Source organism: Theropithecus gelada, chromosome 19, assembly GCF_003255815.1.
Source record: "Theropithecus gelada isolate Dixy chromosome 19, Tgel_1.0, whole genome shotgun sequence".
Classification (NCBI taxonomy): domain Eukaryota; kingdom Metazoa; phylum Chordata; class Mammalia; order Primates; family Cercopithecidae; genus Theropithecus; species Theropithecus gelada.
In genome coordinates, this window is record NC_037687.1 from 8,915,685 (window position 1) to 8,984,513 (window position 68,829).

Genomic DNA, 68,829 nt, shown 5'->3' on the forward strand with positions numbered 1-68,829 from the left:
GGGGGGGGGGGGGGGGGGGGGGGGGGGGGGGGGGGGGGGGGAGGGAGGGAAAAGGAAAGAAAGGAAGAAAGAAAAGAAAGGAAAGAAAGGGAGGAAAGAAAGGAAAGAAAGCAAGAAGGAAAGAAGGAAAGAAAGAAAGAAGTCTTATTGAACCAAATGGACTTTGAAAGTGTAATATAACCAGGCCAGGCGAGGTGGTTCGTGCCTGTAATCCCAGCACTTTGAGAAGGTGAGGCGGGCAGATCACCTGAGGTCGAGATCAGTCTGACCAACATGGAGAAACCCTGTGTCTACTAAAAATACAAAATTAGCCGGGCGTGGTGGCGCATGCCTGTAATCCCAGCTACTCAGGAGGCTGAGGCAGGAGAATCACTTGAACCCAGGAGGCGGAGGTTGCAGTGAGCCAAGATTGCACCATTGCACTCAAGCCTGGGCAGCAAGAGTGAAACTCCGTCTCAAAAAAACAAAACAAAACAAAACAAAACAAATGTGTAATATAACCATTAATATTAATGCTACTGGCTGGGCGCAGTGGCTCGCACCTGTAATCCCAGCAATTTGGGAGGCCAAGGTGAGTGGATCAGCTGAGGTCAGGAGTTTGAGACCAGCCTGGCCAACATGATGAAACCCCGTCTCTACTGAAAACACAAAAAATTAGCTGGGCATGGTGGCAGGCGCCTGTAATCCCAGCTACTCTGGAGGCTGAAGCAGGATAATCGCTTGAACCCAGGAGACAGAGGTTGCCCTGAGCTGAGATCATGCCATTGCACTCCAGCGTGGGCAACAAGAGTGAAACTACATTTCAAAAAAAACAAAGTGTAATATAACCATTAATATTGATGCTACTGTCAACTGTTGACTCTCCAAACAAACCCAGCAAGTGCTTGTAAGCCAAAAATAAAACGCTAACCACCCCCATCCATCTGAATGGACCCCTCCTCTTGGCCAAAGGCATTCTAAAGTTAACCTGAAAATCTACTTCAGGGCTGGGTGTGGTGGCTCATGCCTGTGACCCCAGCACTACGGTAGATGGGCGAATCACTAGAGGCAAGGTAGTTCAAGACCAGACTCTCCAACATAGTGAAATCCTATCTCTACTAAAAATACAAAAAATTAGCTGGGTGTGGTGGCATACACAGGTAATCCTAGCTACCTAGGAGGCTGAGGCACGTGAATTGCTTGAACCCAGGAGGCAGAGGTTGCAGTGAGCCAAGATTGTGCCATTGCACTCCAGCCTGGGAGACAAGAGCAAAACTGTATCTCAAAGCAAAAAAAAAAAAAAAAAATGTTAAAAGAAGTTAGAGAAGAAATATAATATAGGTCAGAAACTCAGATCTACACAAACAAAGGAAGAGTATTAAAGAAGTAATAGATAAAAGAGAAACAAGAGCTTTTGGCTGGGTGTGGTGACTGACACCTGTAATTCCAGCACTTTAGAATTTCTATTGTGAAAGGTTTTTATTTCATGAGTGTTTACTGAGTAAGCACATTACCCAATAATCTGGGCATGGTCTCATAAAACCAAATTTCTAAAAATTTAGGAGGCTGAGGCAGGAGAATCCCTTGAGGCCAAGAGTTGGAGACCAGCCTAGGAAACATAGCGAGACCTCATCTCTATAAAACATCACAAATTTTTAAAAATTAGCCAGGATTGATGGCACACACCTGTAGTCCCAGCTACTCAGGAGGCTGAAGCAGGAGGGTTACTTAAGCCCAGGAATTGGAGGCTGCCGGGAGCTATGATCAGACCACTGCACTCCAACCTAAGTGACAGAATGAGACCCTGTTCAAAGAAAAAGAAAGGAAAACAGAAAAACCTATAGATTAAAAAGGACTTAAGATAGTAATCAACCAATTGCAATCTATGGACATCATATGAATTCTGATGTGAAAAACTAAAAATGTATGAGGCACTTTGGGTAATTTGGATAATGATTGTATATTTGAAAATGTTATATAGTAATTATTATTAATATTTTGAATCAAAATAATTGCCAGGCTTAGTGGCTCACGTCTGTAATCCCAGCACTTTGGGAGGCTGAGATGGGTGGATTGCTTGAGGTCAGGAGTCCAAGACTAGCCTGGCCAACATGGTGAAATCCTGTCTCTACTAAAAATACAACTTGGGAGCCTCCCTACTCGGGAGGCTGAAGCAGGAGAATCGCTTGAACCTGGGAAGCGGAGGTTGCGGTGAGCCAAGATTGCACCACTCCACTCCAGTCTGGGTGACAGAGCAAGACTCCATCTCAAAATAATAATAATAATGGTATTGTGGTTATGCTTTCAAAATGAGATTTTTGTGTTTTGAAGACATACCAAAATCATTATATATATGGAATTCGCTCTGAAATTATCTCTGGGAAGAGAGAGGTCAAAGTAGGTAGGACACAAATTCAGCAGAGGCTTGACTTGATCCTTGTGGAAGCTGAGTGGATTTCATTATACGAAGCTGAGGCACACCAAAAAAAAAAAAAAGCCAGTTTTGTTGATCAAAGATAGTAGAATATTGGCAATTGCATATGGCTCAACCTAGTACTATGCTCTTTACCTTGTCTGTATTGGGGTATTTACATAGCTAATGGCTTTGAAAAACCGAGCCTTTGGCCGGGTGCAGTGGCTCACGCCTGTAATCCCAGCACTTTGGGAGGCCAAGGCGGGCGGATTACGAGGTCAGGAGATCGAGACCATCCTGACCAACAAGGTGAAACTCCGTCTCTACTAAAAACACAAAAAATTAGCCGGGCGTGATGGCAGGCACCTGTAGTCCCAGCTACTCAGGAGACTGAGGCAGGAGAATGGCGTGAACCTGGGAGGCGGAGCTTGCAGTGAGCAGAGATCACGCCACTGCACTCCAGCCTGGGCAACAGAGCGAGACTCTGTCTCAAAAAAAAAAAGAAAAAGAAAAACCGAACCTTCATGTACCCATCAGTTTCATGAGTATTTATTGAGTAGACACACAACCCAATAATCCGGGCATGACCTTATAAAACCAAATTCCTGAAAATTCCTGGTCATGCCACCATGATCTCAATACTCAGTGAGAATCTGGCTGCAGACTTAGTCAGCCAACCACTCTCTCCGTGTACACCTGTACACCCATTAGGGTAGATTCTAGTTTCTCCTTTTGCAGAACTGAACAAAAGCCATGATGCCTTTACAGAGAGCTGCCCTGTTGAGGTTAAGGGATGAAAGCAGGTAGCCCTGGGTCTTGGTGACAGATCACTGGGTGGACATGGGAAAATGTTTGGATGGTTTCTTAGTTCTTTTTTTTTTTTAGAGGGAGGTTCGCTCTTGTTGCCCAGGCTGGAGTACAATGGTGCAATCTCGGCTCACCGCAACCTCCACCTCCCGGGTTCAAGCGATTCTCCTGCCTCAGCCTCCCGAGTAGCTGGGACTACAGGTGCACACCACCATGCCAAGCTAATTTTTGTATTTTTAGTAGAGACGGGGTCTCACCATGTTGGCCTGGATGATCTCGATCTCGACCTCGTGATCCACCCGTCTCAGCCTCCCAAAGTGCTGGGATTACAGGCGTGAGCCACCGCACTCGGCCATTTCTTAGTTCTCTAAGCGATGAGGAACATTGGCTTTCAATAAGAATGGAAACTTCTGATATAAGAAGCCTTAGGCATTGGAAAGACTGAGTTTAGAAGACAAGGAGAGTTTGTTCCTGGAGGAGAGGGTACAGAGAAAGTTAGGAATCATGCAACTTACCCCTAAGTTGCCTCATGAAGATGTAAAATGGTTCTTACTGTCATGTCCCAGCCCCCATAGGAAACAGAACTATTCAGGGACCAGAGATGAAATTGGACAATTTGTGTAACAAGGAGCTTGGGGAATTGACTTCTTATTGGCCCAGAAATTGTAAATATTCCCTCGGTTCCTACAAGTTATCTCCCACCCTAGCTTTTCTTCTTTGGACCGGGAGAACAACTTCCCAGTGCTTCTATGTAGCATCTGCTGACCTGAGCATCTAACTTCATCATCTAGTACCTGCTGGGAGGACACTGAGCCAGTGTAACTCATGCCTGGGTGATGGTGTCAAGAAGAGGAAAGATAGCCCAGTAAGTGAGTTGAGAGAGAGAGAGAGACTGAACGAATGTTGATAAAATTAATGAAGGCCAAGCTCAATGATCTCAGATACACTGGAAGATTCTTTTTTATTATTTATTGATTTACTGATTTATTTATTTTAGAGACAGAACCTTGCTCTGTCATCCAGGCTGGAGTGCAGTGGCACAATCACAGCTCACTGCAGCTTCTACCTCCTGGGCTTAAGCAATCCTCCTGCCTCAGCCTCTGGAGTAGCTGGGACTACAGGCATGTGCCACCACACCTGGCTGATTTTTTGAACTTTTTTTTCCCCCGAGACGGAGTTTTGCTCTTGTTGCCCAGGCTGGAGTGTAATGGTGAGATCTCAGCTCACTGCAACCTCTGACTCCCAGATTCAAGCAATTCTCCTACCTCAGCCTCCCGAGTAGCTGGGATTACAGGCATGCACCACCATGCCTTGCGAATTTTGTATTTTTAGTAGAGACGGGGTTTCACCATATTGGTCAGGCTGGTCTCGAACTCCTGATCTCAGGTGATCCACCCGCCTCGGCCTCCCAAAGTACTGGGATTCACTGTGCTCAGCCGACAGTGGAAGATTCTGTCTGGTCAATCAGCACCCACTTCTCAGCCCAGAATCCAGTGGCTCTTCTTACCAAACTAGCTCAGCCTGCTTTAGTTGTGATGCTACCAGTCCTTTACCTAAAAACCATGATTATTTGTAGCACTGCTTTTCTCCGTAACTACACTTTCTTTTTTTTTTTTTTTTTTTTTTGAGATGGAGTCTCACTCTGTCACCCAGGCTGGAGTAGAGTGGCACGATCTCAGCTCACTGCAACCTCCGCCTCTCTGGCTCAACCGATTCTCCTGCCTCAGCCTCCCAGGTAGCTGGAATTACAGATGCCCACCACCACACCCAGCTAATTTTTGTAGTTTTAGTAGAGCTGGGGTTTCACCGTAATGGCCATGCTGGTGTCCAACTCCTGACCTCAGGTGATCTACCCGCCTCGGCCTCCCAAAGTTCTAGTATTACAAGCATGAGCCACTGTGCCCAGCCTGGACTTTCTTTTCCAAGCCCACTTGAGTGCCTGAAGGAACAGATGGCTTCCCCCGCAATACTTCTGTAGGCAGAAGTTTGTGTTATTCCCCATGTTGGGTCTTGGAAGCCCTTGGAGATTCCCAAGTATTCCAGGCTGAGAGACCTTAGACACAGAATGCGGAGGTCCAGATGGGATAGGACTGGTGCTTCCTTGGAGAGAGGCTCATCAAGAAGCTTAAGAGATGAATCTTCCGGTTCCTGATACTTAAATTTTTCCCAAGAACTGTGGAAGAATGAGGAGCAATAGAGTAATTCAGTGAAAGCATAGGTGTCAGGGCAGGAGGATGTCTGAGATCAGTCCGTGGATTCCATTAGTAATTTAATCACAGAGCGTTCACTGGCTTGTCTTGAGATAGAAAAATACTCTGACTCGGGCGGGCGCAATGGCTCACACCTGTAATCCCAGCCCTTTGGGAGGCCGAGGCGGGTGGATCACCTGTGGTCAGGAGTTCGAGACCAGCCTGGTCCACATGATGAAACCTCTTCTCCACTAAAAATACAAAAAATTAGCCAGGTGTGGTGGCACATGCCTGTAATCCCAGCTACTCCGGAGGTTGAGGCCGGAGAATCACTTACCCGGGAGGTGGAGGTTGCAGTGAGCTGAGATCACACCATTGCACTCCCGCCTGGGCAACAAGAGGGAAACTCCAGGCCGGGCGCGGTGGCTCAAGCCTGTAATCCCAGCACTTTGGGAGGCCGAGACGGGCGGATCACGAGGTCAGGAGATCGAGACCATCCTGGCTAACACGGTGAAACCCCGTCTCTATTAAGAAATACAAAAAACTAACCGGGCGAGGTGGCGGGCGCCTGTAGTCCCAGCTACTCGGGAGGCTGAGGCCGGAGAATGGCGTGAACCCGGGAGGCGGAGCTTGCAGTGAGCTGAGATCCGGCCACTGCAGTCCAGCCTGGGTGACAGAGCGAGACTCCGTCTCAAAAAAAAAAAAAAAAAAAAAAGAGGGAAACTCCATCTCGGGAAAAAAAAAATACTCTGACTCTTTTTAAAATGTTTTAATTGTATATATTTATGAGGTACATACTAAAGTTTCCATATATGTAATGTACAGTGATCAGATCTGGGTAATTAGCACATCTATTATCTCAAACGTTTATCATTTCTCTGTGTTGGGAACATTCAATATTCTCCTTCTAGCTGTTTAGCTATATAGCATATTATTGTTAACTGTATTCATGCTACAGGGATGTAGAACACTAGAACTTACTCTTCCTATTTGCCTGTAATTCTGTATGCTGTAACAAATCTCTTCCTCTCTGCTCCTCCCTCTACCCTTCCCAGACTCTAGTATCCTCTGTTCTTTTTTACTTCTATGAGATCTTTTTTTTCCTTTTTGCTTTCACATATGAGTGAGAACATGCAGTGTTTAACTTTCTGTTCCTGGCTTATTTCATTTATAATATGCTCCAGTTCTTTCCATACTGCTGTAATGACAAGATCTCCTTCATTTTTATGGCTGAATAGTTTTCCATTGTGTATTTATACCACTTTTTTTTTTTTTTTTTTTTTTTTTTGAGATGGAGTTTCACTCTTATCACCCCGGCTGGAGTACAATGGCACAATCTCGGCTCACTGCAACCTCTGCCTCCTGGGTTCAAGCGATTCTCCTGCCTCAGCCTCCCAAGTAGCCGGGATTACAGGTGCCCACCACTACGCCCGGCTAATTTTTTGTATTTTTAGTAGAGATGGGGTTTCGCCATGTCAGCCAGGCTGGTCTCGAACTCCTGACCTCAGGCGATCCGCCTGCCTCAGCCTCCCAAAGTGCTGGGATTACAGGTGTAAGCCACTGTGCCTGGCCTAAGGCTATTCTATCAACTGACATATTTTCCAAAAATCACTGCCTGACTCAACAGTTTTCAGAGTGCTCTTACAATCCTCAGGAATGGTGTGTGTGGGGAGCTGTGTTTCTCTGTTAATGCAAGCTCCTCATAATCTGATCAATGCTACCTGGAGTTCGTCTCTCTCACTAAACTGTGAATTCATGAATCCGTGTGTGCTTCATGAATTACAGAGATTAAGAGTACATGCTCTAGATTTAGAATGCATGGGCCAATTCTGCCATACGCTGTCTGTGAAACCCTGTTTGATTTTATTAATCTTACTGTGATTCCATTTCTTCCTGCATGAAACAGCACTAACATCATTCAGTTGTCATGAATAGCAAATTAGCAGAGACCTTCGATCAGTGCCTGGCAATGCAGGATAATCATCACTGATTCATGCATATATGGAACAATTATGTTTATGCCTTCTGTATCCCAGACAAGATGCCTGTCACAAAAACAAACAAAGACAAACAATTCCTGATTTCAAATGTCTTGAGGACAGGGTCTGTGTATTTTTGTATATTTGTCCCCACAACTCAGCCCGGATCCTACCAATGTATATTGCAATTACCAATAATATTTTTTTCTTTTTTTGAGACGGGGTCTCGCCCTGTTGCCCAAGCTGGAGTGCAGTGGTGCGATCTCAGCTCACTGCAAGCTCCGCCTCCCAGGTTCACGCCATTCTCCTGCCTCAGTCTCCCGAGTAGCTGGGACTACAGGCGCCCACCACCACGCCCAGCTAATTTTTTTGTATTTTTAGTAGAGAGAGGGTTTCACCATGTTAGCCAGGATGTTCTCGATCTCCTGCCCTCGTGATCTGCCCTCCTCAGCCTCCCAAAGTGCTGGGATTACAGGCGTGAGCCATCGTGCTCGGCCGACTTCAGGATAGTTTTGAAGGAAGATAATTGGATGCATGAGGCTAGCTAAAGATTAGTGAACTTGGCAACTCAGAAGCGGTAAGAGCCTTTCATTTAGGGTGTCTGGAAGAGGAGATGACTGGAAATTACTATAAAACTAGAAAGTTCAGGCCGGGTGCAATGGCTTACACCTGTAATCCCAGCACTTTGGGAGGCCGAGGTGGGCGGATCATGAGGTCAGGAGATCGAGACCATCCTGGCTAACACAGTGAAACCCTGTCTCTATTTAAAAATACAAAAAATTAGCTGGGTGTGGTGGTGGGCACCTGTAGTCCCAGCTACTCGGAAGGCTGAGACAGGAGAATGGCATGAACCCGGGAGGTAGAGCTTGCAGTGAGCCGAGATCGCACCACTGCACTCCAGCCTGGGTGACAAAGCGAGACTCCATCTCAAAAATAAATAAATTAATAAATAAATAAATAAATAAGTAAATAAAATAAAATAAAATAAAAAATAGAAAGTTCAGGCCAGGAGCAGTGGCTTACACCCGTAATCCCAGCACTTTGGGAGGCCAAGTGGGGGCGGATCACCTGATGTCAGGCGTTAGAGACCAGCCTGGCCAACAAGGTTAAATCCCATTTCTACTAAAAATACAAAAGTGAGCTGGGCATAGTGGCGCACTCCTGTAGATCCCAGCTACTCGGGAGGGTGAGGCAGGAGAATTGTTTGAGCCTGGGAAGCAGAGGTTACAGTGAGCCAAGATTGTGCCACTGCTCTCCAGCCTAGGCAACAGAGCAAGACCCCATCTCAAAGGAAAAAAAAAAACAACAACAAAGGAAGGAAGTTCGACTTGTAGAGGATGTGACACTCACTGATGGATTGGCTTTGGTGGTGGAGCTAGACAGGGAGGAAGACTGAAAATTTCAAACACAGGCATCTGGAAGGATGGTGATTCCATTCATGGACATAGTGGTTCCGGGAGAAAATAGACTTTATTTTTTTATATGTTGAGTTTACCATGTCAGGAAGAAAGAAAAGAGGGAAAGAATGCTTCATATAGCCTTATTATTATTATTATTATTATTATTGAGACAGAGTCTTGCTCTGTCGCCAGGCTGGAGTACCGTGGCGTGATCTCGGCTGACTGCAACCTCTGCTCCAAAAATCAAGCAATCTTCCCACCTTAGCCTCCCGAGTACTTGGGACTATAGGTGTGCACCATCATGCCTGGCTATTTTTTTTTTTTTTTGGTAAACATGGGGTTTTGCCATGTTACTCAGTCTGCTCTTGAACTCCTGCATTCAAGCAATTTGCCCTCCTCTGCCTCCCAAAGTGCTGGGATTACAGATGGGACCCATCCTGCCTGGCCCTAACATTTTTTAATTAATAAAAAAAAAGAAGAAGAGTTACTATAAACACTTCATCCATGATTTAAGCTGTTTTCAGGCCAAGTGCGGTGGCTCACACCTGCAATCGCAGTGCTTTGGAAGGCCTAGATGGGAGGATCAGTTGAGCTCAGGAATTCAAGACCAGCCTGGACAACATAGCAAGACCCTGTCTCCACCACACACACAAAAAGATAAATAAGCCAGGCTTGGTGGTGTGTGCCTGCAGACTTTGCTACTAGAGAGGCTGTGGCAGGAGAATGGCTTGAGCCCGGGAGTTCAAGGTTGCAATGAGCTATGATTGCACCACTGCACTCCACCCTGGGTGACAGAGCAATACCCTGTCTCTAAATTTAAACTGATATGTTTAGCCTGGAGCGGTGGCTCATGCCTGTAAGCCCAGCACTTTGGGAGGCTGAAGTGGGTGGATCATGAGGTCAGGAGTTCGAGACCAGCCTGGCCAATATGGTGAAACCCCGTTTCTACTAAAAGTATAAAAAATTAACTGGGCGTGGTGGTGGGCACTTGTAGACCCAGCTACACAGGAGGCTGAGGCAGGAGAATCACTTGAACCCGAGAGGCAGAGGTTGCAGTGAGCAGAGATTGCACCACTGCACTCCAACCTGGGCAACAGAGCAAGACTCTGTCTCATATATATATATATATATATAAAATATATATATATATTTATATATATATAAAATATAAAATACATATAATACATACAATAATATGGTTACAACACCATACATCTGTGGAATATATTTACATGTATTCCATATATATATATACACACACACACACATACACACACACACACACAGTGTCATAATTAGCCCAGATAAAAACTGGGATGTGATCTCATCTAACCTTCCAAAACCATCTCCCTGGCATTCCTATAACCTCCCCTTTCCACACTTCCAGAGGACTCACACCCATGGAGCCAAGAAACCAAACCAGTGCATCTCCATTCATCCTCCTGGGACTCTCAGAAAAGCCGGAGCAGGAGACGCTTCTCTTTTCTCTGTTCCTCTGTGTGTACCTGGCCACTGTCGTGGGGAACCTGCTCATCATCCTGGCCATCAGCGTAGACTCTCACCTCCACACCCCCATGTACTTCTTCCTGGCCAACCTGTCCCTGGTTGATTTCTGTCTGGCCACCAACACCATCCCCAAGATGCTGGTGAGCCTTCAAACCAGGAGCAAGGCCATCTCTTATCCCTGCTGCCTGACCCAGATGTACTTCTTCCATTTCTTCGGCATCGTGGACAGCATCATAATCGCCGTGATGGCTTATGACCGGTTCGTGGCCATCTGCCACCCGTTGCACTACGCCTCGATCATGAGCCCACGCCTCTGTGGTCTGCTGGTCGGCGCCCCCTGGGCGTTTTCCTGCTTCATCTCTCTCACCCACATCCTCCTGATGGCCCGCCTCGTTTTCTGCGGCAGCCACGAGGTGCCTCACTACTTCTGCGACCTCACTCCCATCCTCCGACTTTCGTGCACAGACACATCAGTGAACAGGATCTTCATCCTCATTGTGGCAGGGATGGTGATAGCCACGCCCTTCATCTGCATCCTGGCTTCCTATGCTCGCATCCTTGCGGCCATCATGAAGGTCCCCTCGGCAGGCGGCAGGAAGAAAGCCTTCTCCACCTGCAGCTCCCACCTGTCTGTGGTTGCTCTCTTCTATGGGACCACCATTGGTGTCTATCTGTGTCCCTCCTCGGTCCGCACGGCTGTGAAGGAGAAAGCTTCTGCCGTGATGTACACAGCAGTCACCCCCATGCTGAACCCCTTCATCTACAGCTTGAGGAACAGAGACCTGAAAGGCGCTCTCAGGAAGCTGGTCAATAGAAAGTTCACCTCGTCTTCCTGAGCGCCGGGACTCAGGAACTTCCAAGGGGTAGAATGTATACATACGGGGGTCTTGGGCTAACATCTGGAATTGCATGTATTGGAAAACTAGGCACTTTGAATTTTATTATTATTTATTTATTTATTTATTTATTTATTCACCATGAAGATGTTAGTGCCCTCCCCATAGCAGTGAGGAAGTTCTTGTTCTATTACTTCACAGAGACCCTGGCACTCCTCCCCTCTCTCTCTTCCTCTCTCATCATTTGACAAGCCAGCTCCCTTTCCCCTTCCACCGTGATTGGAAGCTTCCTGAGGTCTGCACCAGAAGTAGATGATGGCATCACCCTTCTTGCACAAGTCTGCAGAACTATGAGCGAAACAAATCTCTTTTCTTTATAAACTACCCAGACTCTAGGCTGGGCCTTGTGGCTCACTCCTGTCATCCCAGCACTTTGGGAGGCTGTGGCAGGCAGATCACTTGAGGTCAGGAGTTCGAGAGAAGCCTGGCCAACATGGTGAAACCCTGTCTCTACCAAAAATACAAAAATTAGCCAGGCATGGTGGCGCACTCCCAGCTAATCCCAGCTTCTGGAGAGGCTGAGGCAGGAGAATCGCTTGAACCCAGGAGGCAGAGGTTGCAGTGAGCTGAGACGGCACCACTGCACTCCAGCCTGGGCGACAATAGCAAAACTGTCTCAAAAATGAATAAATAGATAAATAACCCAGACCCAGGTATTCCTTATAGCAACACAAACAGACTGATATAGAAGTCTTCCTAAATATGTAAACAAACATGATAATGCTAACTTAAAAAAATTTTTTTTTTGAGAAAAAAAAAAAATTGCCTAGTAGGAAATTTGTTTATTTTATTTATTTATTTATTATTTTTTATCTCACCTTTATTTATTTATTTATCTACTTATTTATTTATTTATTTTGAGACAAAGTTTTGCCTGTCACCAGGCTGGAGTGCAGTGGCAAGATCTCAGCTCACTGCAACCTCCACCTCCCGGGTTCAAGCGATTATTCTCCTGCCTCAGCCTCTGGAGTAGCTGGGACTACAGGCACGCACCACCACACCCAGCTAATTTTTGTATTTTTAATAGAGACAGGGTTTCACCATGTTGGCCAGGCTGGTCTTGAACTCCTGATCTCAGGTGATCCACCTGCCTCAGCCTCCCAAAGCGCTGGGATTTCAGGCATGAGCCACAGTGCCCAGCCTCATCTTCCTTCTGTACTGGATTCAACACCTCTTTCTCTAGATACTGTTAAAGGCAGCCTCACTTTAACAAACAATATCAGACAGACTAATACTACATTTCAACTTAAAAATAAAATTAATTCATAAGGATGTGTGCGTGTGTTGTAAAAAAAATTTATATTCCTGCATAAGAATATGTGGTATTACTTTCTCTTACATTCAAATGGTCTCCTTCATTCTGAGAATGCCACCAGATGATGAAAAGTATGATGCCTTTTTTTTTTTTTTTTTTTTAGATGGAGTCTCACTGTATCACCCAGGCTGGAGTGCAATGGTGTGATCTTAGCTCATTGCAACTTCCGCCTCCTGGGCTCAAGCGATTCTCCTGCCTCAGCCTCCCAAGTAGCTGGGACCAAGTCCAGCTATTTATTTATTTATTTATTTAGATGGAGTTTCGCTCTGTTGCCCAGGCTGGAGTGCAGTGGTGCTATCTCGGCTCATTGCAAGCTCCACCTCCCAGGTTCATGCCATTCTCCTGCCTCAGGCTTCTGAGTAGCTGGGACTACAGGTGCCCACCACCACACCCGACTAATTTTTAAAAAATATTTTTAGTAGAGATGGGGTTTCACTGTGTTAGCCAGGATGGTATAGATCTCCTGACCTTGTGATCCACCTGCCTCAGCCTCTCAAAGTGCTGGGATTACATACATGAGCCACCGTGCCCGGCCTCTAGCTAATTTTTAAAATTTCTAATAGTATTGTGTACCTACAGTCCCATCTACTTGGGAGGCTGAGGCAGGAGGAGCACTTGAGCCCAGGAGGTTGAGGTTGAAGTGAGCTATGATCATATCCCTGCCCTCCAGCCTGGGTGAGAGTAAGACCCTTCTCAAAAATAAAAAATAAAAAAGGAAACAACAATCAGGACACAAAATTCATTCACGAAGTTTCAACTTTAACAATGTCAAAAACAATAAAATTTGTTTAATTAATTGTATAGGGCTATAAACAACATGCATATTAAAAGGACAGATTTGTAGGACAAAAATGTACAAGACTGTCAATCAAATACTAACAGCATCAATAAAATTCCTGTCTCCATGGTTATATTACTTCTTCCTTTGCTTTGTGTTTTCTCTACTTCTGTCTTTGTTTTTTCTTTTTTTCTTTGAGACCGAGTCTCACTCTGTTGCCCAGGCTGGAGTACAGTGGTGCAGTCATAGCTCACTGCAGTCTGCAACTCCTGGGCTCAAGTGATCCTCCCATTTCAGCCTCCGGAGTAATTGGGACTACAGGTACACACCACCTGCCAGCCTAATTTTTTTAAATGTTTTGTAACAGGGTCTGACTTTGTTGCCCAGCTGGTTTCAAACTCCTGGCCTCAGGCAATTCTCTTGCCTCAGCCTCCTAACGTGTTGGAATTACAGGGATGAACCACTGAGCCTGGCCTCTGCCTCTGCCTATCTTATAAGAAAACATGTGGTTACATTTAGAGCCTGCCCAGGTAATCCAGGGTAAGCTACTTCTCTGCAAAGACCCTTTTCCCAAATAAGTCACATTCACCGTTTTGTCATATAAGCTCAGATTCAAGGCCAGGCGCGGTGGCTCATGCCTGTAATCCCAGCACTTTGGGAGGTTGAGGCAGGTGTATCACTTGAGTCCAGGAGTTCAAGACCAGCCTGGCCAACATGGCAAAACCCCGTCTCTACTAAAAATACAAAAATCAGCAGGCTGTGGTGGTAGGCACCTGTAATCCCAGTTACTCAGGAGGCAGAGGAAGGAGGATCCCCTGAACCCGAGAAGCGGAGGTTGCAGTGAGCTGAGATCGCACTACTGCACTTCAGCCTGGGCGACAGGGCAAGACTCCATCTCAAATAAATAAATAAATAAATACATAAATACATAAATAAATAAATGCTCAGATTCACAAGCGAGAGGTTTAGCATGTGGATATAGTCTTCTGAGGGCCATGAGCCAACTCACGACAGAAATGTCTTCTGGTTCACTCCATGAAAATACCTATTATCGGCCGGGCGCGGTGGCTCAAGCCTGTAATCCCAGCACTTTGGGAGGCCGAGACGGGCGGATCACGAGGTCAGGAGATCGAGACCATCCTGGCTAACACGGTGAAACTCCGTCTCTACTAAAAAATACAAAAAACTAGCCGGGCGAGGTGGCGGGCGCCTGTAGTCCCAGCTACTCGGGAAGCTGAGGCAGGAGAATGGCGGGAACCCGGGAGGCGGAGCTTGCAGTGAGCTGAGATCCGGCCACAGCACTCCAGCCTGGGTGACAGAGCGAGACTCCGTCTCAAAAAAAAAAAAAAAAAAAAAAAAAAAAAAGAAAAGAAAATACCTATTATCAATGGACCCACGGAAGGGTTCTCCGTTTTCTGTCTCTGGGAATCAGGTCTAGATATGGCTTCTGCATTGACTGCCACTACCTGTTGCAGTCAGAGGAAAACCAGTGCTAGCGGGAGGGCACCTCGTGAAGGACTGAACGAAGCCCTGTCCTATTCCTGCACATTCCCTAATTCTGAGGTCCTTATAATGAAAGAGAACTGTCTTTATTGTTTGAGCATATTAGAGTTAGGGTTCCTATTATTTATTATTTATTTATTTTTTGAGTCTCACTCTGTCTCCCAGGCTGAAGTGCAGTGGTGCAATATCAGCTCACCACAACCTCCGCCTCCCAGGCTCAACAATTGTCCTACCTCAGCCTCCCGCTTGTGAGAACATGTGGTCTTTGGTTTTCTGTTCCTACGCTAGTTTGCTAAGGATAATGGCATCCAGCCCCATCCATTTTCCTGCAAAGAGCATGATCTCATTCTTTTTTATGGCTGCATAGTATTCTATGGTGTGTATGTACCACATTTTCTTTATGCATTCTATCAATGATGGGCATTTAGATTGATTCTATGTCTTTGCTATTGTGAATAGTGCTGCAGTGAACATAATGTGTGCTTGTGTCTTTATAGTAGAATGATTCATATTCCTTTGGGTGTATACCCGTAATGGGATTGCTGGGCCTAATGGTATTCTGTCTTTAGGTCTCTGAGGAATTCCCACACTGCCTTCTACAACGGTTGAACTAATTTACACTCCCATTGACAGTGTATAAGTGTTCCTTTTTCTCCACAGCCTTGCCAGCATCTGTTATTTTTTGGCTTTTAATAATAGCCATTCTGATTGATGTGAGATGATATCTCATTGTGGTTTTGATTTGCATTTCCCTAATGATCAGTGATATTGAGCTTTTTTAAATATATATGATTGTTGGCCACCTGTATGTCTTCTTTTGAAAAATGTCTGTTCATGTTCTTTGCCCACTTTGTAAATGGTTTTTTTTTTCTTGTAAATTTGTTTAAGTTCCTTATAGATGCTGGATATTAGACCTTTGTCAGATGGATAGATTGCAAAAATTTTCTCCCATTCTGTAGGTTGTTTGTTCACTGTGATGATAGTTTCTTTCACTGTGCAGAAGCTCTCTAGTTTAATTAGATCCCATTTGTAAATTTTTGCTTTTGTCGAAATTCCCTTTGGTGTCTTCATCATGAAATCTTTGCTCGTGCCTATGTTCTCAATAGTGTTACCTAGGTTGTCTTCTGGGGTATTTATAGTTTTGGGTTTTACATTTAAGTCTTTAATCTATTTTAAGTTAATTTTTGTACATAATCTAAGGAAGGGGTACAGTTTCAATTTTCTGCATATGGCTAGCCAGTTATCCCAGCACCATTGATTGAATAGGGAATCCTTTCCCCATTGCTTGTTTTTGTCAGGTTTGTCAAAGATCAGATAGTTGAAGGTGTGCGGTCTTATTTCTGGGTTCTCTATTCTGTTCCATTGGTCTATTTGTCTTTGCTTGTACAAGTACCATGCTGTTTTGATTACTGTAGCCCTGCAGTATAGTTTGGAGTCAGATAGTGGGATGCCTCCAGCTTTGTTTCTTTTGTGTATGGTTATCTTGGCTATTCAGGATTTTTAAGAAAACAGTTATTTCTAGAAATCATTTTAAAAGAGAGTAAAATCTTTTTCTGGAGGTTTGTAAGCTACTTCCATTTCTTCTTGGACGTGAGCCTTTGGTTGTAGCTATTTTTTGATAAATTTTCTCTCTTTTTTTCTTGGTTGTTACTGGCACTACTATTACATGAATATTTATGATTATGTCACACTAAAATATGTCTTTGAACCAGAAATTAATAAAAGTTTTCTCATCTTATTGCTTTATCACATTGAAAGTCACAAAAATTGGTTCTATTTCTATTTCTTGCTCTCCAGCCTGGGCGACAGAGCAAGATTCTGTCTCTAAAACCAAAATAAAGAAAAAAATAGAAACGTTCAGAGACTCAGAAAGGGAAAAGTCATGAGACAAGTGTTCAGATACAACCTTGGGGAAAGTTTGCTGACTCTGTGGAAAGTGAGCAGGAAATGAAGTCATGTTAAGGATAGAATATGTTGTCCCAGGGTTGATAAGAAATGTGGTAGTGGTCGGCCTGGTGACTCAGGGCTGTAATCCCAGAATTTTGGGAGACCGAGGTGGGCGGATCACCTGAGGTCAGGAGTTTGAGCAGCCTGGCCAACATGGTGAAACCCCATCTCTACCTAAAATACAAAAATTAGTTGGGTGTGGTGGGCCTGTAATCCCAGATTCTTGGGAGGCTGAGGCAGTAAATGAGATGCCGTAAGATTACCAACTTTTGCTCTGTCCAACTGATAATACTTTATTTTTAAAAATATTCCTCAAGCTGGGCATGGTGGCTCATGCCTGTAACCCTAACACTTTGGGAGGCCAAGGCAGGAGAATTGCTTGAGCCCAGGAGTTGAAGACCAGCCTGGCAACATAAATGCAAAAAAATTTTTTTTTTTAATTAGCCACTGGCCAGGCGGGGTGGCTCACACCTGTAACCTCAGCACTTTGGAAGGCAGAGGAGGGTGGATCACCTGAGGTTGGGAGTTCGAGACCAGCCTGACCAACATTAAGAAACCCCGTCTCTACTACAAATACAAAATTAGCCAGGCGTGGTGGTGCATGCCTGTAATCCCAACTACTCGGGAGACTGAGGCAGGAGAATCGCTTGAACCCGGGAGTTGGAGGTTGCAGTGAGCCGAGATCACGTCATTGCACTCCAGTCTGAGCAACAAGAGTGAAACTCCATCTCAAAAAAAAAAAAAAAAAAAATTAGCCAGGCATGGTGGCATATACCTGTAGTCCCAGTTACTCTGAAGACTGAAGTGGAAAGAATTACTTGATCTCTGGAGGTCGAAGCTACAGTGAACCACCATCAGCCTGAGCAACAGAGTGAAGCCCTGTCTCAAAAAAATATATTGCTCAGACCAGAAAAGGTGATTGATGAATATAACAATACAAGGAAACAAATCTAATTGCTGAACAAAATAGGAAAAATACCTAAAGCTATAGGTTTTCAAGATTATGAATACAGGCAACATAGTAAACTCAATGATGCTAGTTAAATTTTATTGAGTACTTACTAGGTTACAGGTATTGTACTAAGTGGTTTTAGTGCTTATGGGGGTGAACTTTGCAATAAGAGTCACACTTCATATGGTCAGTTGAAGGCTCTTAATCATTTTCCCCACACTAGGAATTAGATTAATAAAGGGTCATACAACCAAATTTTGAGGGCCGGGCCCTCAGGAGTCTCGAACTCCTGTCCTCAAATGATCCACCCACCTTGGCCGCCCAAAGTGCTGGGATTACAGGCGTGAGCCACCGCACCCGGCCTAATTATAGCAATGTTTTAAATGATGAAACAAAGTGTAGTGGATACTGAGGTTGCCTTGCACAGATACAGTTTTCCAGTAACAGATCCTGAGAACTACTGAACTGAAGTATGAAAGACCATCCCACGTCTCACAACAGCTTAACGATGGGGTACAATTTACACGGCCATAACCGTGTTATGAGGCAGAAAGGAATCTGCTATAACCACAGACTTGTTCAGGTCATTTCCCTGCCCTATCCAACTTCTTGCACTATTTTTCTTCTGAAAACCTTCCAACAAAATTACCATAACCCTTGCCTCAGGCTCAACATCAATGGACTCTAATCAAAGACACTGAGCATAGGTCAAGCGTGGTGGCTCATGCCTGTAATCCCAGCACATTGGGAGGCCGAGGCAGGTGGATCCCTAGAGCCCAGGAGTTCGAGATCACCCTGGCCAACATGGTGAAACCCCGTCTCTACTAAAAATACAAAACAATTAGCTGGGCGTGGTGGTGCTTGCCTGTAATCCTTGCTACTTGGGAGACTGAAGCGTGAGAATTGCTTGAACCTAGGAGGTGGAGGCTGCAGTGAGCCGAGACTGCGCCACTGCACTCCAGTCTCAGTGACAGAACGAGACTCCATCTCAAAAAAAAAAAGAAAGAAAAAACTGAGCTTGGAGAATGGAACTCATTTTTGTGAAATCATGGAGCTACACAAAGAACAAGTGATGTTTCAACCCCAAGTTAAAATGTACTTACTCACTATGCTATCTAATCATTTTAGAAAACTCGGTGATAGATCAGTCAGGCATTCTGGCTCACCAGTATTTCTGTGTCTTTGACTGATTTTGAATCCCAAGTCCAAAGTGGACAACACAATCAAGAAGAGAAGTTATCCTACCGATGAGTCTCCCCAAGGCTCTCTTCATATCTCTGTTCCTCAGGCTGCAGATAAAGGGGTTCATAATAGGTGTGACCACTGTGTACATCACTGAAGCCACCACAGTCCTTGAACGGTCAGAAACGGCAGAGCTAATGTACACCCCCTGACCTGCCCTGTAGAATAAGGAAACAAATGGGAGGTGAGACTCACAGGTGAAAAGAGCTTTATATTTTCCACTTGCTGACAGCATTCTCAAAACAGACAAGGCTATTTGAGAATAAGAAAACATGACCCCAGAGAGAAGAATACCACCAAATATGCCAGTTGCAAAATAGACCAGAAAATTATTTTTATTTATTTATTTATTTATGTGTTTATTTATTTATTTATTTAGAGACGACGTCTCCCTCTGTCGTCCAGGCTGGAGTGCAGTGGCACGATTTCGGCTCACTGCAACTTCCGCCTTCCGGGTTCAAGTGATTCTCCTGCCTCAGCCTCCCAAGTAGCGGGGACTACAGGTGAGCACCACCACACCCAGCTAATTTTTGTATTTTTAGTAGAGACGGGGTTTCACCATGTTGGTCAGGCTGGTCTCGATCTCCTGACCTTGTGATCCACCCACCTCGGCCTCCCAAAGTGCTGAGATTACAGGCGTGAGCCACCGCGCCAGACCACAGCAGCCACTATATTATTCTGATTTTATGAGATCAGCTCTTTTGGATTCTACACAAGGCTGAGATCATATGGTATTTGTCTTTCTGTACCTGGCTCATTTCACTTAGCATAATGTTCTCCAGGTTCCTCCATGTTGTGGCAAATGACAGAATTTCCTTCTTTTTAAAGGGTGTATAGTACTCCATTGTATACCACATTTTCTTTTTCTTTTCAAAATGAAGTCTCACTCTGTTGCCCAGGCTGGAGTGCAGTGATGTGATCTCAGCTCACTGCAACCTCCACCTCCCAGATTCAAGTGGGAGATCCTGCCTCAGCCTCCAAGGTAGCTGGGATTACAGATGCACAGCACCATGCCTGGCTAATTTTCGTGTTTTTAGTAGGGACGAGGTTTCATCCTGTTGGCCAGGCTGGTCTCAAACTCCTGACCTCAAGTGATCCACCGACCTCAGCCTCCCAAAGTGCTGGGATTACAGGCATGAGCCACCGCACCTGGCCATACCACATATTCTTTATCCATTTATATGTTGATGGACATTCAGGTTGATTACATATCCTGGCTATTGTGACTAATATTGCAATGAACATGAGAGTGCAGATATCCCTTCAGCATATTGATTTCAATTCCTTTGAAATTCAACAGCACAAACATAAATCAGTACAACTACAGATAGTCAACCTAAACAACAGAGAGAGGCTCTCTAAAAGAAAATGATGTTTATTGCCAAAGAAAGCATTGCAATAGCAATATGCGTGCCGTCATAAACTATGCATGCATTCAGGGAGGTAAAGGAAGACAAAGTTTTTTGATGGAAAAATGAGGAAGGTTACATAATCGTTTTGAAATAATTATCCTTCACAATAATAACTAATAACAAGGGTGATGCCAGTCTGAAGTTGGACAGGCAGTTGCTGGGCAGATGTACGTGCAGAAATATTTTTTCTGTAAGGTTGCAACAGCCTTTTGTGCCAGGTTGTGGTTTTTGTAGTCTAGTGATATTTCTTGTTATTAGGCCTGCAAGTGAGATAAATCTTTTCATGGCTTTCCCTAGGTTTACTTGTCAGGGTGTTTTTTTGTGTGTTTTTTTGTTTGTTTGTTTATTTTTCATGAGACGGAATCTTGCTCTGTCACCCAGGCTGGAATGTAGTGGTGTGATCTCGGCTCACTGCAACCTCTGCCTTCCAGGTTCAAGCGATTCTCATGCCTCAGCCTCCTGAGTAGCTGGGACTACAGATACATGCCACAACGCCTGGCTAATTTTTGTATTTTTCAAAGAGATGGGATTTCACCATGTTGGACAGGCGGGTCTCGAACTCCTGACCTTGTGATCTGCCCACCTCAGTCTATCAAAGTGCAGTCTTTTCTGATAGCCACTGCACTCAGCCTTTTTTTTTTTTAATAAGTGACTCCATTTTAATAAGTGCCACTCCATTTTGATTCTGACAACTTTGACAATACATATACACAAGTACAGTCAGCCTTCCATATCTGCCAGTACTACATTCATGGATTCAGCCAAGCGTGGATCAAAAATATTAAAAATATTTGAAAAAATTTAAAAATATTAAATAAGGATATTCCAAAAATACAATATTAAGTAATACAACAGTTTAAAAATACAACTATTTACATAGGATTAACATTATACTAGGTAATATAAGTAATCTAGAGATGATTTAAAGTATAGGGAACCTGGGCACAGTGGCTCACACTGCATAATCCCAGCACTTTGGGAGGCTGAGGTGGGTGGATCACCTGAGGTCAGGAGTTCCAGACCAGCATGGTCAACATGGTGAAACCCCGTCTCTACTAAAAATACAAAAATTAGCAGGGTGTGGTGGCGGGCACCTGTAATCCCAGCTACTTGGGAGGCTGAGGCAGGAGAATTGCTTGAACCCAGGAGGCGGAGGTTATAGTGAGCAGAGATCGTGCCACTGCACTCAAGCCTGGGTGTCAGAGTGAGACTCTGAAGGGGTGGCCTGCCCCTCCACACCTGTGGGCATTTCTCGTCAGGTAGGGAGAGAGACTGAGAAAAGAAATAAGACACAGAGACAAAGTATAGAGAAAGAAAAGTGGGCCCAGGGGACCAGCGCTCAGCACTGGTACTGGTCTCTGAGTTCCCTCAGTATTTATTGATCATTATCTCTACCATCTTGGAGTAGGGGATGTGGCAGGACAATAGGGTAATAATGGGGAGACAGTCAGCAGGAAAACTTGTAAACAGAGGTCTCTGTGTCATAAACAAGTTTAAGGAAAGGTGCTGTGCCTTGATATGCACATATACAAACATCTCGGTGCAGTAAAGAGCAGTATTGCCGCTAGCATGTCTCACAGTAAATAGAACATACAATCGAGTTTTACACCGAGACATTCCATTGCCCAGGGATGAGCAGGAGACAGATGCCTTCCTCTTATCACAACTGCAAAGAGGCCTTCCTCTTTTACTAATCCTCCTCAGCACAGACCCTTTACTGGTGTCGAGCTGTCGAGCTGGGGGATGGTCAGGTCTTTCCCTTCCCATGAGGCCATATCTGAGGCTATCACATGGGGAGAAACCTTGGACAATACCTGATTTTCCTAGGCAGAGGTCCCTGTGGCCTTCCACAGTGTATTGTGTCCCTGGGTACTTGAAATGAGAGAATGGTGATGACTTTTAACAAGCATACTGCCTTCGAGCACTTTTTAAACAAAGCACATTCTGCATAGCCCTAAATCCATTAAACCTTGAGTCAACACAGCACATCTTTCTGTGAACACAGGGTTGGGGCTAGGGTTATAGATTAACAGCATCTCAAGGCAGAAGAATTTTTCTTAGTACAGAACAAAATGGAATCTCTTATGTCTACTTCTTTCTACATAGACACAGTAACAGTCTGATCTCTCTTTCTTTTCCCCACAAGACTCCATCTCAAAAAAAAAAAAAAAAAAAAAGGAAGACAGGTCTTTAAGATCCTAGGTAAGTAGGAAATGATAGGTAAAAGTGAAAGATAGGGAAAGCTGAAGTTATATGAGGAAACTCGTAGCAAATGTTCTCTGCTTTCCCCTTACGTTTTTCTTTTTTCTTTTCTTTTTTTTTTTTTTTTAGAGACAGGGACTTGCTCTGTCTTCCAGGCAAGAGTACAGTGGTGCCATCATAGCTCACTGCAGCCTTAAATTCCTGGACTCAAAGAATCCTCCTGCCTCAGCCGCCCAAGTAACTGGGACTACAGATAGGCACCACCACATCCAGCTATTTTTGTGTGTGTGCAAAAATGGGGTCTCACTATATTGCCCAGGCTGGTCTCAAACACTTGATCGTTCCACCTCAGATTCCTAAATAGCTGGGATAGCCACTGTTTAGCCACCATGTCCAGCCTAAAATCAAGACATATGAACAAGAGAATTCACAAGTTTTCTGTTTTTCTGTTGCGCTGAGGGCAGTTCCATCATGGCCCATCCAGTATCTTCTTCTGGATTCAAGGTGTTTTTGATCTTCGGTTTGATTTTGCATGGCATGTACAACCTCAAAGTAATATGGTGAATGTTTTTTACCTGCTCTATCCCTAATGTATGCCCACATTACCGAACTGCATTGCTCACCACTTATCAAAAATCCCCTCGTGCCCTGACACATCTCTGGCTTCTCATCTGAATTGGCACCAACACAGAGACCTAACGCATTCAAGTCATTGGCACTTGACTTCTGTTCTCTAAACACCCAGCTATGCCGTGATTCAGGATAATTTCTTTTCTTTCATTTTATTTTTGAGACAGAGTTTTGCTCCATCACCCAGGCTGGAGTGCAGTGGTACAATCTCAGCTCACTGCAATCTCTACCTCCTGGGTTTAAGCGATTCTTCTGCCTCAGCCTCCCTGAGTAGCTGGGATTACAGGTGCGTGCCACCACACCCAGCTAATTTTTGTATTTTTCGTAGAGGCAGTGTTTCATCATGTTAGCCAGACTGGTCTTGAACTCCTGACCTCAAGTGATCTGCCTGCCTCCCAAAGTGCTGGGATTATAGGCATGAGCCACCGCGCCCCGCACCAACTTCTTCACCCTTTCGGCCTTACTGCATCTCCTCTCCTAACTCATAGAGACTGCCAAGCCATCTATTCTTCAACTATGTTGCTATTTATTTATTTATTTATCTTTACTTTTGAGACGAAATCTTGCTCTGTAGCCCAGGCTGGAGTGCAATGGCATGATCTCGGCTCACTGCAACCTCCGCCTCCCAGGTTCAAGTTATTCTCCTGCTTTAGCCTCCCAAGTAGTGCTAAAAATTTGAGGTCACCTACTCTAAAGGGGACTTCGACACTTCAGGAAATTTCCAGTGGGCAAAGATCTTTTCACGATTTCTCCAGGATTTTGAATTCACACCGTCTCATCTTCCGTCTTTTTATTTTTGAGACAGTCTCGCTCTGTCCCCAGGCTGGAGTGCAGTGGCACCATCTCAGCTCACTGAAACCTCCAACTCCCTGGTTCAAGTTATTCTCCTGCCTCAGCTTCCCATGTAGCTGGGATTACAGGCACGAGCCACTACGCCCAGCTAATTTTTGTACTTTTTAAGTACAGGCGAGATTTCACTATGTTGGCCAGGATAGTCTTGATCTCCTGACCTCGTGATCCACCCGCCTCGGCTTCCTGAAGTGCTGGGATTACAGGCGTGAGCCACCGCGCCCGGCCACAACTTCCCTCTTTAATAACAAATGATTTTACAACTACTGCAGACAGAAATAGTAACGACGATGAGAAAGATTTCTCACCTTCTTTTTTTTTTTTTTTTTTTTTTTTTGAGACGGAGTCTCGCTCTGCCGCTCAGGCTGGAGTGCAGTGGCCAGATCTCAGCTCACTGCAAGCTCCGCCTCCCGGGTTCACGCCATTCTCCTGCCTCAGCCTCCCGAGTAGCTGGGACTACAGGCGCCCGCCATCTCGCCCGGCTAGTTTTTTGTATTTTTTAGTAGAGACGGGGTTTCACCGTGTTCACCAGGATGGTCTTGATCTCCTGACCTCGTGATCCACCCGTCTCGGCCTCCCAAAGTGCTGGGATTACAGGCTTGAGCCACCGCGCCCGGCCGATTTCTCACCTTCTTTATTTTTTCTCTTGTCCTAGATTTGAGAGATTTCTCACCTTCTTGACACTAGTGCAAAAGTAGTCCAATAACAACATCACCAGTTCTTTCTTCTTTCACTCTGCAAGCAATGAGATGTCTGCCTTCTTCTCTAAAGCCAGTATCTCTTTTTTTTTTTTTTTTCTTTGAGATGGAGTCTCTGTCACCAAGGCTGGAGTGCAGTGGCACGATCTCCAGTCACTGCAACCTCTAACTCTTGGTTTCAAGAGATTCTCCTGCCTCAGCCTCCTCAGTAGCTGGGACTACAGGAACGCACCACCACGCCTGGCTAAATTTTGTACTTTTAGTTGAGACGGGGTTTCATTATGTTGGCCAGGCTGGTCTCGAACTCCTGACCTCGGCCAAAGTGCTGGGATTACAGGCGTGAGCCACAGCGCTGGGGGCCATCTCCTACTTTCTGTGCAAGCGTTTCTCATCATTGGCACCACTGACATTCAGGGCCTGTTATTCCTGTTAGAGGGAGTAGGGCATTCTATACTCTAACCACTAGATGTCAGTAGTAACCCATGTAGTGGTAAAACCGAAAGTGTCTCCACAGGTGGCACAATTGTCCCTGTTAAGAATCAAAACGGGCCGGGCGCGGTGGCTCAAGCTTGCAGTGAGCTGAGATCCGGCCACTGCACTCCAGCCTGGGCTACAGAGCGAGACTCCATCTCAAAAAAAAAAAAAAAAAAAAGAAAACGGGGCCGGGAGCGGAGACTCACGCCTGTAATCCCAGCACTTTGGGAGTCTGAGGCGGGTGAATCACGAGGTCGGGAGTCCGAGACCAGCCTGGCCAAGATGGTGAAACCCCGTCTTTACTAAAAATACAAAAATTAGCTGGGCGCGGTGGCATGCACCTGTAGTACCAGCTACTTGGGGGACTGAGGCGGGAAGATCACTTGAGCCCGGGAGATCGAGGCTGCAGTGAGTCGTGCACTCCAGCTTGGGTGACAGAGCAAGACCTTGTCCCAAGAAAAAAAAAAAAAGAAAGAAAGAAAAAAAAAAACCCAGCATGATACTGGCGTAAAAACAGAAACATAGACTAAAGGAACAGAACAGAGAGCCTGGGAATCAATCCAAACATACACGATGAACTAATTTTCACTAAGGGCACTAAGAGGACAAAATAGGAAGAGGGTAGCCTCTTCTGTAAATGCTGGGGAAACTGGATTTCCACACGCAAAAGAATGAAATTTGACTCTTATCTTACACCATACACAAAAATCAACTCAAAATGGATAAAAGACCTAAATGTAAGACCTGAACCCATAAAACTCCTAGAAGATAACATTGGGGGAAAGCTCCTCAATACTGGTCTTGGCAAAGATTTTTTTTTTTTTTTTTTTTTACACCAAACGATCAGATTACAAAAGCAAAAATTAGTAAATAAATGGGACTGCATCAAACTAAAAAGCTTCTGCATAGCAAAGGAAACAATCAACAGAATGAATTGGCAATCCATGGACTGGGAAAAAATATTTGCAAACCACATGTCTGACAAGGGGTTAATATCCAAAATTTATAAAGGACTCTTATAAATCAATGGCAGAAAAACAAATAACCTGATTTTAAAGTGGGCAAAGGGTCTGAACAGACGTTTTTTTCCAAAGAAGGCATAAAAAAGGCCAACAGGTATATGAAAAGGTGCTCTACATCACTAATCATCAGGTAAATGCAAATTAAAACTACTATGAGAGACCACCTCACATCCTTAAGGAGAGCTATTATGAAAAAGGTAGGAGAGGCCGGGCGCGGTGGCTCACGCCTGTAATCTCAGCACTTTGGGAAGCCAAGGCGGGCGGATCACGAGGTCAGGAGTTCGAAACCAGCCTGACCAACATGGAGAAACCCCGTCTCTATTAAAAATACAAAAATTAGCCGGGCACGGTGGCACGCGCGTGGAATCCCAGCTACGGGGGAGGCTGAGGCAGGAGAATCGCTTGAACCTGGGAGGCAGAGGTTGCGGTGAACTGAGATCCCGCTCTTGCACTCCAGCCTGGGCAACAAGTGCGAAACTCCATCTTAAATAAGGAAAAAAAAAGATGTGAGATGAATGTTGGCGAAGGCATGGAGGAAAGTGAACCCTAGTACACTGTTGGTGGGAATGTTGATTGATACAACCTTTGTGGAAAACAGTATTCAGGCTCTTAAAGAAATCTACAACAGAACTAGCCAGCAATTCCTCTTTTGAATATATGCCTAAAAGAGATGAAATAATCACCTCATAACGATGTCTGCACTCCCATTTTCACTGCAGCGTTATTTACAATATCCAAGATAGGGAAACAACTTGAATGTCCATTGATGCTCACATGAATACAAAATACAAAATAGCAGCTATGTAGTCTGAATATTCTATTATATCTATTTTATATTTATAGATGATGTCAACATTAATATCATATAATATTACTATTATATATTTTACATTATATTAAATATTAATTAATATATTTATATTTATATATGTTGTATATAAATATATACCTATTACGGAATAGATATCCCCATTATATGTAAAATATGTAATATATCTTATAATATATGTATATTATATAATATATAATATCATATAATGTATATCATATAATATATTCCTGTTAGAGGGAGTAGGGCATTCTATACTCTAACCACTAGATGTCAGTAGTAACCCAGGTAGTGGTAAAACCGAAAGTGTCTCCACAGGTGGCACATATATCATAATATATGCTATACATATTAGATATTATATATTATTACATGTATGTATGCTATATATTATGGTGTATGTATTATATGTTATGAAATATATATTACATTATGTAATATGGAATATAGATTGTATATTATATATGAATATTTTATGTCCATATATTCCATACATACTTTATACATACATATATGTATGTGCGCCATGGTCCATCCCTCAATAATATATTTTCCAAAACATCAAATTTCCTTCTCTCTGTCTATTATAATACCTGCCCTGAATAATACTAACCATCTGTCTCTCCTGCCTACGTAATTCTGCCCCAACTCGTTACATGGGAAGCCTTGGTTTCCTAAAGTGTTGAGATTACAGGTGTGAGCCACTGTACCCAGCCTGATTCTGGAACTTTGTATATGCAGACTCCTCCTGCTAAAATAATATATGTTATATACAATATATATTCCATAATATACATAACATGCATACATATATATTATTTTAGCATCTATTATATAATATACATTAACAGTACAGATAATACATAATTATAATATAATAAATATATTATATATATTCCTTTATGTAAAACATATATATAACAGAATATCATTCAGCCTTGAAATAAAAGAAGATCCTGACATTTATCACAAGATGAGTGAACCTGGAGGACATTATGCTAAGTGAAATAAGCCAGACACACAAAAAAAATATTACATGATGTCGCTTATATGAAGAACCTTTTTTAATCAAGAGAGACAGCTCAAATACACAGATATAAAGAATGAGACAGTGGTTATCACAGGTATGAGAGTTGGGGAAGAAATGGGGAGATGTGGGGCAAAAAATACAAAATAGCAGATACGTAGGATGAACACCACACAGGTGATGGTGATTTTACGCCCTTCCCAAGGTGTCATTCAGAGGCACGTGGTCTCCATCTGACCCTCACTGGTGATATTGATTTGATCACCTGGTCCAGATGTTGTCCAATTTCTTCGCTGTGCAATTTCTATTACTTTTTCTCCTCTCCAGCATATGAGCAGTTTATAGAGAGGCATTTAAGGCAATGCAAATATTCTGCTCATCATGCAAATGTCCCCCAGTTGTGTCATGTAGATGACAATTCGTGCCTGATTCAACTTTTACCACTATGATGGCTACAAAATGCTGTGGGTTGTGGCTGAGAATTTGAGTCTTGAGTAGAAATTGGAGAAATATGCTGGACCTTCAGATTCTACCCGGGTACGACTGCCATGCCAATCCAAGCTTCGGAACTACAATTCCCAGCATCCTCTCCGCCCCTGCTTCCGTATTAGACGCAGCCAATGAAGTCCCGCGAGAGTTGGAAGGCGGCAGTGAAGCGGAAGCCATTACTCTGTGGAGTCGATTGCCCCAAGACACATGGGCCAAGGAGGGGTCCGCGGCGAATTATTTCGGCCTGTTGGGGACCTCTCGCGTCCCCGCGCCAGACTGGACCTGCCGTATGAACTTCTCTTCGCATCGGCGGCAGCTTCCGTCACCTCTGCTCCCCCGATCCTACTCCCAGTCGTGTAAGCCCTGCTTTCCTTAACCTTTTTCCCCCTCAGTTCCTGGGGTCACGGGAGGCCTATCTGGCGGTGAGGACTAAGGGGGTACGAGGGTCGGGGGCTAAGGAGCTCGGCAGCCAGACGAGGGGTGCGTTTAGATCTCGCGATCAGCGATATGAAACGCTGGGGACGCGAAAGATGAAATTGGACCACTGCAGCTAGTGATGAGACAGGCATTGGTCACCTGATCCAGAAAAGCCCTGAGTCTCTGGTGGGGGCGGAAAAGCCCGGCTAAAGTGAGTTCAAGAGTTTAGGGGCAGTTCAGAAGATTGGGGGGCGTCAGGATTTGGACATCGCGAGGAGAAATCACCTTCTTTCTGCGCTGTAGTCGATTTTATCTCGTGAATGTCAGCACACAGGTGTTCTTTTGAGCACTTTACCTTGAGTACCTTTTGTATTTTTAAGTCCTTCCGGTTGGACTTTTTTATTTATTTTAATTTTAGTGGACTCTCTTGCAAATAGCCTATTCGTAGATTTACTATTCAGTTCAACATTTTGTTAATTAACTTGAGAGTTAGTCCAGTTATACTTATCGTGATTATTAATATTCTCCATTGAATTTTACCGTCTTGTTTTGTGGTGTGTCCTTTTCTGTGCAAATATTTTAACACTGGAAAATAGGACATACATGCAAAAAAAGTACGATTACACACACACACACTCTTACACACACTTAAAAGGCCAACAGTAAAGCGAATCTACAAACCAGGCCAAGAAAGAGATTATTAAATCTCAGAAAGCTGTGTGCTTCTGCTAAACTGCATCCTCCTCTCCCACCAATACTTTCTCTGTGGATTTGACTGCTTATACATCTTTTCCAGAAAATATATTTCCTAATTTTGGTAATTATTTGTGACTGAACTCAGCCGCTTCAGTATTTTTGGAAACAATGTTTTTCCATATTGATGCAAGCACAACTTTGTAATTTAGAGATTTCTAAATATCTTGTGGATGAAGTACTTACACCTAGCCATTCTTTCTCAGGAGTGTCATGGCTTAAATTCTAGTCAGTTCACCAAATTCCCATATACTGGGCCTTTGTTTTCAAGTTGTGGTGAATCTATATTTGAACTTTGATAATATTGTCATTTTTATGCCATTGAGCTGCAGTTAATTGATTTACATCATTAATTTACATGCCTTTCAATAAAGTTTTTTTTTTTTTCTTTCTGTTTGAGACGGAGTCTCACCCTTGTAGCCCAGACTGGAGTGCAATGACAATCTCGGCTCACTGCAACCTCTGTCTCCCTGGTTCAAGCGGTTCTCCTGCCTCAGCCTCCCGAGTAGCTGGGATTACAGGTGCCCGCCACCACGCCCAGCTAATTTTTGTATTTTTAGTAGAGATGGGGTTTCAACCTGTTGGTCAGGATGGTCTCGATCTCCTAATCTCAGGTGATCCACCCGCCTCGGCCTCCCAAAGTGCTGTATTACAGGAGAGAGCCACCATGTCCGGCTCAGTAAAGTTTTATAAGTACCTGCAAAAAGGATTTAGGTTGTTTTTGTTATTTATTCTTAAGAACTTTGTTTTTTGGTGCTCAGAAAATAACTTTTGTGTAGTTTGTTGGATGTTCTTCGTAGACAAGGAAACTGTACAATTCAAAACGAAAATATAAATACTTATACAGAAGATAAATTGTCTTTTTTTATTTTTTGGGGGGACTTCCATTATCATTGACTGGAGTCTGGATGGCACACTCTAGGCAGACCTGGTTTTTTTCTGATCTAAAAGGGAATTGTCATTTGTGTCTGCGAAGGCTTTTCTTTGGAGGAGTTTTTATTAGGCAAAGGAAGCTCCCTTTTCCTACTTGAGTTTTTCTTGTGAATTGCTGCAGGGTTTTAACGTGTTTTTTTTGTTTGTTTTTTTTTTTTTTTTTTGCCATTATGTATCTGTTTTTTGATGTTTATTGATACATTTTGTACCTGTTTGATACAAAATCTGTATTGATACTTTTGTATCTGTTTATTGATACATTTCGAGTACCTTGAATGATGGCACTCAGTCCTGATGTGTCATGAATGAATGAGTGAATAATATAATTTTGTTTTTTATCCTATAGTGTGGCAAATTAAACCAATTGATTTTCTCTTGTGACATTGAATTTGTATTGGTAAATAATTTGGAAAGGACATGTTATTATTTGTTACTTTTGGCTTCGGTTTGCTAATACTTTGGTGTTTTTGGATCTATGCTTGAGTGAAATTTTCCTTTTCTGTTTCGGATTTATGCCAGCCTCATAAAATGAGGAGTGTTCTGTTTTCTAAACTCTGGAATGTTTTGCATAAGGATAGAATCATTTGTTACTTAGAACGGGAGTAGTACCTGGAAAAACCATTTGGGTCTGGAGTTTTCTTGGTGGAAAGTTTTAAAGCTATTGTTTCTGTTCTTTTAAGGGTGTGGGGCATTCAGGTTTTTTGTGTTGTTATGATGAGTAAAATTTCTTTAGGAATTTATTTATTCCATCTGAGGTTTAAATTGTATAGTCAAAGTTGTTCATAACATACTCATATTTTTACTGCTTGCTATATTTGTAATGTTATCCACTTTTTTATTTATAATAATTATATGTTGCTCTTTACAAAAATAAATTCCATCAGAATGTTGTCAGTTTCCTTCTTAAAGAACTTCTGGCTTGATTGAACCACTTTATGATATATATGTTTTCTATTTTATAACTTTCTGATTGTTATCGTTTTCTTCCTTTTTGGGATGTTTCTTTCTAGTTTCTTATGTTGAATGCCTGTCACATCCCAAAGAATTGCAGTATCATACTTTATTGTATTTTAATTCTAAATATGAAATATGGCTTCTTTGGCATGCGGATTTAGAATTTTTTCTTTTACTTTTCATTTCTGTGACTTTTTTTCTGGTTATCTTTTGGTCATTGTTTGCCATCTGCATTGCTCTGTGGTCAAGCATTTTCTGAGACAAACATGGCCCCATGAGTGGTTGGATTTTATAGTTACGAAATGCTGTTTCATCATGTTCAATCTTCATGTACTTATTGAATTGCCTGCTTGAATGGATTTGTGAGAGCTCTGGTGGTGGCTTCATCCATTTCTCCTTAGAGTTGTGTCCCCCTTTTTCTTTTTTAATTTTCATGTTTTCATTTTTTTGAGGCTGTGTTTTGTACACACACACACACACCTCTTTCTGGATTTATAACTTTTTATTATGTAATACTTCATTTTTCTCTATGAGCCCTTTTGCCTTAATCTATTCTGTCTGATACTAACATTCAAACCAGCATTTTTTTTTTAACTTGCCTTATATATCCATTTATTTCCATTCTTATTATGTTCTGTTCTTTTTTTTTTTTTTTTTTTTTCTTTTCTTTTTTGAGGTGGAGTTTTGCTCTTGTTGCCCAGGCTGGAGTGCAATGGCATGATCTTAGCTCACTGCAACCTCCACCTCCTGGGTTCAAGTGATTCTCCTGTCTCAGCCTCCCGAGTAGCTGGAATTACAGGCACATGGCACCACGCCCAGCCGATCTTTGTATTTTCAGTAGAGATGGGGTTTCATCACATTGGTCAGGCTGGTCTCAAACTCCTGACCTCAGGTGATGCACCTGCCTTGGCCTCCCAAAGCACTGGGATTACAGGCGTGAGCCACCACACCCGGCTCTTATTGTATTCTTATATTTTAGATGTCTCTTGTACATAGCATATAATTGGATTAATCTATTCTGTGAATATTAGTATTTTAGTTAAAGCATTTATTCCATTAACATCTTCTGTATTTTACATTTGTCTTCTATTTTTTCTTTTCTCTAGCTTCTTTTGTGTATTTTTGTCATTCTCCTTTTTTATTTTCTGTACATTTTGGATTTACTCTATTGTTTCAGTGGTTGTTCTAAACAATTGTTACCCATGCTTGTTCATTAAATCTAGATTTGCATATATGTTACTCTCCTGATTTACATGGTTTTCTTATGCATTTTCTTTTTTTATTGATATATCATAGTTGCACATATTGAGTTCTTTTTTTTTTTTTTTTTTTTTTTTTTTGAGACGGAGTCTCGCTCTGTCGCCCGGGGTGGAGTGCAGTGGCCGGATCTCAGCTCACTGCAAGCTCTGCCTCCCGGGTTTACGCCATTCTCCTGCCTCAGCCTCCCAAGTAACTGGGACTACAGGCGCCCGCCATCTCGCCCGGCTAGTTTTTTGTATTTTTTAGTAGAGACGGGGTTTCACCGTGTTCGCCAGGATGGTCTCGATCTTCTGACCTCGTGATCCACCCGTCTCGGCCTCCCAAAGTGCTGGGATTACAGGCTTGAGCCACCGCGCCTGGCCTCTTTTTTTAAACCTCGGAAGAAATTATTATTGCTATTGCATACCATCATTTCTTGTTACATTATACTCACACTTTTGTCACTTTGAGCACTTTACTTGGTTCTTGCACGTTTTGGTGTAATTCTTCCACTCTTTGCTTTCATTCTTTAATTACTTCTTTCTCCCTGACATATGTCTTTATGATGTCTCTTTTCTGTGGGTTGCAAGCCCGCAGGAACTTTGTTTTTTGGTGCTCAGAAAACACCTCTTTTCCTCTTTCTCCATGTTTTTCCTTCTTTCTCAATGGACATTTTTGGTGGTAATAGAATTTTATATTTTATTTCAGAACTATGAAGATGTTCCATAATCTTCTGGCTTCCACTGTTAATGATGAGAAGTCAGCTGTCAGTCTAATGTTTCTTTTGCTTCCCCCCCGGCCCACAAGACAGAGTTTCGCTCTTATTGCCCAGGTTGGAGTGCAATGGCGTGATCTTGTCTCACTGCAATCTCTGCCTCTTAGGTTCCAGCAATGCTCCTGCCTCAGACTACTGAAGTCGCTAGTATTACAGGCGCATGCCACCACACCCAGCTAATTTTTGTATTTTTAGTAAAGACAGGGTTTCACCATGTTGGCCAAGCAGTGTTTCTTGTGGGGGGTAGTCTCCTTACCAGCAGCATCAGCATCACCTTGGAACTTGTTAGAAATACATACTCATAGGCCGGGCGCAGTGGCTCACGCCTGTAATCCCAGCACTTTGGGAGGCCAAGGCAGGCGGATGATGAGGTCAGGAGATTGAGACCATCCTGGCTAACACGGTGAAACCCTGTCTCTACTAAAAATACAAAAAATTAGCCGGGCATGGTGGCGGGCGCCTGTAGTCCCAGTTACTCAGGAGGCTGAGGCAGAAGAATGGCGTGAACCCGGGAGGTGGAGGTTGCAGTGAGCCAAGATCGCGCCACTGCACTCCAGCCTGGGTGACAGAGCAAGACTCCGTCTCAAAAAAAAAAAAAGAAATACATACTCATTGACCCTACACCCCAGATCTTTTGAATCAGAAACCTGGGGATGGGGCCTAGAAGTGTGAGTTTTTTGTTTTGTTTTGTTTTGAGATAGGGTCTTGCTACATTGCCCAGGCTGGTCTTGAACTCCTGTGTGCAAGTGATCCACCTGCCTTGGCCTCCCAGCGTGCTGGGATTACAGGTGTGAGCCACCATGCCCAGGCTTGCTTTGTTTCTTAATAGAGAGATATTTACAGTGTTTTAAGAAGACCTCCAGGTGACTCTGATGTAACTTAACGTTTGAGAATTATTGCTTAAAAGGTAACTTACTTTTTTTTCCTCTGGCTGCTGTTAAGATATTCTTTTTACCATTATCTGGTTCATTGTGCCTAAGATTTTATCTCTCTTCAATCTGTTTATATTTTCCTTCCAAAATGAAAACTCTACAGCCACTATATTTTTCAGTAATTGCCTAGACTCCTTCCCTGTCTCTCATCTGTAACTCCAGTTAGAAATGGTTCAATTCTTTATCTTCTGCCCCCGCATGGTTCTTAGCTGTATTTGTGTTCCTCAACTCTTTTTCTGTGCTTCCCTTGCATTTATTGCTACAACTAGCTTTTAAACTTCAGCTTTCGTAAAAATTTTATTTAGAGTTTGCTAAAGTACTAATACATCAGCCCACCCCCAAAGAGACTTACTTTTTTTTTTTTTTGAGACGGAGTCTCGCTCTGTCGCCCGGGCTGGAGTGCAGTGGCCGGATCTCAGCTCACTGCAAGCTCCGCCTCCCGGGTTCACGCCATTCTCCGGCCTCAGCCTCCCGAGTAGCTGGGACTACAGACGCCCGCCACCTCGCCCGGCTAGTTTTTTGTATTTCTTAATAGAGACGGGGTTTCACCATGTTAGCCAGGATGGTCTCGATCTCCTGACCTCGTGATCCGCCCGTCTCGGCCTCCCAAAGTGCTGGGATTACAGGCTTGAGCCACCGCGCCCGGCCCAAAGAGACTTACTTAATTGAACTGAGATACGATCTGGGTGTCAGAGTTACTTAAAGTGCTCCAGGGGACGCTTATGCAGCAGCCAATATTTAAGAAACAAATTATTATTATTATTATTATTATTATTATTATTATTATTATTGTCTGTGTGTAAACTAAAAGCCATTTACTTAGGGCTTTTGTTGTAGGTTTCCATTTTGCTTTTATTTTAGCGATTGTAATTGCCCTTTAGAAATCATAAATTTTTAATTTTCTGAATGTTAATTTCTTGCCAGCACATGAATTTGAAACATATCATCTGTCTGTACTTTGTGTTGCATTTGAAATAGTTATGCGTGGAAGGTTTAATTGGGGCTCCTAGGTTGCTTGTTGGAAACAGAATTCCTACCCTGCTCCCCACCCCCTGGGACATCTCATCTAGCTGGTTGAAAGGAGGGTATGTTGATTTACTACTGTAATGCATTTCTGGACCAAGAAAATGGCATATGATGTTCTCACAACCTTTGTTGCCTTCTCTCTCTCTATATATATATATGTATAAAATATATACATAAAAATATATATGTATTTTTGTGTGTGTGTGTGTGTATATATATATATATATTTTAAGACAGAGTCTCATGTCTGTCACCCAGGCTGGAAATGCAGTGGCATGATCTTGGCTCACTGCAACCTCCACCTGTAAGGTTCAAGCGATCCTTCCACCTCAGCCTCCCAAGTAACTGGGACTACAGGCGTGTGCCACCATGCCTGGCTAATTTTTTTGTATTAGTAGAAACGGAGTTTCACCATGTTGGCCAGGCTGGTCTTGAACTCCTGACTTCAAATGATCTGCCCGCCTCAGCCTCCCAAAGTGCTGAGATTACAGGCATGAGCCACCGCTCTGGGCCTATATTTACGTGAATAGCAGTGGTAGAAATAGTTCTAGCAAGGGCAGAAATATCAGTCAGTAAAAGTAACAAAAGAATTATTCTCTCTACAATATTTACATCTGCAAATTCTGAATATCCTGGGATACTGGGATTAAGTCGAATATGGGGATAAAATCAAATATTGGGAGAATTATGGTTACGAGAGAGCTCATAATGGAACAGTTTTGGGCAACGTTTGTTTTGGACCACAAACTTGATGGAGGAGGCAGATCTTCTAAAACGGAGGAGCAGGGCTGGAGCAAGGTGAGGTTTGTGAGTGCAGAGATAGGGAGCCACTCGCTCTGAGCCAACGTGGTGTTTGTCTGACACTGGAAATACCTCCTTAAATACCACACTCTTGTCTAGCAGCCTTGGTTGCCTCATCCCAGTCCTGGCTCTGCTGAGAAAAACAGATGCCAGTGAGAATAGAGTAAGATGTGTAGAAATAGAAAAATAGAACTGCTTTACCATGCTGTAAAGAAAATCAAAGGAGAAATTAAGCAACCCCAACAGCTCTGAAAAATTAACCTGTCCATTCTAACTTATCCATGGTGACAGCATTCTGATGATCCTGGTTTTGTTTCATTTATCATGTAGAAACGGGGCACAATGTCTCTGAGTTCATAGATCCTACAGCTGTTCTAGACTCCCTGCTCCACATCCTGCTGGGGTCACCTAGATGCTGAAATCTTCCTGCTTCCTTTGTATTCAGGGCCACCAGTTCTTTGAGACTCTGATACAGTTTGGATGTGTATCCCCGCCCAAATCTCATATGGAAATGTAATTCCCAGTGTTGGAGGTGGGGCCTGGTGGGAGGCGATTGGATTACGGGGGTGGATTTCTCATGAATGGTTTGGCACCATCTCCCTTGGTACTGTGCTCATGATAGTGAATGAGTTCTCCTGAGATCCGGTCATTTAAAAGTGTGTGGCACCTTCCCGCCCCCGCCCCTTGCTCTCTTGCTCCTGCTTCACCATGTGCCTTTCCTGCTTCCCTTTTGCCTTCTATGATTGGAAGCTTCCTGAGACCTCCCCAGAAGCAGATACCACTATGCTTCCTGTAGAGCCTGTAGAACTGTGAGCCAATTAAATCTCTTTTCTTATAAATTACCCAGTCTCAAGTATTTCTTTATCGCAGTGCAAGAATGGACTAATACACCATCACCCAGCACTGACAACCCCTGAAAGTGATAGAATCACCCAGGTGAGAAATTGGCCAGAAGCTCCACTCTGAGCTCTGGTTTGCATCATTGCAAAATATCAACAAGGTTCCACAGGCTTTTAATTGATGTGGGTGCACTCTCTAAGCTCCAGCCCTCTGGGCACCTTGTCCCTCCTGGAGGATGGTGGTGGATGTTGGCCCCAGGGTGTTGGGCTAAGCCATAGGACTGTGTCCTAGTACCTGGGTTACTGTTTAATTTCACAGGACCTTCTGAGGAGATCCCAGACCCCCTACATTCCATAGGCCCCTCCTTTATGGTCCTCCCAAGGTGGCATCCCCTGGGTGGCTGTCTCAGTATGAAGGCAAATGTAGATCAGCTTGCTCATCATCCATTCATTCTTTCATTCCCTACTTATTGTCTTATTTATATCAGGCACTGGAATGGTGAACAAAATAGCAGCAAAGTAAAAAGTCCCTACTTACCTGGAATGTATTTTTTAGTTGGGCACACAGGAAATCAAAACAAGTAAACTACGTAGTGTGCATGGAGGAGACAGCAGAGGGATAATAATGCTTACCCAGTGTTCTGTATGCTGTCCTACATTTCCCAGGATCCTTGGAGCTGGCAGGGGCATGTGACTAGTTCTGGCCAGTGGGCTGCGAGTGCTTCAGGGTCAAAATATAGACGACAGAATGCATAGTTGTCCAGCTTCCTGCTCATCATCTGTGACCAAGATGGCTAAGGGTGTCAGCTGGTTCAGAGACAAGTGGCATCCTTGAGCAGCAGGAAAACTTTTGACACCATCCTGGGTTGAACAAGTGACATGAGCAAGGCATAAACTTTCCATTGTATTGAGTCCTTGAGATTTGGGCTTGTCTGTTTTTGCAGTAAAAAATAGAGCCTAATCTTACACAGAATATTACTTGGAGATTAATGCTTTGGGGAAAAGGAAAAGGAGTGGAGAGCTGGGATTGAAAGAAGAAGGGATTTGCATTTTAAAGAGTGGCCAAGGCGCCAAAGCGGGTGGATCATTTGAGGTCAGGAGTTCAGGACCAGCCTGGCCAACATGGTGAAACCCTGTCTCTACTAAAAGTACAAAAATTAGCCGGACACAGTGGAGCACACCTGTAGTCCCAGCTACTTGGGAGGCTAAGGTGGGAGAATCACTTGAACCCAGGAGGTGCAGGTTGCAGTGAGCTGAGATCGCACCACTGCCCTCCAGCCTGGGCGACAGAGCGAGACTCCATCTCTTAAAAAAGAAAAGAGTGGTCAGTGAATGCCAGATCAGGACAGGGAAAGTTGAATAAAGATCTGAAGGATGGGAGGGGGCCCGGCACACTGAGAATGTGCGGGAAACGTTTCAAGCAGTGAAGCAGCAGGTGCAAAGACCCTGAGGTGGGAGCATGGCTGGCGGGGGAATGGCTGTGCACTGATGCACAGCAGTGAGGCTTGCGTGGCTTGGGTGAGGGTCCGGTGGCAGAGGGAGTTGTGAGTGAGGCGGCAGGGACCTGGGCCCTTGGTCTGAGTGAGATGGGACACCGTCAGAGGATCTTGAACAGAGGAGCGATGTGATCTACATTTTACCCATAAAGTTACGACTGCCATGGAAGCTAAGGGAAGTCAGGGACAGCAGCCAGGAGACCAGTTAGGAAGTGGCTGGAATGTTCTAGAAGAGAAGCAATGCCTTATGCCAAGGCAGTAGCAGTGTAGGTGGTGAGAAGCAACCAGATTTTTGGATTAAGTTTTAAAGATAAAGCTGGCAGGATTTACTGGCAATGCAGATGTGGAGTACAGAAAAGAAAGAGGAGAGTCGAAGGTGATGACGAGCAAGGCTTTTGACTTGAGCCCCTGGGAGGCTGGAGCTGCCATCAATGTGGGGAGGCTGGCGACAGCACAGTTGTAGGTGTTTAGTGTGGGGTCCTGTTGACTGTTGTAGTAGGGATACTAAGTAGCCACCTGGCTGCCACTCACTCTGAGTCATTCTGGGTGGGGCAGGTGTCAAGGAGCGGAGAGTGGCACCCGCTGTAAATGAACAATTCTGTTAAGTAATTGTGAAATCATCAGTGGTCATTTTATTGTAATGATGATGGCATTTTAGAGTGAATGTTTGTTTACTGAGCCCCATAGAGTTCCATACATAGCCCTATATTGAAGTCTTCAGTTTCCAGTTGAGAAAACTGAGTGTTTTGTTTTGTTTTGTTTTGTTTTGTTTTGTTTTGAGACAGAGTCTCACTCTGTCACCCAGGCTGGAGTGCAATGGCGCGATCTCAGTTCACTGCAGCCTCTGCCTCCTGGGTTCAAGCGATTCTCCTGCCTCAGCCTCCCGAGTAGCTGGGATTACAGGCACCCACCACCATGCCCAGCTAAGTTTTGTATTTTTAATAGAGACGGGGTTTTGCCGTGCTGGACAGGCTGGCCTCGAATTCCTGACCTCAGGTGATTCGCCTGCCTCAGCCTCCCAAAGTGTTGGGATTACAGGCATGAGCCACTGCGCCCAGCCGAGAAAACTGAGTTTTGATGAACCCACTCTTGGAGGGGAAGGGGCAGAACTGTGGGCTTGCATCAAAGGGGAGTCACCTGAGGCCTCAGGGACAAGTAGACCTTCACAGAAGTTCAATCAGAACCTTGGTGTCAGCACCCCCAAAGGTTGGGGGGTATTTCACAATATGGACCCGTGGGAGATCGGGGAGAAGGGGCCCAGGGGAACCCTGACCTTTAGGGGCTAGGCAGAGGAGGGATCTCAAGCCAGAGTCTTCAAAAGAGCAACCGGAGATGTGAGGACAGCCTGGGACCCACAGCTGCAAGAGCAGTGGCATCCCAGAAAGAGGGAGATAGATTCACAGTGAGCAAGGTCGTGTGTCAGGAGGTCAGGCAGAGGAAGGGTCAAGATGTGCTGTCAAGGGTTCCCACGTAGGGGACTGTATAGGTGACATAGGTCATTTTGAGAGGCAACAAGATGTGGCTCTGCAGTTGCATCTGCCGGGTTCACAACTTCCACCTATGACCTTAACCAAGTGACTCGGTCCCTTGGTGCCTTATTCTCTGGGTACTTGAGAATAATTCTGGGAGGTTGCGAGGATTAAATAGGAGTGGCCCTGGAAAGACTCAGGAGAATGTCTCGTAGTAAACACTACACATGTTGTTATCTGTAGAATTGGCATTAATGTTGGTGGGGAGAGGTGGAATGGGACCTGCAGAAGCTTGTTAGTTGAGCATGAATGAATGAATGGGAGGTGAGGATGGAGATACTGTGCCTCAGTGACTGAGCCTCTGTCACCCTCTCTCCCCCTCCTCAGCAGTGATTCAGTGTTGGAACCTAAAGGCACAATGACCGGGAAAGGGCTTTGTAAAAAGAAAGAAAGCGTCATGCATCTTCGAGTTGGCCCAAACTCAAATTTGGTGTTGAATAATGAATCCCCAAAGCAGAGTTTGTACATTAAAACACACTTCATATATTATTGTTTTGAAATGTTTCTGAGTATCTAAAACAATTCCAATAGCAGAAGTATTCATTGATGTCGAGAAAGATTGTTATAACCCTGGTAATGTTTCAAAGTAGAGATATTGATTATTGACCTGAGTCAGATGTTAAAGTAGCAGCATCAGGGTTCTTACCTCAGTGCAGTTATGCGAGTCGCAGCGGAAACCGCACAGAGGAGACAAGCTCATACAAAGCAAATTAAAACCCGTCCCGAGGTGTGGGCCACCATAACTCGCCAATTTATTGTGGTTTTGATGTTATATCCTTAATGACTGATGCTGTTAATCGTCTTTTCATGTGTTTACAGTTCATTTGTATATATTTGAAGAAATGTCTGTTCTGTTCCAGTCCCCTGCACACTTTTTTATTGGATTATCTTTGTTGTTGAGTTTATAATGGTACTAAATCCCTATCACATACATGATTTCCAAATATTTTCTACCATTCTGTGTCTCATTCACTTTCTTGATAATGTCCTTGACGTTAATTCTAAATGTTTGGTAGGGTTTGCCAGTGAAGCCACTTGGTCCTGGACTTTTTTTTTTTTTTTTCTCTCTCTCTCTGAGAGAAGTCTTGTTCTTGTCCCCCAGGCTGGAGTACAATGGTGTGATCTCAGCACACTGCAACCTCCACCTCTCAGGTTCAAGTGATTCTTCTGCCTCAGCCTCCTGAGTAGCTGGGATTACAGGCGCCTGGCACCACGCCCAGCTAATTTTTGTATTTTTAGTAGAGACGGGGTTTCACCATGTTGGCCCAGCTGGTCTCGAACTCCTGACCTCAGGTGATCTGCCCGTCTGGGCCTCCCAAAGTGCTGGATTACAGGTGTGAGCCACCGCGCCTGGTGGTCCTGGACTTTTTATTTAATGGCTTTTGATGACTGACTCAGTCTCTTGTTATAGGTCTCTCAATTTTCTTTTTCTTCTAGAGCTTGTTTGGGTATGTTTCAAGGAATTTGATACATCTAGAGCAGTGGTCCCCAAGCCCTGGGCCACAGATGGGTACTGGTCCCTGGCCTTTTAAGAACCAGGCCCTGCAGCAGGAGGTGAACAGAGGGCAAGTGAGTGAAGCTTCATCTGTATTTACAGCAGCTCCCCATTGCTCACATTACCACCTGAACTCCACCTCCTGTCAGATCGGCAGCAGCATTAGATTCTCATAGGAGTGCAAACCCTATTGTGCACTGCACATGTGAGGGATCTAGATTACACACTGCTTATGAAAATCTAATGCCTGATGATCTGTCAGTGTCTCCCATCACCTCCAGATGGGACCATCTAGTTTCAGGAAAACACACTCAGGGCTTTCACTGATTCTACATTATGGTGAGTTGTATAATTATTTTACCATATATTACAATGTAATAATAATGGAAATAAAGTGCACACTGCTAGTGTAGATAATCTAATGTGTTGGTGCATAATTGTTCATGGCATTCTCTTACAACCCTTTCAATTTCTGTAAGGTCGGTAGTAATGTCCCACTTCCACTGATGATTTTAGTTACTTGCATCTTTTTTTGTTAGTAATTCTAGCTGTAGTTTTGTCACTTTTGTTGATCTTTTTGAAAGAACCAACTTTTGTTTTCATTAATTCTCCATCTGTTCTCTATTTCATTTATCTCTGCTTTAATCTTTATGTCTTTACTTTTGCTTTCCCTAGTTTTAGTGTATCAAGGTAGTTTTTTTGTGTGTGTTTTTTTTGTTGTTGGTTTTTTGTTTGTTTGTTTTTGTTTTGTTTTGTTTTTGAGACGGAGTCTCGCTTTGTTGCCCAGGCTAGAGTGCAATGGTGTGATCTTGGCTCACCTCAACCTCCACCTCCCTGTTTCAAGTGATTCTCCTGCCCTAGCCTCCCAAGTAGCTGGGATTACAGTCATGTGCCACCATGCCCAACTAATTTTTTGCATTTTTAGTAGAGACGGGGTTTCTCTATGTTGGTCAGACTGGTCTCGAACTCTTGACCTCAGGTGATCCACCCACCTCGGCCTCCCAAAGTGCTGGGATTACAGGCGGGAGCCACTGCACCTGACTGGAACTGGTTATTGTATGAGATGTCTTACTGGTGGCTTTTCCTAGGCAAAGGGAATACGATGTCAAATTCCTGCTGGAACTTAAGTGTTAGAGATGGGGATTCAAGTTAAATGAGCGGGTGTGATTACCTGGGCAAAGCATGAGGCATGCAGAGGAATGGTGGCTCTTGAGTGGAATCAGCCTTTAGTGGTGAAAGAGGACCTCTGGTCAGATGATCCAGAGAAGCAGGGAAAGAACCAGGAGACAGTTGTAGAGGAGCCGAGAATAGAGAATTATTCTCAAAGAAAATAGACACCAAATTTTGGTGAGAATCTAAGACTGAAGTGCATTTACTGGATTCACTGACACAGGAATAAATTGTATTTTCTGTGAGGATGGGGATGATGGTAGTAGATGCTAGGTGTACTGAATTGGGAGATGGTGAATATAAACTGCTCCTAAGTTTTTGCTTGGAAGGGGGCACTAAGGGGAGACAGGGCAGGCCTTGGTTTCAAGATGGGATAGACTTGAGCACGTGTCCATGCATGGGAAATTGTCTAGCAGGAGAGAAATGAGGCTGAAAGTAAAGGAGAGCCAGGTAGTGCGAGGGTCCAGAGAAGGGGATGGGCCTGGAGCAGATTTGAAAGAATTGCCTCAAGAAGGGAGGGCAGACATCTGTTTGTCTGTCATAGAAGGAAAGGAGGAGGTCATAGATCAGTTGTGAGAAGAATATTTAAATAACTAGAAGCAAGAAGGTAAGAAAGCCTCATTTTTTTCTTCTTTTTTTTAAGCAGCGTTTAATATATGTTCAAGAAAATGCACTGGTCTGTCTTAGGTGATCAGTTTGGATTTTTGACAATTGTGTACACTGTATATCTGAAAATAAATAACATTTTATCACCCTAGAAAGTTCCCTTTGCTTCTTTCAGTCTATCCCTGTCTTGTGATCCTCCAATGAAGCAATCTTGTTTTTGTTTTGTTTTTTTCAATCCTATCAACTTAAATACGTTTTGCCATCATGGACATCATATTATTGCAATCAGAGCATTTCTTGTGTGTTCAGCTTCTTTGGGCCAGCATCGTAGGGATTTCTCCATGTTGTGTGTCTGCATAGTTTCTTTTTATTGCTGAGTAGTATTCCATTCTGTAAACATATTGCAATTTGTATTTCCATTATCTGGTTGATAGATGTTTAGATCGTTTACAGTGTTTGGCTGTTAGGAATCAGACTAACGCAGACATTTTTGTATGAGTCTTTGTGGATATAAATTGTTTGAAATTTCTCTTACATAAATATCTAGGAGCAGAATTGGTGGGTCAGACAGATGGTGTGCTTGTTAAAAACTGCCAAAGTGGGCCGGGTGCGGTGGCTCACACCTGTAATCCCAGCACTTTGGGAGGCTGAGGCGGGTGGATCACGAGGTCAGGAGATCGAGACCATCCTGGCTAACACGGTGAAACCCCGTCTCTACTAAAAATACAAAAAAAATTAGTCGGGCGTGGTGGCAGGCACCTGTAGTCCCAGCTACTCGGGAGGCTGAGGCAGGAGAATGGTGTGAACCCGGCAGGTGGAGCTTGCAGTGAGCCGAGATCACACCACTGCACTCCAGCCTGGGCGACTGAGCAAGACTCCATCTCAGAAGAAGAAAAAAAAACTGCTAAAGTGTTTTCCAAAGCAGTTGAACTATTTCACAGTCCCACCATCGGGATATGAGAGTTGCCAGTGTGTCCCAAACTCAGCAGCATTTCGTATTGGTTGTCTTTTTTATTTTGGCCGCTCTAGTTTTAATGTGCATTTCTCTAATTACTGTGAGGTTCAGCACCCTTGGATGTGATTCTTACTGGTTTTGTGAAATGTCTGTTTATTAATTAAAGTCGTTTGCCCCTTTTGTTGGGTCGATGTTCTTTTTTTCTTGCTGTTTTGAAGGAGTTCTTTTTATTTTTTCCAATAAGCCTTTTGCACTCCTGTGTAGGAGTTCTTTAATCTGAACATGAATTCTTTTTCAGGTGTATGCATTGCAGATATTTTTTCCCAATCCGTGGTTCACTGTTCACTGTTCATTTTTCTTTTTTCTTTTTTTTGTTTTTATTTTTTCTTTTTATTTTTTCTGTTTTTAGAGACAGAATCTCACTCTATTGCCCAGGCTGGAGTACATGATCATAGCTCACTGAAAATGTTCTGTATGAATTTATAAGTGTCTGATTCATCTCAAAAGATTTTTAAATTCAGATTCAGTGAGTGGAGGAGGTGGACATTAGGGAGCAAGTTGGCAGAAGCATAGGTGGCCGCGAATCTCTGAAGCGAGAGAGTTGATGTGAGAAGAAGGTTGCATGGGAGACTTTGCCCAGAGAGCAGATTTCCAAACCATTGCCTGTGAGGTGAGGCTGACTCTAGTGATGATGCCGTCCAGGCCGTGGCCCAAGGATGTATATATTGGTGTGGAATGTGGGTGCAAAGGGCATTGGAGTTTGGAACTCATGGTTGGTCCTGGGTGGACCATCTTCATGGATAGAGCCGTCCTAAGTGATCGCAGGCCTTGAAGGTAAAGGAAGAGCAGAAGTCTAGGACCAGAGTGTTTAACGAGCGAGGGGGTTTCACAGAGTCGTGCCTGGTGGCAAATCACTTAGGAAGAGTAATTCTGAACCCACTTACAGCAGATCAGGGGCTGTCCCCCCACCACATTGCTGGGAAAGTTTACCCAAGTAAGATAAAAGTCCAGGATCAGGCAGCTCTTGCTGCTCAAAAGAGGAAATGCCAAAAAACAAAACTGGGAGTTTTCTTCGGTCAGCAGGAGAGACAGATAGCCTTTGACTACTCGCAGTGTTCTTTCATTTGCTACAGATGCCAGCTTGGAGAGTCACGTGAGAGCAAGAGAGTAGCTTCCTGGTTGTCCCGGTGCCCTGCTCAGGCAAACTGACCGCCATTCTCTGAGGATGGCAGCTCTGTCCCCCACATTTGGTAAGTTCTTGGGTCAGTGCATGCCCTGAGAAAGTGAACGTAAGAGGCCCCTGCCACTTGATGGGGTGCAAGATACGTGCACCATAGAGGGCTTCTGGGAGAGGATGGGCAAGTGGAAAAGGGGTGGGAACAGAGCCCCAGCAACCACCCCGGTGACTGTGTCTGCTCAGGGTCTTGGTGGGTCTGGGGGCGGGGCAGTGTCTGTGTCATTGATGCGTGACGAGGATGCAGGTAATGGGTAACCCTGCGTTATCCCATTTATTATTTTGATCAACTTCAGCAAGGTCACAACTAGCTCTCAGAGCTTGCCTATTTCTTCACTCCTGGGCTGGGACTGTGTCACTTCTTAGGAGTACGTAGCCCACCACCCTCTTTCTGTTTTTGGTGGAACAGGGCTGCTCTGACTTGTTATGAAACTGATGTGTGCAAGAGAGGTGGGGGGAGGAAGAGAGAGAGAGGATTGAGGATATAAACACTCAGAGTCAGTGTGGAGCAGTTTCCTGGTTTGCAAGTGTTGTATTATGAGGCAGGGTGGGCTCTGATTCTCATGAACCCTCTTTTCTCCTCCAGCCACGTCCACCCAGGACTCCACCTGTCTCCCGGAGTCAGAATTTCCTCTTTCTTCAAAAGACCGTTCCTGTCCCCAGAATTTGGACCTGTTTGCGTGCAGTGGTCTGGAGCCTCACACGCCCAGTGTTGGTTCTCAGGTGCACTAAGATCTCTGGGTCCCTAGAGCAGGAGAGGCACTTCCTAAAACACCCCACCAGTGCACGCTGGAATTCTTTCAGAGCTTCGTCTCAGGCGATGGATGCCAGAACGGGGCCCAAGAGAGAGCCAAGGAATATTGGGGCTGTCTTGGTGTTGGGGAAGTCAGGGGAAGTGATTTATGTAGCACCTGTCTCCCTCATGCTTGCAAAATGCTCAGGCCCATGCTCAACCCCAGAGACGGGGGGAAATAAAGCGAAAAGCTCTCGGAGTGGGTTAGAAGTGGAGGGAGATGAGTCCCTTGTCAGGGTTGCATTTGAAGCGACGGGACAGGACAAGACGGCCTCATCAGGGAGAGAGGATGTCTGAGGACTGTCGCCTGGAGGAAATGTTGAGCCCCGTAGCAGGCCATCTGGGAAATTCTGTGTTGGGTCTCTCATGCCCGGTCTTCAGCCTCAGCCATCTTACCATGAACCACCATTAGGCTGACCCCAAGTTTATGTTCCTTGCTGACCCCAAGTTTGTGTGGCGTTTCAGGAATCGGTGACTTTCCAAGATGTCGCCGTGGACTTCACCGAGAAGGAGTGGCCCTTGCTGGATTCTTCTCAGAGAAAACTGTACAAAGATGTAATGCTGGAGAACTACAGCAACCTCACTTCACTGGGTAAGGCCAGTGCCGTTTCTCCACTTATTCATTCATGAATTAGATGTTTTTGTTTGAGTATGTTCTGGGACCCAGGAACGATGCAGGGGTTCAGAACACAGCCGTGAACAAGCAGCCCCAGCACCCATGCTCATGGGGCCTCTCCTGGGTATTGAGGCCCGTCCATTGCAGGGACCTTGGGGGTTCTCGGTGCGTGTCTGAGCTTGGGCATGGGCTTCTGAGATACGAAATCCCCACTCTTTTAGAGGATCAGTGTGTGGGTATTTGTGATCTTATTTCCTATTTCATTTTTTTTTTTTTTTTTTTAAATTTTTGGTGATGAAGGAGTCTCACTGTGTTGCCCAGACTGATCTTGAACTCCTGGCTACAGGCACGAGCCACCATGCCTAGCCTGCAGTTTTGTTTTCTATCAATCAAAAACTTTTACTGTATCCCTTAGAAATTTTGGCACCACCACTTTGCTGCTCCTAAGTCAGACTTGTCCACCCTCAGAACACTGAAGATCCAAGTGTTGAGCCCAGGCTAATGGAAGTGGTTGTCCTCTGCACGGCCCTCCCTCAACCTGTGTCTTTCCCGTGAGTGTAGGGTATCAGGTCGGCAAACCCAGCCTCATCTCACACTTGGAGCAGGAGGAGGAGCCGAGGACAGAGGAGAGGGGCACTCACCAGGGCGCTTGTGCAGGTGAGCGAGCCCCAGGCGAACAGCGGTGCTGTGACTCTACCTCTATTCAGTGACTGGGGTGGAGGGAGGTAGGTTAGGGAGTGTCATCCAGGGAAACTGAGAGAGGTTCTTTCCCTCTTTTTGCCCATCCATTCTCTGACAAATCTTTTGGTCCACACACTCCTTCATCTTTGACTTTCACATTCCCATCATTGGGCTCTTTGTCCCATTCTTTCATATTTGATGTTCCTGATCATCCTCTTTCTGTCATTATCAACATCTATCTGAATTGCCTTAAATTTCTTTTTTTTTTTTTTTTTTTGAGACAGAGTCTCACTCTGTTGCCAGGCTGGAGTGCAGTGGCGTGATCTCAGCTCACTGCAATCTCTGCCTCCTAGGTTCAAGTGATTCTCGTGCCTCAGCCTCCAGAGTAGCTAGGACTACAGGCATGACGCCACCATGCCCAGCTAATTTTAGTATTGTTAGTAGAGATGGGGTTTCACCACGTTGGCCAGGCTGGTCTCGAAAACCTGACCTCAGGTGATCCACCCGCCTCATCCTCCGAAAGTTCTGGGATTACAGGCATGAGCCATCGCGCCAGGCCTGAATTGACTTAAATTTCTACCCCTGGCATTGCCAAGTATCTCATATAACCAGATTTTTTAACAATTGCTTTTGCATCACTTTTCCTTACATAGCCCTAGGATCTGCCAAGAAATCCATGTGTCATTGTACCGTCATCCCACCATTTTCCTTTTCCAACAAATTAATACTTTTCCAATTTGTTTCAGATTGGGAGACTCCATCTAAAACCAAGTGGTCACTTCTTATGGAAGATATTTTTGGGAAGGAAACGCCCAGTGGTGTGACAATGGTAAGATTTCCTTGGGATCATCTGGATCTTCCTTCCACATCTGAGGAGACTGGGGCAGCCTAGGTTAGAAAAGCAGTTCAAACACCAGGGCAAGCAGCTTTCCTCAGAGGAAACTGTGTTTCGGAGACATTGGGTATTACCAAGTTGGGGACAACCCTAAACCTAACAGACTACTTCACCTAAAGTGCCTCTGAGCAAAGATTTTTATAGCTATGTCTCAGATATTGAGTGTTGGGGCTCAATGCAGTTTTTGTTTTATTTTATATTTATGTTGTACACTTACATATCAATTCAGTTTTGGTGGTGTTTATTTATTTTTGGGGGGGCAGAAAGAGTCTCGCTCTTGTTGCCCAGGCTGGAGTACAGTGGCACCATCTTGGCTCACTGCAACCTCTGCCCCCCAGGCTCAAGCCATCCTCCCACCTCAGCCTCCTGAGCAGCTGGGACTATAGGTGTGTGCCACCACACTTGGCTAATTTTTCTATCTTTCGCAGAGATAGGATTTCACCATGTTGCCCAGGCTGGTCTTGAACTCCTGGCCTCAAGCGATCTACCTGCGTTGGTCTCCCAAAGTGCTGGGATTATAGACTTGAGCCACCACACGCAGCCTCAATTCAGTGTGTTTTTCTTGTTTGTTTGTTTTTTGAGACAGAGTCTTGCTCTTGTCACCCAGGCTGGAGTGCAATGGCACCATCTCAGCTCACTGCAATCTCTACCTTTCAGGCTCAAGTGATTCTCCTGTGCCACCCTCCCGAGTAGCTGGGATTACAGGTGCGCACCACCATGCCTGGCTAATTTTTGTATTTTTAGTAGAGATGGGGTTTCACCATGTTACCCAGGCTGGTCTTGAACTCCTGACCCCAGGTGGTCCACCTGCCTTAGCCTTCCAAAGTGCTGGGATGCCAGGCTGGAGCCACCGCACCCAGGGTCAATTCAATCTTAAACAGTGAAGAAATGCCATACGCCAAAAGCTTTGAAAAAGTAACATACGTGGGCCGGGCGCAGTGGCTTACGCCTGTAATCCCAGCACTTTGGGAGGCTGAGGCGGGTGGATCACGAGGTCAGGAGAGTGAGACCATCCTGGCTAACACAGTGAAACCCCGTCTCCACTAACGATACAAAAAATTAGCTGGGCGCGGTGGTGGGCCCCTGTAGTCCCAGATACTCAGGAGACAGGAGAATGGCGTGAACCCGGGAGGCGGAGCTGCAGTGAGCCAAGATTGCGCCACTGCACTCCAGCCTGGGCGACAGAGCGAGACTCCATCTCAAAACAAACAAACAAACAAAAAACAGAACAAAAAGTAACATACGTGGTGCCTTGTGGCCTGGCATTCACCTGTTGTCTTTGATGGAGCTCAAACGGGGTAGGGACAACATGTCCGCCCGGCAGATGGTGACAGCTCTAGTCATAGTAATGCGCTTCTATCTGTTCACAGCAGTGTATGTGGGGATGACGCTTAGGGTTATAATGAATATGAGAATTGCCTTGGCCGGGCGCGGTGGCTCAAGCCTGTAATCCCAGCACTTTGGGAGGCCGAGACGGGTGGATCACGAGGTCAGGAGATCGAGACCATCCTGGCTAACACGGTGAAACCCCGTCTCCACTAAAAAATACAAAAACCTAGCCGGGCGAAGTGGCGGGCGCCTGTAGTCCCAGCTACTCGGGAGGCTGAGGCCGGAGAATGGCGTGAACCTGGGAGGCGGAGCTTGCAGTGAGCTGAGATCCGGCCACGGCACTCCAGCCTGGGCGACAGAGCAAGACTCCGTCTCAAAAAAAAAAAAAAAAAAAAAAGAGAACTGCCTTAACACTCACGTCTTAACCAACAGGAAAGAGCCGGTCTTGCAGAGAAGTCCACCCAATACGCTCACTTGTTGGAAGTCTTCGGCATGGGCCCTCATCTCACTCAGCCAATGGGAAGGCACGCTGGCAAGAGGCCCTATCACCGCCGCGACTACGGGGTAGCGTTCAAGGGCAGGCCGCACCTCACTCAGCACGTGAGCATGTACGACGGGAGAAAAATGCACGAATGTCATCAGTGCCAAAAAGCCTTCACCACGAGCGCGTCCCTCACACGGCACAGGAGAATCCACACGGGGGAGAAGCCTTACGAGTGCAGCGACTGCGGGAAAGCCTTCAACGACCCTTCAGCCCTTAGAAGCCACGCAAGAACTCACCTCAAAGAGAAGCCCTTTGACTGCAGTCAGTGTGGAAATGCATTCCGGACCCTCTCGGCCCTGAAAATCCACATGAGAGTCCACACTGGTGAGAGGCCTTACAAGTGCGATCAGTGCGGGAAGGCGTACGGCCGGAGCTGCCACCTCATTGCACACAAGAGAACCCACACCGGAGAGAGGCCCTACGAGTGTCACGACTGTGGGAAGGCTTTCCAGCATCCCTCCCACCTCAAAGAGCACGTGCGGAATCACACGGGGGAGAAGCCCTACGCGTGCACGCAGTGCGGCAAAGCCTTCCGCTGGAAGTCGAACTTTAATTTGCACAAGAAGAACCACATGGTGGAGAAGACCTACGAATGTAAAGAATGCGGGAAATCCTTTGGCGACCTCGTGTCCCGGAGGAAACACATGAGAACTCACATCGTCAAGAAACCCGTGGAATGTCGGCAGTGCGGGAAGACCTTCCGAAACCAGTCCATCCTTAAGACTCACATGAACTCTCACACTGGAGAGAAACCATACGGGTGCGATCTCTGCGGGAAAGCCTTCAGCGCGAGTTCCAACCTCACCGCACACAGGAAGATACACACGCAGGAGAGACGCTACGAATGCGCCGCCTGCGGGAAAGTCTTCGGTGACTATTTATCCCGGCGGAGGCACATGAGCATTCACCTGGTGAAGAAACGCGTTGAGTGTAGGCAGTGTGGCAAGGCCTTCAGGAACCAGTCAACGCTGAAGACGCACATGCGAAGCCACACGGGGGAGAAACCGTACGAATGCGATCACTGTGGGAAGGCCTTCAGCATAGGCTCCAACCTGAACGTGCACAGGAGGATCCACACTGGGGAGAAGCCCTACGAATGCCTTGTCTGCGGGAAAGCCTTCAGCGACCACTCATCCCTCAGGAGCCACGTGAAGACTCACCGGGGAGAGAAGCTCTTTGTGTCGTCCGTGTGGAAAAGGCTCCAGTGAGCGCGCCTGCTTTAAAGACACAGGATGACTCAGACCGGAAACAGACCTCGTGGGTGCAAGAGGAAGCCTCTGTGAGCTCGCACCTTACTGGGTGCAAAAGAATCCACGGAACTTGGGAGAAGTCCAATTCCTGTAAAAACTGTGGGAAGACGAGGCGTTCTCATCCCGTAAGAGGTTTGTGAGAACTCACGCTGGGGGTGAAAATGTACGTCTGTAGCAAGGAGAAGCCCTCAGGGTACATTCGGCTCTTAACAAACACGGGAGGACTTAAAGGCAGCTTGGCATTTAATGTCAAAATCCCAGCTTGGCATTTAATGTCAAAATCCCAGCTTGGCATTTAATGTCAAAATGACTTCAGACCACTTCTAGCCTTCTGGGTCCATGAGTAATAATAAGCACACTAGGAGCATCTCTGTAAATGCAGTGGCTGGGGAACCCCTTCCTAGTCTCACTGGAGTCCTCATGACGGAAATCACACTGAAGAGAGAAATCAGTGAAGTAAGGAACGTGGGAAGGTCATGAACGGGCCGCAAACCACGGCCAGCTGCCTGTCTCCGTATGGTTTGCCAGCTAACAATAGTGGTTCCACCTTTAAGGAGGAAGAATGTGTGACAGAGAACATTTGTGACCAGTGAAGTCTGAACTACTTCCTGTCATCTGCCCCTTTCCAGAAAAACCTGGCCGACCCTTGGTCTACAGCATGGGTTCTCAGCCGGGCGGCGATTTGGCTGTCCAGGCGTCATTTGGCAATGTCTAGAGACATTTTTGGTGGTTAGAACCGGGGGAAGATACTCCTGACTTGTAGTAAGAAGACATCAGGATGCTGCTAAGTCCCCTCCAGTGCACAGGAGCCCCCCCACAACGAAGAATTCGTGCCCCCGAACGTCACTGTTGCTGAGCTTGAAAATAATCATGCAGTCATTCCTCAATTACTGCCTGCAGCAACCCCTCTGTTTTTATGAATCTTGTGAGCACTTACGCTAGGAGAAATTCTTTTACAAAACTTTTAAAATACAATTAGCGCTGATAATTCCTATGTGGAAATGATTCCAGCCATGGTCCCCTCACTGGTGCATGTGAACATTCTCACTGGGAGAGAAGCCCCAGCGAGATTTTCCAGTGAATACGGGATTGCACTTACTCTTTCGTCATGGAAACCGAGCCCCGAGAGAAGCCCCAGCGAGATTTTCTGATGAATACGGGATTGCGCGTACTCTCTCATCATGAAAACGGAGTCCCGCTCATAAATTTTTCGTCTTTATTTTTAAGGTTACACTCCTCTAAATAACCCTTAAGCCTCATCAAGAAAGGTTTGTATATAGTATTTTTACTATAGCTTCATCCTTGATAACATCCTAATTTCCCTTTGGACAATGCCCTTGACCAATGGCATATTTAGATCTGTGTGACATGGGGCTACTTCTCAGTACCGGTTTGTTACTGGTACCTGATGCACACGGATTGCGACCAGAGCACGATGCCTCCATGAAGTGGTGGCATGTTTGCAGCCTGCTGTCCAGCCAAGAGTGACAGATACTTCTAGTGGCTTCCCTGGTATCCACTCTTATCTTTTTCCATTATCAAGAGAATCCAGGTTCTGTCAGATTAGTAAAGTATGCTAATCTAAATTTTAAAAAATCTCTTACAGGTTTTCTTGCAGCTAGTACCATCCATGTCCCACAGCCCTGGCCACTGACAGATCAGCAGATGTCCCCACGTGGGCTTCTGAGAAAGCTCTTGAACAGGGGTCATTCTTAAACCTGAATTCCTCCCCGTATGTTTTGTTCTTTGCTTTACCCCCTACTTTTCACCTTGCAAAGAGATCCAGTACCTAGTATTGGAAGATCCACCTTACGACCGTGCGGATGAAAGCCACAGTCTAAGGAAGTGACTGCAGAAAGCTCACAGTGACCCTGGCCTTCCCCGTAGCGTCTTTGAGTGTCTGCACCAGCCCTGGACTTCCAGACTTCTCTCACATCAGAAAAAATAAAACTGATTACTGGTTTAAGCTGCTATGGCTATTTCATTGTTCTTCTTTTAAATTTATTTATTTTGAGATGGGGTCTCCCTATGTTGCCTTCAAGTGATTCTCCTGCCTCAGGCTCTCGAGTAGCTAGGACTACAGGCACATGCCACCACACCCAGCTAGTTTTTATATTTTTAGTAGACACAGGGTTTCACCGTGTTGGCCAGGATGGTCTCGATCTCTTGACCTCGTGATCCTCCCACCTTGGCCTCCCAAAGCGCTGGAATTACAGGCATGAGCCACCACGCCCGGCCCATTGGTGAGTTGTATAACTAGTACCTAAACATGTGGGTGGAATATGTATATTTTTAATTGTGGGATATCGGTTTTTTCATCCGGTTACACCGATCTTTCACATTGTATTTCAACTCTTTGTTTATATTTTCTTGACTTAGAGATATATTAGTTTTCACAAAAGCTCAAGGTGACAGGTACTGTCAGCATCTCTGTTTTGCATATGGGGAATCTGAGGCAAGAAAGTTGGGGTGTACTTGTCTGAGGTCAGCCTGTTAGCTGGTGGCAGTGTTTGCCTTTGACCCCTGTTGTCTGCCTCCAGAGTTTATACCTCCTTTATGCCCGGTGCAGGCACGGTTTTGTGGTCTCCAGGGTCTATAGCAGTGATTCCAGATTTTTGCCCTGGTGGTGCTTACTTTCTATTTGGGGTGGGGCACGTGATAAACCAGTAAACATATTGTGTATCAGATGGTGGTAAATGCAGTGGAAACAACTGTGGTGATGAGAGGCAGCATGTGGGTTGAAGGAAGCTATTGGGTGGGTAGGGAAAGCCTTGGATTGAAGCAGAGATGTCAGGGAACTGGAAGCACGCACCCTTAATCTGGGGAAGAGCACCCTTGGCAGCTCAAAGGCCACAAAAAAGAATTGTGCTTGGGGCAGCCATGCAGCAGCAGAGGGGCAGGTGTGGTGGAGTGAGGCAAGTTCGGGCATCATGGACGATGAGGTCAGAGCTGTATCAGAGACTCGGTTCACAGGTGTGTCTGGCTAGTTAACTAGATCTTGAACAGAAGAGTGACAACTATCCAATGTCTGTCTTTTTTTTTTTTTTTGAGACGGAGTCTCGCTCTGTCACCCAGGCTGGAGTGCAGTGGCCAGATCTCAGCTCACTGCAAGCTCTGCCTCCAGGGTTTACGCCATTCTCCTGCCTCAGCCTCCCGAGTAGCTGGGACTACAGGCGCCTGCCACGTCGCCCGGCTAGTTTTTTGTACTTTTTAGTAGAGACGGGGTTTCACCGTGTTAGCCAAGATGGTCTCGATCTCCTGACCTCGTGATCCGCCCGTCTCAGCCTCCCGAAGTGCTGGGATTGCAGGCTTGAGCCACTGCGCCCGGCCAACTATCCAATTTCAATTTTCAGAAGGATCACAGTGGCTTCTGGATGGAGAGGCTAAAGAGGGAGGAGATATGAACAGAAGCCAGTTGGAAGGCCATTGCAGAATTCAAGTGAAATGTAATGGCAGCCAGGTTAAGTAGGAGGAGGAGTGGTGTGGGAGAGAGTCACACTGATGAATATAATCGTAGTTTCATTTTCACTTCCAGACTGATCCTTTTATTGTCATCCCACTATTCTGCTTTGAACTGCTAATGAACAGTCGGATTTTCCCATTTTTCCTGATGATGAGCAGTGCTGCTGTAAGGTGTACGTGCCTTCTGGAGCACTCGTAAGTTTTTCCAGGAGTGTGAGGTTGTGGGTTGTATGGTCTCTGCATGTGTATCCTATCAGTATAACGCCAAAGTCATTTCTACAGTGGTTGTATAATCTGTGTGTGTGTTTTAAAACAGATTTTTATTGAAATGTAACATACATATAGAAATGTGCTTAATTCGGCCAGGTGTGGTGGCTCACGTCTGTAATCCCAGCACTTTGGGAGGCCGAGGCTAGAGGATCACAAGGTCAGGAGTTCGAGACCAGCCTGTCCAACACTGAATTTATATTTAAATTCTACTCTGCTGTATTTAGTAGAGACTAAAAATACAAAAATTAGCCGGGCATGGTGGTGGGCACCTGTAATCCTAGCTACTCGGGAGGCTGAGGCAGGAGAATCACTTGAAACTGGGAGGTGGAGGTTGCAGTAAGGTGGGATCGTGCCACTGCACTCCAGCCTGGGCGACAGAGTGAGACTCCATTACAAAAAAAAAAAAAGCGAGAAATGTGCTTAATTCAAAATTGTACAAACCAGTGACCACATGAACACTCACCTGAACACTTCCACGTAATCAGCAGGTCAAGACAGTATTACCAGTATTCCAGATACCTCCTCGTTTTTCCCTCCAAATTACACACTCTGCTCTGTAGGTAACCAGTAGTCTGACTCTGACAGTATGGCTTGGCTTTCTGTTTTTGAGCCCTGTGCAAAAGCAACCATAGAGTATGCATTCTTTATTTTTTCCTTTTATCTGTTTTAATTTGCCCAATATTTTTATGAGATGATACATATTGTTTTCTGTGTCTCTAGTACATTTTATTCTGTTCCTTTGTTTGAATATTCCACAATTCATCCCAGCATCTTGTATTGATGACCGTTGGACTTTGCAGTTTGGGGTTATTGTGATGAATACTGCTATCAGCACATTTGAATATTTCTGGTCGTGCACAGTACCTGTATTTCTCTTGAGTGCATACCCTGGACAGACATGGCTGGGTCGCATGAGATGCATTTGTTCATTTTCAGCAGATGCTGCCAGTTTTCGACAGTTTATATTCCAACAAATTGTGTGGAGTTAGACAAGAGGATACTCACATTGCCTTCCTTGTCCGACTGATTTGTATACTCTGCATGGGAGCCCTTTGGACCTGTGTTTTGGAGATATTTTCTCCCACTCTGTGGTGTGCCTCTTCGTGTTACTGATTCTTTGGCCATGTTCAGATGACTGATTAGCCTATCAAAGGCATTCTTCCATTTCTTTATGGTGGCTTTGATTTCTGCTCTTTCCTTCTGATTCTTTGAGTTTCCATTTTTCTGCTGACGATGCAGGGCAGATGAGCCCCCAAATTGGGGGTGAGCCCAGGAGGGCTCTTGGCTTTGTTCAGGAAAGAATTCAAGAGCCAGCCGGTGGTAAAAGAAACTGGGTTTATTGAAGCAGCAGGGCACGGCAGAGTGGCTGCCCCTTGTGGAGCAGGGCTGAGTCAGGCAGTATGCCCAGAGTAGCAGCACGTAGGCCGTTGGCTAGCAGTATTTATACCCAGTTTTAATTACATGCAAATTAAGGGGTGGGCTATTCAGACAGCACTCCTCATTCACCTTCCGCCATGATTGTGAGGCCTCCCCAGCCATGTGGAACTGGGAGTCCATTAAACCTCTTGATGAATTACCCAGTCTCCGGTATGTCTTTATTAGCAGCATGAGACACAGTTGCTGCGGCCTATAAGTGACACATAATTTTAAGTCTGTTTCCTGCAGCTCTCCTATGAGTGGCCAGGGTTTTGATTTTTTTTTTTTTTTTTTTTTTTTTGCATTTTCAAATTAAGAGTAGATGAGTCTGAGGGTCTTGCTCCAGCTCTGTCTCAGACCCCCCACCAGCTGTCCCTCTTTCTTGCAGTTTACCTAACAGCCTTGGGGTGGGCATGTGTGGAACCATGGTGCTAAGATTTAATGCTTTTTCTCATTGTACTCATAGTTATGTTGCAATTTTGGCATTCTCTATGTCTTAAAGGCAGTGTTGCAGGTATAGCTTTGTGTAGAAGATTCGTAATTGTGGAGTTACTTCATAGCATTTGAGAGGAGATTTGGGGAGGTTGCTTACAACTCACTGGCCATTGGTTTTAGTTACCTGGAAGCCTCCTCACGTTAGTTTTTGGAGATACTTTGGCTGGATATTTTATTTTATATTTTATTTTATTTTATTTTTTTATTTTTTATTGTATTTATTTTAGTTTAGTTTAGTTTATTTCTTGAGACAGAGTCTCTGTTGCCCAGGCTGGAATGCAGTGGCATGATCTCAGCTCACTGCAACCTCCACCTCCCAGGTTCAAACGATTCTTGTGCCTTAGCCACCTGAGTAGCTGGGGTTACAGGTTTGCACCACCATGCCCAGCTAATTTTTGTATTTTTAGTAAAGTCAGGATTCCACCATGTTAGCCAGGCTGGTCTTGAACTCCTGACCTCAGGTGATCTGCCTGGGCCTCGGCCTCCCAAAGTGTTGAGATTACAGGTGTGACCTGCCATGCCTGGCCTGGATATGTTTAAAGAGGTCATTTCTTTGTCTTCTGGCCTCCACTGTTCCTGACTAAAAGTTAGTGTTATTCTTAACATTACTCCCCTGTGTGTAATGTGTTGCTTGTCACTGGCTCCTTTTCAGATAATTATCTTGGGTTTTCAACAGTTTGACTCTGTGTCTTGCAGTTTCCTGTGCATTTGCTTTGCCTGGGGATCCTTGAGATTCTTAAATCTGTGAGTCACTGTCTTTCACAAGGAGGTATTTGGCCATTATTTCTTCATAATTTAATTGTGGTAAAATAAACATAACATGAGATTCACCGTTTTTATTTTTGTTTGTTTGTTTTTGTTTTTTGAGACGGAGTCTCGTTCTGTCACCCAGGCTAGAGTGCAGTGGCACAATCTTGGCTCACTGCAACCTCCACGTCCTGGGTTCAAGCGATTCTCCTGCCTCAGCCTCCTGAGTAGCTGGGACTACAGGTGTGCACCACCATGCCCAGCTAATTTTTGTATTTTTAGTAGAAACGGAGTTTCACCATGTCGGCCAGGATGATCTCAATCTCTTGACCTCGTGATCCACCCGCCTCGGCCTCTCAAAGTGCTGGGATTACATGTGTAGAGCCACCGTGCCTGGCCCCATTTTAATCATTTTTTAGGTGTACTGTTCAGTGGCATTAAGTACACTGACAATATTGGCTACCACCACTATCCATTTTCAGATCTTTCTCTTCATTCCAAAAAATTCTGTAGCCATTAAGCAATCACTCCTCAACACTTCTACCTTCAGCCCCTGGTAACTTGTAGGTAATGTCCATGAATTTTGTCAGAAGTAGAATAAAAAAACATGTTGTTTCGTGTGCATCTGCCTTATTTCATTAAAAGTAATGTTTTCAAGGCTTATCCATGTTGTAGCATATATCAGAATTTCATTCCCTTTTATGGCTTAATATTCTATTGCATGTATGTGTTACGTTTTATTCATTCATCTATTGATGAATATTTGGGCTGTTTCTACCTCTTGGCTATTGTGAATCATACTGATATTGATGATTTTCTTTTTTCTTGAAATGGAGTCTCGCTCTGTCACCTAGGCTGGAGTGCAGTGGCGCGATCTGGGCTCACTGCAACCTCCGCCTCCTGGGTTCAAGCAGTTCTCCTGCCTCAGCCTCCCGAGTAGCTGGGTACTCGCCGAGTAGCCTGCCACCATGCCTGGCTACTTCTTGTATTTTTAGTAGAAACAGGGTTTCACCATGTTTGTCAGGCTGGTCTTGAACTCCTGACCTCAGGTGATATGCCCACCTCAGCCTCCCAAAGTGTTGAGATTACAGGCGTGAGCCACTGCGTCCAGCCTGAAGACAGCATTCTTAGCATCAAGGATGCAAAGTTGAGGCACAGGAGATCTATCCAAAGCAACCTCATTACACTGAGACTTCTTAGCCATTTCTCTACTTGATTAACCACCCTAGCCCACACCCTTGGCTTTATCCCATTAGCGCAGTTTTCTTGTCTGTCCAATTCAGTATATAAGTGTTTGGCTCTTAACTGCTTTTCTGGTTTATTTCCTTATGAGGATCCTCATGCCACGTAAAACTTTCATTAAACAAATACATGTGTATGCTTTTATCTTGTTAACTTATTCATATGTCAGTGTAATTAATGGGCCCAGCAAGGATCCTAAGATGACGTAGGTGAAATCTTGTTGCCCCTGCAATATGGACATTGGTTTGTAAGTGTCTGTCTGAGTTCCTGTTTTCAATTCTCAGGAATTTTCCTAAGTTGTTTTCTTCCTCATTTTCTCCTTTTGAAACTCCAGCTGTGCCATAGGACTGTGAAGTTCCTGTTTCATTTTTCTAATGTGTTTGTTTTCCAGTTTGTATGACTTCTACTGATATATCTTAAAGTTCACTAACTCTTCTGTCCTCTTCATCTGTCAAATCCATTTAGTGACTCCTTAAAATCCAGATGTCTGAGGTTCTTAGGAAAACAGGTGCTTCTGCCCAATGTAGCTTGAATTTGCTCTGAATGTGGCGGTCCCCTCAGCCAGTAACACAACTGCCTCCTGGCCTGCCCTGGCCACCCAGGGAGGAATGAAGGGAGAGATGGGTGTAGTGGTAATAAACCTTGCTGTGCACAGCTTTGTATAACAACTGGAAAGGGCGATGTGTTTCTCTGCTCCCATCCCCAAGCCTGATTTCTTCAAGATGCAGTAACTGACATCCCCACACATGCCCTCCCCTCCACATCCTGTTATTTCATTAGAAACCCTGCCTAAGGAACAAGGAAATCCTACAAAGAGGATGCCTCAGGTACCCATCAGCAGCCATGCAGTGATAACAAGTGGGTCTGATGCCATTAAAAGGTTGTTTTCAAACCACCTGCTGCTGCAAGCAGAACCCAATCGCATAGGAATCCAAGCTCCACGATGGAGCTTTGGCCATTGTTTTTAGTTACCAGGAAGGAAAATGGCGAGATTGAGATTGAGCCTGGAGGGCCGGCGGGGACCTCATGGCTATGAAGACCCTGGACTCTTGTGTTGCTGGAGATGGTGTTCGTGCCCTCACAAGGTCTGCTCAGCCCTCTTTCTGCCATGTGGAGAAGCAGCTACTGCCATCAGCACAACAGAAGATCTAGTGTGTTTCCAGGGTGGGAGCCTACGAGTGGTGGACTCTGACTTTGACTTTAGGGACAGATTTGTTCCTTATATGCTTGGTTCTGAGGGCCTCAGACTCCCTCTCCAACAGCCTTCTACCCTCTCCCATTTCCATATTTTCATTTTTGAACTTCCTTAGCTAAGTGGTTTTACTTTCTTCCCTTTCCATCCGTCTTTCTTTATATTTCTTTCTCTAGATTTTTAAAATTCTGTCTCTCTCTTTTCTCCAATTTCTCCATTTCCCTCCTTTTTTTTTTTTTTTTTTTTTTTTTTTAGACAGGGCCTGACTCTGTTGCCCAGGCCAGAGTGCAATGGCACAATGTCAGCTCACTGCAACCTCCACTTCCCAGGTTCAAGGGATTCACTCTCCAAAGTAGCTGGGATTACAGGCACACACCACCACACCCAGGTAATTTTTGTATTTTTAGTAGAGATGGGGCTTCACCATGTTGGCCAGAGTGACCTCGAACTCCTGACCTCAAGTGATCCTCTCCCATTTTGGCTTCCCAAAGTGCTGGGATTATAGGTGTGAGCTACCGTGCCCAGCCTTACATTCTTATTTTGCACACATTGGCCATTGCGGGCATCGTTCCTCACCTGAGTGAACACATCCATGCATTCCTAATATTTGTGTCCTGGGAGACCTGGGTTTGGAGTTTGGAGTAGAGAGGCCAAGGTTTTGCAGTCAGGCAGGTTACTTGCAAAATATTTATGTATCGGCCAGACACAGTGGCTCATGCCTGTAATCCCAGCACTTTGGGAGGCCGAGGAGGGGGAATCCCATGAGGTCAGGAGTTCAAGATCGGCCTGGACAACATGGTGAAATCCCGTCTCTACTAAAAATACAAAAAAATTAGCTGGGCATGGTGGCGCATGCCTGTATTCCCAGCTACTCAGGAGGCTGAGGCAGGAGAATTGCTTGAACCAGGGAGGTGGAGGTTGCAGTGAGCCGAGATTGCGCCACTGCACTCCAGCCTTGGTGACACAGCAAGACTCTGTCTCAAAAAAAAAAAAAAGTATATATATATAAAATGTATTGTGCTAACTTTCTTCTTTGTAAAAGCCCTTGGGAGACTGTTAAGTGTGTGTCTTGGCTTGAATTTGGGTTTTTTTTTAGACCAGAGATCCCTAGTCCCTTTGGAGCAGTGAGTGTGAGGGTATTTGTGTTTCTTGAGAAGGTCTAAGAGTTGCCATCAATTTGGTGGCAGAGTATGTTGTACTTAGGGACCTTGTCAGAATGGACAACCCATTTTACCTCCGTCACTTACAAAACAAATGACTTTTATCAGCTACATTAAAATGCCAGCAATGTCATACTACATTCTCATAAACACTGGGAGTTAACTGATGACTTTCTCATCCGGGTATTCATAGGCTTTGGCAAGGCAGCTGTACACAAAACTGGTCCCATTCGTAGTAATCTTGATGTTAAACTTTGGAGCCAGAGTACAAGCAAATATATAAACACTAGGAAGAAAAGTAAATGCGGAGAAGAATAAATGCTATGAGGAAGAGTAAAGTTGAGGAGGGGAATAGACAGATGGGATTGATGCATTCAACCTGTGCAGTGTACAGCATAGACTCTTTTTTTTTTTTGAGATGGAGTCTCACTCTGTCGCCAGGCTGAAGTGCAGTGGCGCGATCTCTGCTCACTGCAAGCTCCGCCTCCCGGGTTCACGTGGTTCGCCTGTCTCAGCCTCCCGAGTAGCTGCAACTACAGGCCCCGCCACCACGCCCGGCTAATTTTTTAATATTTTAGTAGAGACGGGAGTGTATAGTCATTTTTGGCCACTTTACCTTTTTAGGAAACAATCAACACAGAAATCCTCAAGAGGCAGCTTTCCTGTACATTTCAGTTTCTCCTAAAACACAAGAGGGCTGGGAATGCTTACTAAGGAATCATCCAAGCATTTCTTTCTGTCATGACAAGAGCAATTCCAGTGTGCTTCATGAGACCCTGCTTCTCTCGCTGTATTTGGTTTTCAGGTTGCAAGATTTGAAAAATGCTTGTCAAAACCCGATGGTTATTTCTGTTTTCAAGGGCAGTTTGATCTGCATTTTCTTCCAGTCCATTCATTTCTCTCTGGTTTGGCCTCCAAGGTCTTAATCTTTTGCCCAAGAAAAGCCCTTACATTTAAGCAACATGAGTTCCTTGATTTATCTTTAGCCCACTGCCACTTTCCTGAGTTCAGAATAAAAGCTGATTATTATTATTATTGTTGTTTATTGTTATTATTAGTTTGAGACAGAGTCTTGCTCTGTCACCCAGGCTGGAGTACAGTAGCATTTTCATTTTTGAGCTTCCTTAGCTAAGTGGTTTTACTTTCTTCCCTTTCCATCTCTCTTTCTCTCTTTCTTTATATTTATTTCTCTAGATTTTTAAAATTCTGTCTCTCTCTTTGCTCCAATTTCTCCATTGTGACCTCTGCCTCCCGGGCTCAAGCGATTCTCCTGCCTCAGCCTTAGGAGTAGCTGGGATTATAGGCGCCCGCTACCACCACACATGGCGAAATTTTGTGTTTTTAGTAGAGACAGAGTTTCGCCATGTTGGCCAGGCTGGTCTTGAACTCCTGACTTCAGGTGATCCACCCACCTCAGCCTCCTGAAGTGCTGGGATTATACCAGCCTTGGGCCTTGACAGTTATTTTGACCTAACATTGGTGATAATTTTTCTCTCCCTCACCCGAGAAGATGGCGGATTGGAGCTCTTTTTACATAGATCGACCAGTCTTCCCAGCAACACTGAAAAGTCATTTACTTTCTGTAGAGAAAGAGACAGATGCAAAGAGTCAACTCACCAGCTGGAAACTGGGATCAGTATCAAGTGCTTACTCTACCATTCAACTCTTGCTTCACCTTTTGACCCCTTTCATGCCTTCATCAACCAGTGAATCTGTTGGGCTCATAGTTCATGACATAGGGGCTCGTGGTGTTCCATTGGGCTTCCTGAAATCCCTTCATTTCCCCCTTGCAGTGCTTCCACACAGGACTTTGGGTGGGTAGTCAGGGCAGTTTACATCCCTGAGTGAAAATGCTGAATGTTCAGCAAGCCTTGGTCAGAAGTTTTCCAAGTCTCATTAGTGAAGAAATAGCAATGACTCGCTGGCTATTGCCAGGGCTGAGAAAAAGAATGTGTACCCGAGAGGCTGGGCCCAAGGGGAAGAGAGTACTTTCTCTCAGCATTGAGTAAAATCGGCCATTTTTAAAATGAGCCTTGGGAACCGGCATAACTGGTCCCTCTGTGCCCAATTTCTCCATCCCAATAATGAATTCCATGGACAACCTCAGTGGCCCATGACAGTTGCTTCTCGTTGCACTTCCCTGCCAATTCTCAGAAAGAAAGTGTCACACAGTCTCTGGAGGGAACTTCTAATTACAGGAACACAGTCTGCTTGTCTGAGTCTTATTTTCAGTTCTTGGACGCTCTCCAGCAAGGACTGTCTCTGTCTTGTGTCACCTTTGGGTAACATCCAATCCACTCAGGAATTCTTCCCTGCTCGGGAACCTACTCTATACACCCAACGAATATTAGCTAAGTGCCTTACACTTTTAACCAGGTTTTGGGAAGAAAGATGAATAAGACAAAGTATTGCCTTTAAGGGAGTAAAGGTCTAGGAGAAGAGAGAGATCAACTGTAAATAAAGATACCTAGTATGGTGGGTGAATCCATTTGGGAGACCCCAAATGAGGAAGATGTTGAACTTGGGCCCATCAAGAAAATCAAAGTAGAAGAGATGATGCAAGCTCAGCGTAGAAGGACGATGATTATGATGATGATTATTATTTGGAGATGGAATCTCGCTCTGTTGCCCAGGCTGAAGTGCAGTGGCACAATCTCAGCTCACTGCAACTTCCGTCTCCCAGGTTCAAGAGGCGCTCCTGCCTCAGCCTCCCAAGTAGCAGGGACTACAGGCACACGCTGCCATGCCCGGCTAATTTTTTTGTATTTTCGTAGAGACAGGGTTTCACTGTGTTCCCAGGCCTGTCTCGAACTCCTGAGCTCTGGCAATCCACCCACCTCGACCTCCCAAAGTGCTAGGATTACAGGCGTGAGCCACCGAGGCCTGCCGTGTAGGATTATTAAGAGTTCAGAAGCACAGGCCGGGTGCGGTGGCTCAAGCCTGTAATCCCAGCACTTTGGGAGGCCGAGATGGGCGGATCACGAGGTCAGGAGATCGAGACCATGCTGGCTAACACGGTGAAACCCCGTCTCTACTAAAAAATACAAAAAATTAGCCGGGCAAGGTGGCGGGCGCCTGTGGTCCCAGCTACTCGGGAGGCTGAGGCAGGAGAATGGCGTGAACCCGGGAGGCGGAGCTTGCAGTGAGCTGAGATCCGGCCACTGCACTCCAGCCTGGGCGACAGAGCGAGACCCCGCCCCTAAAAAAAAAAAAAAAAAAAAGAGTTCAGAAGCACAAATAAGCATGCTAATCCTGAGTGCAAAGGCACCAAAAAAATGACAGTATATTACATTCTGTAAATAAAAGACAGTCTTTGGAGTAGGAGGCAGACTTGAAAGGTACTATGGGACAGATTTGTAGAACACACACATTTCCTTTTTTCTCTTTTTTTTAAAAAGACTCGGTCTCATTCTGTTGCCCAGATTGGAGTGCGGTGGCATGATCATAGCTCTCTGCAGCCTCAACCTCCTGGGTTTAAACCATCCGCCAACCTCAGCCTCTTAAGCACCCGGACTATAGGCACACACTACCATGCCTGACTAATTCAATTTTTTATTTTTGTAGAGACGCGGTCTTGTTACGTTGCCCAAGCTAGTCTCAAACTCCTGGGCTCAAGCAATCCTCCTGCCTCAGCCTACCAAGGTGCTGGGATTACAGTCATGAGCCACTGCACCTGACTCACACATATATATCTATCTGTTAGTCTATCAGTTTCAATGTAAATGTTAGTTGGAAATTGATGGAAACCAATTGATAATTGATGAAGTTTGCAGTTGAGCAAGGTACCTGGTTCCCAATTGTGGAATGCAATGAAGGGTCCTGTTTCTATGAGCTTTTGTTTCATAGCCCCCCAAAACATGGTGGTTTAAGACAACGACCAGGCTGGGCTCAGTGGCTCGTAATCCCAGCATTCTGGGGGCCAGGTAGGAGGATTACTTGAGTCCAGGAGTTCAAGACCAGCCCGGGCAACATGGTGACACCCCATCTCTCAAACACCACCACCATCCCACCACCATTGATTTAGCGTTTGTTGTTTGACAGTTTGGGCTGTGCTTGGCCTGAGAGTTCTCTTGACTGACTTCTGCAGTCATTTTCTAGATGAGGCAGAAATGTTTATTGTTCTTCGCTCAATGTCTCATCCCCCAAGCCGTCCGGGTAAGGCCTGTTCACACATTGCTGGAGTCTTCCAGAGCTTGTATCGCGTGTGCCTGCACCCCATCAGCCAGTGCAATCATGGGTGAGCCCAAGGTGGAAGGGCGCTCAGTTACACAGAAGGGGCTTGGATATAGGAAAGAAAAGACACAGTGGTCATTCTTTTCTGCAGTTGGCCACAAGGCCAGTGTATTATTGCAAGAATCTAAGTAAGGGGAACAGCTTTATTGAGATGTGATGAACATGTGGGAAATTCACATATTTAAAGCATACAACCTGATCAATTCCCTTCTCTCTGTCCTATCATAATACTTTCCCTGGAAACTTTTTTTTTCTTGAGACAGAGTCTCACCCTATTGCCCAGGCTGGAGTGCAGTGGCATGATCATGGCTCACTGCAGCCTCAACCTCTCAGGCTCAAGTGATTCTCCTGCTTCAGTTTCCTGAGTAGCTGGGACTACAAGACACGTGCCACCATGCCTGGCTAATTTTTCTGTTGTTTGTAGAGATGGGGTTTTGCCATGTTACCCTGTCTGGTATCGAACTCCTGAGCTCAAGCGATCCTCCCATCTCGGCCTCCCAAAGTGCCGGGATTACATGCATGAGCCACTGCGACTGGCCTGATTCCAGGTCTGATAGAAAAACTCTTTCAACCAACTGCCAATTGGAAAAACTTTGAATCTGCATATGACCTGGAAGCCCTGCTTCCAGTTGTCCCACCTTTCTGGACTGAACCAATGTACATCTTTTTTTTTTTTTTGAGACGGAGTATTGCTCTGTTGCCCAGGCTGGAGTGCAGTGGCGCATCTTGGCTCACTGCAAGCTCCACCTCCCAGGTTCACGCCATTCTCCTGCCTCAGCCTCCCAGGTAGTTGGGATTACAGGTGCGTGCCACCACACCCGGCTAATTTTTGTATTTTTAGTAGAGACAGGGTTTCGCCATGTTGGCCAGGCTGGTCTCGAATTACTGGCTTTAAGTGATCCTCCGGCCTCAGCCTCCAAAGTGCTGGGATTACAGGGGCTTGTTTTTTTATTTTTTTAATTTTTGTTTTGTTTTTTGTTTTTCGTTTTTTAAATAGAGTATAGCCCTGTCGCCCAGGCTAGAGTGCAGTGGCGCATCTTGGCTCACTGCAAGCTCCACCTCCCGGGTTCACGCCATTCTCCTGCCTCAGCCTCCTGAGTATCTGAGACTACAGGTACCCGCCACCATGCCCGGCTTATTTTTTGTATTTTTTTATCAGTAGAGATGGGGTTTCACCATGTTAGCCAGGATGGTTTCGATCTCCTGATCCACCCGCCTCAGCCTCCCAAAGTGCTGGGATTACAGGCATGAGCCACTGCACCTGGCTGAACCAATGTACATCTTATATGTATTGATTGATGTTTCCCTAAAATGTATAAGACCAAGCTGTAGCCTGACCACTTTGGGGGCACATGTTCTCAGCATCTCCTGGGGCTGTGTTATGGGCCATCGGTCACTCATATTGCTTCAGAATAAATCTCTTCAAATATTTTACAGACTTTGATTCTTTTCACCAACATCAATATGAGAATTTAGTTCATAATACAGACATATCACAAGTCAAGTCATAAAAGGCAAATTATGTAAAAAAAAAAAAAATTTTTTTTAAAAATTCCTTAGCCAGGCGTGGTGGTGGGCACCTGTAGTCCCAGCTACTTGGGAGGCTGAGGCAGGAGAATTGCTTGAACCCAGGAGGTGGACGTTGCAGTGAGCAGAGATTGTGCCACTGCATACCAGCCTGAGTGACAGAGCGAGACTCCATCTCAAAAAAAAATGTGTATTTTTATATATTTTTAAAATTATGTATACATATATATATAGCAAGAATTAGATGCCATTTTAATAGATTTTATGTTTTTAGAATATCCACCAATGCTGCTTTGATTCAAGTCCACATGATCTGTCATCTGGGCTGTAGATAGCCTGGCACCCTTCCTGCCCATTCTGCAGGGGACATCATGGTACACATTTGTTTTCTTTTAAAAAAACACTCAGTGCTCTTATATTCCTCCAGAAGGAAACCTAAACTCCAGTGTCCTCTGTGATCTGGCTCCTGTTTTTTGCTCCAGCTCCATCTCTTGTTCCATCACCCTCTTGTATTCTAATCCATCCTTTGTATTAAGAAGCAAATTACCTAAACCTTTTAAATGAGGCAAAAGGATGACCACATTTCTGTTCAGGATCATGCTGAAGCGTTGTCTGATAGGCCTAGCTAGTTCTTTCCTTCTCAAGACAATGTTCGTTTGTTTGCTTGAGACCCGGACTCTGTGAAGTTATTGCCAACCCACAGGGAATTAATCAATTGCAAATGATTTTTGTCCAGTAGAGTTGCAAATTACCTCAATTACTTCTGTTCAGTTAAAAAGATTATCCCCAAATGGCCAACCATGGTGGCTCGTGCCTATAATCCCAGCCCTTTGGGAGGCCAAGGTGGGTGGATCACTTGAGGCCAGGAGTTTGAGACTAGCCTGGCCAATATGGTGAAACCCCATCTCTACTAAAAATACAAAAATTATCTGGGTGTGATGGCGCATATGCCCGTAATCACAGCTACTACGCCTCAGGAGGCTGAGGTGGGAGAATAGTTTGAACCCAGGAGGCAGAGGTTACAGTGAGCTGAGATTGTGCCACTCACTCCAGCCTGGGTGACAGAGTGAGACTGCGCCAAAACAAACAAATGAAAAAAACGAAATAATGTGTTAATAATTTTATATTAAAATATTATATTTCAGAAAAATATTTACCACTTTTTTTTTTGAGACAGAGATTCGCTCTTGTTACTCAGGCTGGAGTGCAATGGTGCAATCTCGGCTCACTGCAACCTCTATCTCTTGGGTTCAAGCGATTCTCTTTTTTTTTTTTTTTTTTTTTT

The 68,829-nt window shown here is 44.9% G+C and overlaps 2 protein-coding genes across 3 annotated transcripts; both read left to right on the forward strand.

Annotated features, from left to right (window-relative positions):
- Nucleotides 1–10,107: 10,107 nt before the first annotated feature.
- On the forward strand, nucleotides 10,108–11,124 carry LOC112613568 (olfactory receptor 1M1). Its single transcript, XM_025369211.1, has one exon. It carries the CDS (start codon nucleotides 10,168–10,170, stop codon nucleotides 11,107–11,109), a length of 942 nt encoding a protein of 313 aa, XP_025224996.1. The 5' UTR covers nucleotides 10,108–10,167; the 3' UTR covers nucleotides 11,110–11,124.
- Nucleotides 11,125–28,681: 17,557 nt separating this feature from the next.
- On the forward strand, nucleotides 28,682–53,773 carry ZNF317 (zinc finger protein 317). Of its 2 annotated transcripts, XM_025368027.1 has the most exons (7): nucleotides 28,682–28,894; nucleotides 45,592–45,708; nucleotides 46,279–46,415; nucleotides 46,951–47,077; nucleotides 47,663–47,758; nucleotides 48,529–48,611; nucleotides 50,439–53,773. In XM_025368027.1, the coding sequence occupies exons 2-7, from the start codon at nucleotides 45,684–45,686 to the stop codon at nucleotides 51,756–51,758; spliced, it is 1,788 nt and encodes a 595-aa protein (XP_025223812.1). In that variant the 5' UTR covers nucleotides 28,682–28,894; nucleotides 45,592–45,683; the 3' UTR covers nucleotides 51,759–53,773. The 2 variants fall into 2 exon arrangements, with proteins under 2 accessions (XP_025223812.1, XP_025223813.1); XM_025368028.1 differs by lacking the exon at nucleotides 47,663–47,758.
- Nucleotides 53,774–68,829: the final 15,056 nt, after the last annotated feature.

Excerpts from the sequence above, each read along its gene's own strand:
- LOC112613568 (XM_025369211.1), top strand. The coding sequence starts at position 10,168 with ATGGAGCCAAGAAACCAAACCAGTGCATCTCCATTCATCCTCCTGGGA.
- ZNF317 (XM_025368027.1), top strand. The coding sequence starts at position 45,684 with ATGGCAGCTCTGTCCCCCACATTTG. Across the intron at positions 45,709-46,278 it reads AGCTCTGTCCCCCACATTTG|CCACGTCCACCCAGGACTCC; the intron begins GTAAGTTCTTGG and ends TTTCTCCTCCAG. Across the intron at positions 46,416-46,950 it reads CGCCCAGTGTTGGTTCTCAG|GAATCGGTGACTTTCCAAGA; the intron begins GTGCACTAAGAT and ends GTGGCGTTTCAG.